The sequence below is a fragment of the Pongo abelii genome, chromosome X (genome assembly GCF_028885655.2).
Source record: "Pongo abelii isolate AG06213 chromosome X, NHGRI_mPonAbe1-v2.0_pri, whole genome shotgun sequence".
Lineage (NCBI taxonomy): Eukaryota > Metazoa > Chordata > Mammalia > Primates > Hominidae > Pongo > Pongo abelii.
Window position 1 is genome coordinate 48,379,736 of NC_072008.2, and position 72,089 is coordinate 48,451,824.

Consider the following 72,089-nt stretch of genomic DNA (forward strand, 5'->3'; position numbering starts at 1 on the left):
GGATTTAAATATGTGTATGTATACCCATATCCATGTATCAGACATAGATCAAGCTTAATAATTGTGCTATTTAAATGAGTCATTATTTTTTGTCTGTTTAAGAGATGTGTGATAATTTCTGTCTCTATAATTGAGGGTTCATCACTGACTTTAAATCTATGTTGTTAGGTACATAAACATGCATTACCACCATGTCTTTTGATGAATGTTACCTTTTATTATTATTAAAATATCCTTCTTTGTCCCACTTAATGTTTTTGCTTTCAAATTTTATGTCCATTTTTCATTTTGTTAGCATTTTCCTAATATATTTTTGAGACAGGGTCTTGCCCTGTCACCCAGGCTGGAGTGCAGTGACACAATATCAGCTCACTGGAGCCTCAACTTCCTGGGCTCAAGCAATTCTCCCACCTCAGCCTTCTGAGTAGCTGGGACCACAGGCATGCAACATCATGCCTGGCTGACTTTCATATTTTTTTGTAGAGATGGGGTTTCACCATGTTGCCCAGGCTGGTCTCGAACATCTGAGCTCAAGCAATCTACCTGCCTCAGCCTCCTAAAGTGCTGAGATTATAGGTGTGACCACCGTGCCTGGCCTAACTTTTTATTTTTAAAGTTATTTTTCAAAATTATGCAATATTTCAAACAAACCAAAAGGTATAGAGAAAAGTACTTGGGTAGTGTGCAGATCACATGTTTGTGTCCCCTTTTTCTGCCCAATTCATATGTCAAAACCCTTAACGTTAACCTTAATGGGATGGTATTAGGAAGAGGGGCCTTTGGGAAGTAGTTAGGATTAGATGAGTTCACAAGAGTGGAATCCCCATGATGAGGTTAGTGTCTGATATGGTTTAGATGTCTATCCCCTTCAAATCTCATGTTGAAATGTGATCCTTGATGTTGGAGGTAGGGCCTAGTGGGAGGTGTTTGCGTCATGGGGGCACATCCCTCATAAGTGGCTTGGTACCATCCTTGTGGTAATGACTGAGTTCTCACTCTATGAGTTCATGTGAGATCTGGCTGTTTAAAAGAGCCTGGCATACAGAGTGATATAATAGACTTCAGAGACTCAGAAGGGGGAGAGGGAAGGGGGGGCCAAGGATAAAAATAAAAACTACACATTAGGTACAATATTTGCTACTTGGGTGATGGGTGCACTAAAATCTCAGAATTCACCACTATAAAATTAATTCATGTAACAAAAAAACACTTGTACCCCAAAAGCTATTCAAATAAAAAAATAAAAGAGCCTGGCACCTCTCCCCTCCCTCTCTCTTGCTCCCTCTCTCACCATGTGACATGCTGGCTCCCCTTTACCTTCCATTATGATTGTAAGCTTCCCCAGGACCTCACCAGAAGCAGATGCTGGCACTATTCTTCATGTACAGCCTGCAGAACCACAAACCAAATAAACCTCTTGTCTTTATCACCAGAAGCAGATGCTGGCACTATTCTTCATGTACAGCCTGCAGAACCACAAACCAAATAAACCTCTTTTCTTTATCACCAGAAGCAGATGCTGGCACTATTCTTCATGTACAGCCTGCAGAACCACAAACCAAATAAACCTCTTTTCTTTATAAATTACTTGAGTCTCAGGTATTCCTTTACAGCCATGCAAAAATAGACTAACAGAAAATTGGTATTGAGAAGTGGGGCATTGCTATAAAGATACTTGAAAATGTGGAAGCAGCTTTGGAACCGGGTAACGGGCAGAGGTTGGAAGAGTTTGGAGGGCTCAGAAGAAGACAGGAAAATGAGGGAAAACCTGGAACTTTAACGTTAGAGACTGGTTAAATGATTGTGACCAAAATGCTGATAGATTGTGTTGAGTCTTGACAATGAAAAAAAAATGCTGATAGAAATGGACAGTGAAGGCCAGGCTGACGAAGTCTCAGATGGAAATTAGGAATTTATTGGGAGCTGGAGCAAAGGTCACCCTTGTTATGCTGTAGCAAAGAATTTGGCTGCATCGTGTCCATGCCCTAGGGATTTATGGAAGGTTGAACTTAAGACTGATGACCTAGAGTATCCAGCAGAAGAAATTTCTTTTTTTTTTTGAATGTGATTTTTTATTGTCAAGAGAGTAAAGAAGACATATTACTGGTTTGTGGACAAGAACAAGTAATATGCTGCCTAGCTGCCCAACTGTCTGGGACGTGAGGGGCGCCTCTGCCCGGCTGCCTACTGTCTGGCAAGTGAGGAGCACCTCTGTCCAGCTGCCCAATTCTCTGGGAAGTGAGGAGCACCTCTGCCCAGCCGCCCAACTAGGAAGTGAGGAGCGCCTCTGCCTGGCCACCCCGTCTGGGAAGTGAGGTGCCCCTCTGGCCGGCTGCCCACCATCTGGAAAGTGAGGAGCGTCTCTGCCCGGCTGCCGCCCTGTCTGGGAAGTGAGGAGCGCCTCTGCCCAGCTGCCCACTGTCTGGGAAGTGAGGAGCGCCTCTGCCTGGCCGCTGTGCAACCTTCCAAGTGTGAAGTGACAGCCTTGTGTGTGATCTTTTCCGTCTTCCCCAAGTTTGCATTTTCAACATTAAAGTTTACTTTTTAGTTAAAAGTAAAAAAAAAAAAAGAACAAATAATATGATTGAAGGAGATGACAAATATTTTGTCAGTCATATGTGATCTTTAGTGTTTTTTTTTTTGTTGTTGTTGTTGTTTTTTTTTTTGAGACGGAGTCTCACTCTGTTGCCCAGGCTGGAGTGCAGTGACACGATCTTGGCTCACTGCAACCGCCACCTCCTCCAGCAGAAGAAATTTCTAAGCATCAAAGCATTCAAAAAGAGGCATATGGATAGATATGAGAGCAAAGAAATGACTTAAAAGTTGGAACTTATATCTAAAAAGGAAGCAGAGCATAAAAACTTGGAAAATTTGGCCGGGCGTGGTGGCTCATGCCTGTAATCCCAGCACTTTGGGAGGCCGAGATGGGCAGATCACCTGAAGTCAGGAGTTCAAGACCAGCCTGGCCAACATGGCAAAACCCCGTCTCTACTAAAAATACAAAAATTAGCCGGGTGTGGTGGTGGGTGCCTGTAATCCCAGCTACTTGGGAGGCTGAGGCAGGAGAATCACTTGAACCTGGGAGGCAGAGGTTGCAGTGAGCCGAGATCACGCCATCGCACTCCAGCCTGGGTGACAGAGCAAGACTCCGTCTCAAAAACAAACAAACAAACAACAACAAAAATAAACTTGGAAAATTTGCAGCCTGGCCATGCGGTAGAGAAGGAAAGAGCATTTTCAAGAGAGGAATACAAGTGGGCTTTGGAACACCCACTTGCTAGAGAGATTAGCATGACTGAAAAGGAGCCAAGTGCCAATAGCCAAGACAATGGGGGAAAAGGCCTCAAAAGCATTTCAAAAACCTTCAGGACAGTCCCTCTCATCACAAGCCCAGAGGGCTAGGAGGAAAGAATTGTTTCATGGGCAAGGGCCGGGGCACCACTGCCCTGCACCTCCTCAGGAGGCTGTTCCTCACATCCCCGCTGCTCCAGCTCTAGCCTTGGCTCAAAGGGCCCCAGACACTGCTCTTGCCACCATTCTAGAAGGCACAAGCCATAGCCTTGGTGACTTCTCCATAGTGTTAAGCCTGTAGGTGCACAAAATCCAAGAATGGAGGCTTGGCAGCTTCCAGCCAGATTTCAGAGGATGTATTGGAAAGCCTGTATGGCCAGGCAGAAGCCTTCCACAAAGGTAGAACTCCCACAGAGAGACTCTACTAGTGCAGTGCCAAGGGGAAATATGGGGCTGGAGCCCCCATGCAGAGTCCCCACTGGGACACTGCCTAGTGGAGCTGTAGGAATGGGGCCACTGCCCCCCAGATCCAAGAGTGGTAGAGCTACCAGTGGCTTGCACCCTGAGCCTGAAGGCACTTAACTCCAACCTGTGAGTGCAGCCAAGCCACAGATGCAGAGTTGCCCAAGGCCTTGGGAGCCCACCTGTTCTACAAATGTGCCCTGGATGCAGGACATGGAGTCAAAGAAGGTTATTTTGGAGCTTTAAGGTTTAATGTCTGTCTTGCTGGGTTTCGGACTTGTGTGGCGCCTGTTGTCCCCTTTTTTTGGCTGCTTTCTCCCTTTTGAAATGGAAATGTTTACCCAATGCCTGTACCACCATTGTATCGTGGAAGTAAATAACTTGTTTTTAATTTTTATAGGCTCATAGGTGGAAGGACTTACCTCGTGTCTCAAATGAAACTTTGGACTTCTGAGTTAATGCTGGAATGAGTTAAGACTTTGGGGGACTATTGGGAAGAACAGTTGTATTTTGCAATGTGAGAAAGACATGAGATTTGGGGGGCCAGGGGCAGAATGATATGGTTAGGATGTTTGTCCCCTCCAAATCTCATATTTAAGTGTAATCCCCAGTGTTGGAAATGAGGTCTGGTGGGAGGTGTTTGGATCATGGAAGTGGATCCCTCATGGATGGCTTGGTGCCATTCTTGCAATAATGAGTTCTTGCTCTATGAGTTCATGCAAGATCTGATTGTTGAAAAGGGCCTGATACCTCCTCCTCTCTCCCTGTGGCACGCTGGCTTCCCTTTACCTTCCACCATGAGGTCCTCACCAGAAACAGGTGTGAGCACCATGCTTCATGTACAGACTACAGAACCATAAGCCAAACCTCTTTTCTTTATAAACTACCCGAGTTGCAGGTATTCCTTTACAACAATGCAAAAACAGACTAATACAGTGGGCTTATAAGAGAAACAGACTAGAGCTGTTTCTCTTAGCCATGTGAGGACACACAAGATGATGCCATCTGCAAACCAGGAAGGTGGCCCTCAACAGACTTCAGATCAGCTGGTGCCTTGATCTTGGAATTCCCAGTCCCCAGAACTATGAGCAATACATGTTTGTTGTTTAAGCCACCCAATCTACAGTATTCTGTTATGGCAGCATAAGCTGACTAAGACAGGTTCTCTCTGCCCATTGCTGATAGATCTTTATATATTTTTTTTGCCATATTTGCTTCAGATATACATACACACACACATATATATATGCACATACATACATATACAGATATACACACACCATTATAGATAAATGCTGTTAAAGCTCCCTGTATACACCTTCCTTCTTTCGCCTCATTCTCTCCATAGAGTTCATGGCTATCCTGAATTTGGAGGTTCACTTCTCCATGTCTGATATTGGTATAAACATACCTACTTTCTTAGGTTAGTCTTTGCATAACATATCTTTCTCCATCTTTGCTCTCTACTTTTTTGTGTATTCATAATAAAGGCACCCCACTGTCCTCAGATGCTGGAGATCAAGGCAGCACTACAGTTATAACGTTAACAGATAAGCCAATACATGAGCCCACACATGTATCTCAAGCCCAAGGATTGGTGGCAGACCCTTTATAATAAGCCCAAAACATATCCTGTGCTCAATGTGAGCCTCACCCCAACTTGGCACATGAGCACCATTCTGGTGGCTTAATTTCACAAAATCCTATGAAAGAAATATGGGTCATGCAGCAAGAGCAATCTTCTTGCAGTACTAGAACCAGGTCCAGTGACCTATCCAGATGGCAACGGCCCAAGCTAGTCTTAGGCATTGGAGAGAGACTTAGAAAACTTAGAGGCAGGCCCTTGCACAGGGACTGGAGCCCCGACTTGTGGGTAGCACTGAAAAAAGCTATGACTCTTAAGGGTAGCACATGCTGTAGTCAGGCTTAGTCTTCATTTGCTCTGACAACCTTGGTCTTTTAATTCTCTGGCTTCTTGGGCTCTCAAATCTCAGGTACCTCAGCAGCTTTCTGATGCCTCCAAATAGTTTTTGTCCTTTATCCAGTTGCTCTCAGTAGGAACATTGGTATGCCAAGAGCTTGTCTGTCATCACCAAAAGTAGTTTCTCCAATAAGATTTTTGTTTCTCCTCCAACATGTAACAAAACCCAGTTTGAGTGCAGGCATCCTTTGTGTGAACAGACAAGAATAAATAAGTTCCCATATATCTTTTTCTTATCACCCAGGGATGGAGCCATCATGTGTTGTTGCAGGATTAGTGGCATTGGAGGATGAGGAATGAAGGCAACTTTCAAAACCTCAGTCTGCAGTGGGCCATCATGTGTTGATGCAGGGACCAGTGACATTGGAGGATGAGACTGAGGACTTCACCTGGCAGCAGTGGCACTTGGACACTGCTCAGAGGACTGTGTGTGCAGACGTGATACTGGAGAATTACAGTCAGCTGGTGTCTGGGGAGGGAAGGTAATTTGGTATTTATGATTATTGTGTCTAGGTTGACCCCTTTGGCATGCCATTGACATACCATGTCTTTCTTACAGGAAGTGGGTCTCTGGTGGTTACAGGACATGGATATGAGCTCCTCAGATGAAAGGACATCTCCAAGTCTCCCCCCATTCTTTGCTTAGCTTTGAGAAAGAACCCTGCTTCTCTTCCTTGTCCTCGGGATCTGATCCCTGCCTCCTTCAGCTGGAGCAAGCCTTTCTAGGTCATCCTCCCTTTCCCTAACCCTTTTCACTTTCCCTCCAGCCACTTGTCATCAGCTCCACTCCTTATGCACTCAGAGATTTATAGATCTGTCCTTTTTCAAATTTGCGACTTGTACTTCTACTTCCTTTTCTCATTCTTGTGAAAGGCTCAGGTGTTTTCTACTTGTGTTATACAACCAGATTCCACCCCACCCCAAAACTCCTCCTTTCAAGGATCTCCATTAGGTGGCCCTATCAGTTGTTTCTCTCTGTTCCCCCAAACTGAAGTTATGGTGTTGTATTAGTCTACTCTCACACTGCTACAAAGTTGTATTAGTCTACTCTCGCACTGCTACAAAGAACTAAGACTGGGTAATTTATAAAGAAAAGAGGTTTAATTGACTCACAGTTCCACAGGCTGTACAAGAAGCATGTCTGGGAAAGCCTCAGGACACTTACAATCATGGCAGAGGGTGAAGAGGAAAGAGGAACATCTTATATGGCTGGAGCAGGAGGAATAGAGAACAGGGGGAGGTGCTATACACTTTTAAACAACCAGATCTCATGAGAATTCACTCACTATCACAAGAACAGCAAGGGGGGAAATCCACTCCCATGATCCAATCACCTTCCACCAGGTCCCTCCTCCAACACTGGGGATCACAATTCGACATGAGATTTGGGTGGGGACATAAATTGAAACCATATCAGTGTCTTTGTTTTCTAGTTGTTTGCTGCTGATGCAAAGAAAAACAATTTCTATAGTTTGAGCTTATATTTAGCAACTTTGCTAAATTCACTTATTAATTCTAATAATTTATCTATAGATACTTTGGATTTTTCTATGTATACATCATCTGCAGAAATTGAAAGTCTTATTTATTCACTTCCAGTCATTACTCGTTTTCTTTTTCTTGTGTTAATGCACTGCCTCAGACCTCCAGTACGATGTTGATTAGAAGTGAGCATACCAGGTGTCCTTGTCTCATTTCCAATCTCAGGAGGAAATTTTTTCCATGTTACCATTAAGTTTTGCCATGCATCTTTTAAACACACCCTTCATCAGGCTAAGGAAGTTCTCTTCTACTTCTAGTTTGCTAAGAATTTATATTGTGTTGAATTTTCTCAAATCCCTCTCTTTAGAGAAATTAATAGATTATATAATTTATTATTATGAATATATGAATTCATATATTCATAAACATTCAACACAATATCATTAAAATAGGTTATATGATCTTTCTTAGAGATAATATAACCTATTATTAATTACATTGACTAAATTTTTAAATTTATTGGCATAGTTTTCATAATTTCCTGTCCTTTTAGTGTTTATAGAATCTGTAGTGATGGACATTTATCATGGACATTTGAAAATTTGTATTTTATTTGTTGCTCAGTCTAGAGTTTCTTGCATATATTAATCTTTTTAGAGAACTAGCTTTGATTTATGCTATTGTTTGTCCTCTAGAGGTCCTGAAAACAAATGTGAGTGCTTAGCACTCACAAGAAGTGCTAAGCATAGATAGTAAGTAAGCTAGACACTTATGAGACATGAAGAAAATGCACAGGATGTGTGAAGTATAGATAAGTAAACAAGTAGCTTTTGAGACAGGCAAAATTCATAAGATGTGTTATAGTTAGCAAGCAAGTACTTGTAAGATGTACTAAAGATAAATAGAATACATAGAATATGATAGAACAAGGATATTACTTATAGATAGAAAGGGACAGGAACACCAACTCATAAGGTATCCTACCACCTTGGTTATATTATACTTAAATTAACCACCAACTGGTGACACTTAGTATTGTTCCACTGAACACAGATAAAACCCATCACTGTTCAGGCTAATTGGTAAGCTATAAGCTGAGGTAAGCAAGGTATGTCATTGACCTTGAGCACCTTCAGTCTGCATGGGGCCCTTTTTCAAACCTCAACTCTGGTCCTTGTAACCAATAAGGCTGATGGAACAGAGACAGACAGAGACAGAGGCAGGGTCTATGAATATTGCATAACACAGGACTCAGGAAACGTAGTCCTTCATCCTGTTTGTACCCTCTCCTAAGTCTGTCAACTTACTCCATCTCTTTGCTTCTTCGTGTATATATATACACATATATATGTGTGTGTATATATATACATCTGTCCTATACGTATATATACACATATGTATACATATATACATATGTGTATATGTATACATATGTATATACACGTGTATATATGTATACATATGTATATACACGTGTATATGTATACATATGTATATACACGTGTATATATGTATACATATGTATATACACGTGTATATATGTATACATATGTATATACACGTGTATATATGTATACATATGTATATACACGTGTATATGTATACATATGTATATACACGTGTATATATGTATACATATGTATATACACGTGTATATATGTATACATATGTATATACACGTGTATATATGTATACATATGTATATACACGTGTATATATGTATACATATGTATATACACGTGTATATATGTATACATATGTATATACACGTGTATATATGTATACATATGTATATACACGTGTATATATGTATACATATGTATATACACGTGTATATATGTATACATATGTATATACACGTGTATATATGTATACATATGTATATACACGTGTATATATGTATACATATGTATATACACGTGTATATATGTATACATATGTATATACACGTGTATATATGTATACATATGTATATACACGTGTATATATGTATACATATATACATATGTATATACACGTGTATATATGTATACATATGTATATACACGTGTATATATGTATACATATGTATATACACGTGTATATATGTATACATATGTATATACACGTGTATATATGTATACATATGTATATACACGTGTATATATGTATACATATGTATATACACGTGTATATATGTATACATATGTATATACACGTGTATATATGTATACATATGTATATACACGTGTATATATGTATACATATGTATATACACGTGTATATATGTATACATATGTATATACACGTGTATATATGTATACATATGTATATACACGTGTATATATGTATACATATATACACGTGTATATGTATACATATATACGTGTATATGTGTATACATATGTGTATATGTGTATACATATGTGTATATGTGTATACATATGTGTATATGTGTATACATATGTATGTACACGTGTATATATGTATACATATGTATGTACATATGTGTATATATGGATATGTGTATATATTTGCATTTTTCAAAAAAATTGATTTAATAAGCCATGTGACTCAACCATTTTATTTTATTTTTTTGAGGCAGAGTCTCACTGTGTCACCCAGGCTGGGGGCAATCTTGGCTCACTGCAACCTCCACCTCCTGGGTTCAAGCAATTTGGCTGCCTCAGCCTCCCGAGTAGCTGGGACTACAGGCATGTGCCACCACACCTAGCTAACTTTTGTATTTTTAGTAGAGACGGGGTTTCACCATGTTGGCTAGGCTGGTCTTGAGCTCCTGACCTCAAGCAATCCATTTGCCAAAGTGCCAAGATTACAGGCATGAGCCACTACACCCGGCCTGACTAAAGCATTTTAATTTGGTCTGTGAGCCTTTCTATTCTGAGACTTCTAGGGTAGCTTGACTGGTCGCATATTGGAGACTATCATTGTATCAAGGGAACTTCTCACATTAACAGACCCCAAAGGATAAAGTGAGAAGGGATCATAATTCAAAGTTTGGAGTTTACCTAAAGAAATAGGACAATAATATGAAATAATTTGCTAAAATATTGGGGGCCCAGTATTGATCTGGGTGGTTATAGGGTCAATCAAGGGACACAGGGCTGATCTTAGGAATCTAGGATAGTTTTGGGAGCCCTAAGAACAAGGTGAAGAAGGACCATAATTAATTTTATTTTAGACATTTTAGCTAAAGCAGTAAGACAAATTAAGTAACTGGCATAAATAATGTGGGGGTGGGACTTAGGGCTGGCCAAGGGGGCACAACAGAGCTGATTTGGGGGAGGTGTCAGGGACACCTCTGGCAGTGGGGCCTCTCCCCCTCTGAGTATATATAAGTAACAATGGCAAGGAGATTGTGTTAGTCTGTTCTCACACTGCTAAAATACCTGAGACTGGGTAATTTATAAAGAAAAAAGGTTAAGTTGGCTTACTGTTCTGCAGGCTGTACAGGAAGCATGGAAGCATCTGCTTCCAGGGAGGCCTGAGGGAGCTTTTACTCATGGCAGAAGGCAAAGAGGGAATAGGCATCTTACATGGCAGGAGCAGGAGGAAGAAAGGAAGAAGGTGCCACACGTTTACACAACCAGATCTCACCAGAAGTCACTAACTATATGGTACCAAGGCGGGATGGTGCTAAACCATACATGAGAACTCCACCCCCAAGATCCAATCACTTCCCATCAGACCCCTCCTCCAACACGGGATTACAATTCAACATGAGATTTGGATGGGGACACAGATCCAAACCACATCAGGGATGGAACACAGAAGTGACATTCATTGAGCACTGTGTCCAGAACACAGGCTGATCCCATCCCATACACCTGTGGTCACTGCAGGGTCTTCAGTGCAGCTCCTCTTTGTGCAGAAACCCCAGGGATCACCTGCCACCTCCACCCAACTCCCCATCGCCACCAACGCAAGGTCATGCATCACTGAGACCCCAAGACCCTATAACCTCTGACACCACAGATCCCCATTACTCACCTCACAGAGTGCCTCCCATTCCAGCAGTCTTCCCACCTTGACTGTCCGGCATTCTTTCCCTCTTCACTCATTAGCGTCATGCCATGCTTTGCCACTTTCCTGCACTGCTCTTCACCCAACCCCATTAACCACTGTCATTCACACTGTGCTTCATATCACTCCCAATTTCCTCCACTCTCCACTCACTCACTGCCACTCTACTCCCTCCTTCTCTCCCCAGTACTACTCATGTTTACTTACACTGAACTGTTTCTTCTCCAGTAACTCACACCACTGGATATTTCCCCCGTTTCGCCCTACTCTTCCCTGTTCACCACCCTTCTGCCTCTCTTTACTCCATTCACTCCCCACTTGGCCCTTCATTACCCTCCTCTCTCTTCCTCCAATCCCAATCCGTTTATTCACATGCTGATGTTCATCTCCATCCATTCCCCTGTCTGTGCTTCACTCACCTCCATTCACCCACATGTGGGCCATCAGCTTGCCATTTGTGTCCCAAGAAGCAGGAGTCCAAGATCTACCTGAAATGGTGAGATCTGACCCTCACTCCCACCCCACTACAGGATGGCCTTCAATGGACCTGAAACCCTAGCAAGATTCTCTATAAGTAGAAAGGTAAAATAGCTTTATTTCCAGTGCCCTTGGGCATCTTTCAAGGAGACTGCACCAGGAGCAAGCCAGTCTGCCCCACGTTTCCTCTCCCTGGAAAGGCACTGAATGTGACATGTTTACCTTAAATAGTTCATAAAGTGAGCCCACGGCTTGTTTCCTTGCAGGATTACTCAGGGAAAAAAGAAGGCCCGGAAGGGCACAGGCAGGGTCTCAGGTCTAACTCACCCACCCATTTTGATAAATCCAAACATTGCCCATCCCTAGTTTTTCATAGCTTAAGTTGTCCAGTTCCAGCAAAGACATGGCCCCAGTGAAAAGCCACAGAAGCGTGAGGGCCACAAATACAGTAATTCACAAGCAGGACCTCTCGTTCTGAAGCAAATGTCCTGTTATGTGGTCTTTGGCTATGTCCATTCAGACCATCACTCTTAATCTGTCTCTCACCTTGGAAAATATGTATCACCAGCACTAGTGCAACCTTAGAGAAGCAAGTTATTCAACCTCTCTATGGATTCGTGTTTTGCAGCACTTGTAAAAAGCGTTTGTATGAATGATGTAATAAAAATCATTTCGTTAAGATATGGAAAGTCCTCAGTGGGCTTTAGTACAGGATCTTTTCACAGATGTCACTGTGCATGTTCCAGTCTCAATTATTTTAGTTACCTAATGTGGTCCCAGCTGACCGGAGAATCACTTTATTTGGCAACCTCAGGAAAATGATGCCTATGTGCCTCTGGAATTGATTGAATAACTGTTGTTCTATCTGCTTGGTTCTTCAATTTATTCACTAAAAATAAACTCTACATTGAGCATATCTATATTAAATGTTATAAAATCCTGTACCTAGACTGTGACTTTACTATAACAGTAGAACAAAATAGCTTTTTAAATGTTTTATTTTTGAAAAGGTAGTACATCCACATAGTACATAGTACACCCACATTTTCAAAAGCTATGAAAGGATACAGTTATCTCCCTCTCAATTCCATCCCCCCAGCCACCACTGCTCCTTCCCCTCCCAAGGTAATCAGGGTTACCAGGTTCTCGTGTCTCTTTCCAGAGATAACTTATGAATTCACAATTATGTACTTACCATTTTTCTCCTATTTATATACAAATGGCAGCATATTATACTCACTGTCCTCAACCTTGTTTTTCCTACCTAATAACATAAACTGAAGGTTATCCCATATCACTACATAAATGGTATCCAAGTTCTCCTTATTTATTCATTGTTGTCTACCCAGGAGTAGGCTGTATGAATATACCACAATGTAGGGAACCAGAACCCTGATATGGTGTCATTTAGACAGCTTCCAATCTTTTGTTCTCACAAACAGCGCATTAATATTTCTGTATGTTCATCATTTTGTATATGTGTGAGAATGTACATTCCTAGAAGTGGAATTGCTGGCCCAAAAACCAAATGCATTTGTGGTTTTGATTACTTTTGAATAATTCCTCTTTGAATGAGAAGAGTTTTTCCTGGACTTGCTATTTGCTGGAGGTTCATGTGGGAAAAGAAACCAGGGCCACATTCTAAGCAGATCAGTTTTTTTTTGACAACTGAGAATTTTTTTCCCCCACATCTGTTAGTTTTTTCTGACTTTACTTCTCCCAAGTCAGTAAATAGGGTCAGCTGTAGGGCTCTTCACAAGGAAAAGTCCCTTCTCTTCCCCCAGCACCCCATAACTGTTGCTCCCATCAGTAGACTACTTTCTAAAAATATGGCTTGCCTGAGTGACTCCTTCTCGAGGCCCCAGCCTGTTTCTCCTCAGACCCCAAATGGTCTAGGAAACATTCTACCTCCTACCTGCCCACGCACTGTTACCACTGTTATATCTATGGTTCCGCGCCTCGGGGTATATCCAGAACCTCAGCTAAGAGTCCTTACCAGTGCTGTCTCGCATCTGCAGCCTTGAGCACGCTCAATCTGAAATCTCCTGCACCAGTGCTTCATTTCCTCTGCCTGTGGCAGCCCTCTCATCAGGGTTGCAGCTGTCTCCTAATTTTGTCAGATACAGAGATTACACTTCTGCTTTTTCTCCCATAGCTTTTGGGTTATGACTGAGATGAAAAGAAGAAAGGCTGAATTTACTCCCATATTTAAACCACGAGTCAGAATATACTTTTAAAATGTGAGTAAAACTGACACAACTTTCTTTCAGTGTCCATAATAGATACTGCTGATTAGCTCTCTAATGTGCCATGAACTTTGACTTCCGAGTGTGGCCTCTTCCATGGGCTTTCTTTCCTGTATGGGTTCGCTGATGTACAATAAGGTTTGATTTTTGTGTAAAGGCTTTCCCACATTCTGTACATTTATAGGGTTTCTCTCCAGTATGAGTTCTTTGATGTACAGTGAATGTCGATTTTTCTCGGAAGGCTTTGCCACACTCAGTACATGCATAGGGTTTCTCTCCCGTGTGCGTTCTCTGATGTATTATGAGCTGTGACTTCTGGCTAAAAGCTTTCCAACACACGGGACATTCATAGGGTTTCTCTCCTGTATGAATTCTCTGATGTATAATGAGCTTTGACTTTTCTCTGAAGGCTTTGCCACATTCATTACATTTATAGGGTTTTTCTTCTGTATGAGTTCTTTGATGTATAATGAGATATGATTTCTGTGAAAATGCTTTTTCACATTCATTGCACTCATAAGGTTTCTCTCCTGTATGACCTCTCTGATGTAGCATGAGGTAGGACTTCTGAGAGAAGGCTTTCTCACATTCATTACATTCAAAGGGTTTCTCTCCTGAATGAGTTCTCTGATGTACACCAAGGTTTGACTTTTGCGTGAAGGTTTTCCCACACACATCACATTCATAGGGTTTCTCTCCTGTATGAGTTCTTTGATGCACAATGAGGGTTGACTTCTCATTGAAAGACTTCCCACATTCAGTACATTTATGAGGTTTCTCTCCCGTATGAGTTCTCTGGTGTATAATGAGAGTTGACTTATCACTGAAAGCTTTCTTACACTCATTACATTCATGGGGTTTCTTTCCTGTATGGGTACTATGATGTATAATTAGATCAAGCTTCTGTATGAAAGATTCTCCACATTTAGTGCATTCATAGGTTTTCTCTCCAGTGTGGGTTTTCTGATGGACAATGAGGTTGGACTTCTGAGTGAAGGCTTTTCCACATTCATTACATTCATAAGGTTTTTCTCCTGTGTGAGTCCTGTAATGTATGATGACAGTTGACTTTTCTCTGAAGGCTTTTCCACATTCAGGACACTCAAAGGGTCTCTCTCCTGTATGAGTTCGCAAGTGTATAATGAGCTGAGATTTTTGGCTAAAGGCTTTTCCACATTCGGTACATCCAAAAGGTTTCTCTCCTGTATGAGTTCTCCAATGTACAATGAGGTGTGACTTCTTGCTGAAGGTTTTCCTACATGCAGTACATTCAAAGGGTTTCTCTCCATTTTTAATTCTCTGATGTAGACTAAGGCCTTTCTTTCGCCTAAGACCTTTCCCACACTCTTTATAGCCATAGGGCTTCACTCCAAGATTTGTTTTCTCATACTCAGTATGGAAGAACAATTTTGCACATCCATTATCATATTTATTTTCTGCAGAACTTCTACTAAATAAGTCTAAATTATCTACCATATTATTTCCAAATGATTCGTGTTTATCAGGTCTTTGTATTGAAGCAACAAGGTTTGTACTCAGATGAAGTATGTTTCCAAACTCATGACAGTCACGAGCACTCTTGGTGGTAACTGTTTTCTTGTCAGAAAATCCAACTTGCATCAGCAGACATTTATCTTGGTCATCCTGATGTTGCCTCTCAATCTGTTCATCAACTTGACAGACTTCTAGAAAGAAGTACAATAAACCACCTTTATGCTTTGACATTATGGAGCAGACCTTCTTTAGAATTATTCTGCCATATGAAAGCTGATACTATAATCTCATTTTATCAGAGTTCCTGGAGAGAGAGTTTTTTACTAAACTCCCACCTGTTGGTCTTTTTGTTACCAAGAACAATCTTACCCTGACACCTCAGTCTTTCTTACCTCTATTTATACATCATACCTGACTTCCATCAACTCTGGGAAACTTACACCCTTGATCTTCAGTTATCATATAAACTTTTTTTTTTTAAGAGACAGGATCTCAGCTCTGCTGCCAGGCTGGAGTTTAGGGGCAAAATCACAGCTTACTGCAGCCTTGACCTCCTAAGCTCAAGCAATCCTCCCACCTCAGCCTCCTGAGTAGCTGGGACTGCAAGCGCGAGCCACCACATCTGGCTAATTTTTGTATTTTTTTTTTTTGTAGAGACAAGGTCTCACTATGTTGCCCAGGCTGGTCTCAAACTCCTGGTCTCAAGCAATCCTCCAGCCTCAGCCTCCCAAAGTGCTGGGATTACAGGTGTGAGCCATCACACCTGGCCAGTATCATATGAAGTCTTAACTGTACCTGACTTACAGAATTTCTGTTTAGGTGGAAATGCAACAGCATGATTCCCAGACTCATGTCTTAGAATAGTAACACTGAATCCACATTCTCAATGAATGAAAGAAAAATATAGAATGATTAGCTTGACAAAAACAAAAAACTAAAAATATTTGCCCAATCTGGGTTCACCCATGTATCCATCAAAGCTTGCATTCACAGTTCTTCAACACCACCTTCTCTACTCCTGTCTATACTATTTCCACTAAAACCTCTGCCTATTCTGTACTCCAAACACTTCTTCATGTTCCATCACCCACATAGCCCTGTGTTCCATATTTTGCTATATTCAGAATCTAGATAACTTTCAAGAGGCAGGTCAGTCTTTTCTAAAAAGCTTACTCTGATCTTCCTATATAACTTAAATTTTTATTAACTTCTAAAGTAGTCAGTCATCTGTATCACTCATTTAAACAGTTAAAATTGCAAAGCTTTGCCTTTAATTTCATCAATTGCAAGCAGCACATTATTTCACATTTTAACATCTCTGAATCCAGGTGCACCTTACAATCAATGTCATAGGTTAATTGGTGGCAATTTTTCTTTCTTAGTGGTATGTCTTTAAATCTATGGCATCTTGAAGTTAATAAGATACAGCAAGTACTTTTTGTACATATGGTGAATTTTACATCTTTTTTATAGTTTACTTTTCTTCTTACTTTTCCCCAAATTTTTACATGAAAATTTTCAAGCATAGAAAAAGTTGAAAGGCAAGTACAGTAACTACTCATATTACCACTTAGATTCAATAGTGTTAACATTTTGCTATAGTGATACTGGATTTTAACACGGATTGTGCAGCTGTGGTTTTTCTTCCTGTGACTTCCTTTCTTTGGCTAGCTAAGCATTAGTTCTTAACCAGAGATAAACACAAAATCACATGAGGAACTTTTTACAAAATGCTCTCCATGGGACCCAAGCTCCACTAAAGATCTGCTGAATCTGAACCTTCTTAGGTGGTAAGAAGCAGTATGGCCCATGTGGTTAGGGTCCTGGGCTGTCTAGCCCAGGAGAAAATCCTGGCTCAACCTTTCACTTGATCTGTGACCTCAGGCAAGTGATCTAAACTATTTGTACCTTACTTCTCCACCCATATAGGAATTATAACAGTGCCCACCCAAATGGATGTTGAGAGAATTAAATTACTTACAACAGGGCTTGCAGAGTATACAGGAAGTGCTTTAAATTGTTTACCACCACTACTACTATTACAACTACTACTATTATGATTTTTAAGAATTACTACATTACTGTAAAAAGAAAGAGTATATTTATATATTTAACATGTTCTAGAATATTAAGTGAAAAATGGTGAATAAAACCGTGCATACACTGTTACCTGAGGCAGGAAACAAAGGGAAAAACTGGGTGATGCTGGAGGTTATTTTGAGCCATAGGAGAGGGAAGCTGAAGGGTTTTTAAAGTGTGTGTGGGCTGTGTGTGTGTGTGGGGGGGGGGGGGGGGTATGGTATAAGTTTCATCACTTTGCTTCTTTTATAGCAAGGAATGAGATGAGATCATTTGCTAAAAGAGAGGGAAAAACAACTTGGAGTGGAGGTTTGAAGGAAGCAAGAAAGGTGTTATAAGACATGGAATCAAACCTAAGTGTCCATCAAGGAATATCAACGGATAAAGAAAATGTCATCTATTTACACAACGGAATACTGTTCAGCCATAAAAAGGAATTAAATACTGTCATTTGCAGCTACATGGATAAGCCTGGAGGACATTATGTTAAGTGAAATAAGCCAGGCACAGAAAGACAAATACTGCATGATCTCACTCATATATGGGAGCTAAAGGAGTTACTCTCATACAAGTAGACAGTAGAATAGTGACCAGACACTGGGAGGTGAAGAGGGGAGGAGAGGATAGGGAAAGGTTGGTAAATGGGTGCAAAGATATAGTTAGATAGGAGGAATAAGTTTCCATGTTACATTGCACAGCAGGGTGTCTATAGTTAACAATATAGTGTATCTTTCAAAATAGCTGAAAGAAAAGATTTTGAATGTTCTCACCACAAAGAAACAAATGTTTGCGCATATTCTCACTCATAGGTGGGAACTGAACAATGAGAACAAATGGACACAGGAAGGGGAACATCACACTCGAGACTGTTGTGGGGTGGGGGGAGGGGGGAGGGATAGCATTAGGAGATATACCTAATGCTAAATGACGAGTTAATGGGTGCAGCACACCAGCATGGCACATGTATACATATGTAACTAACCTGCACATTGTGCACATGTACCCTAAAAGTATAATAATAATAAAATAAAAAAAAGAAACAAATGTTTGATGTGATGAATATACTAATTACCCTAATTTGATCATGACACACTGTATATATGTATCAAAACATCACACCATACTCCATAAGTATGTACAATTATGTGTCAACTGAAAGTAAAACTTTTTAAAATGTTTAAAAACCTGCATAGTAGGAAATGAATAAATACATGTTCTTATAGGCTCATGTTGTAAAAAGTGATGGAAGAATAAACCTTTAAATTTTAATAAAGGTTACCTATGAGGAAGGAAGGAAGGAAGGGAATGGAATGGAAAGGGAAAGAAGCTGGACTTTTCTGAATATATCTTGTTTTCTGTATTGGACTTTGGAACCAATAAATCTTTTATAACTATTTTATATAATCATAAAGCAAAACTGAACATAAAAGGATTCCTTAATAATAGTAAATATTCTTTCTGCTGCATTTCCTAATGACCATGCTGAAGGTCTTGATTCTCAATGGCACCAAAATGATTACCTCAATTCATTCAACTCGCTATACACAAGCAACAGTCTCAAGAAGAATACTAACAATACTACTGTCAGATGTAAGATTAATAAATTAAAAACCTTTAAGCTCAAAATTTGATTTGGAAATATTAATTTGAACAGGAGATATTTTTTCTGTAAAAAATGTATACATAATAGTTCCTAGCTTTGTCAATGAAAAGGCCTCAAAACAATTCTCTAACCTCTAAATCGTGGGCTTAAAACATTATTTTCCACTAAAAAGAACCAGAGCCCCTTGAAGAAATCGCCAATTCTAGGTCAGAGGCAGGAAATATACAAAAGGAGCCTGGGACATGTTGTAATACCAGAAAGCAAGGAAGCTACCAAAGACTCAGGAGCCAACTTGAAGGAGATTCCACTGGCCAAAGAAGGGACAGTGTCATGTGTAACATGGAAAATAAGACAATGGATTAAAACATAGAAATGTATACACCCATAAGTCCATAAATGATTCACAAAAAAGATATAACTTATTGGTCACCTTTGGATGATGCAACAAAATCAATTAATTATTTTGAAAACTAGTAGAAAAGCTCAATCACTGAGCCTGTCTTTTCTGTACAATATGTAACTCATGATAGCCAAATGATAGATGAGAAGCAATTTCTCTTTATAGAATTATTCCAGTGGGGCCGGGCGCGGTGGCTCATGCCTGTAATCCCAGCACTTTGGGAGGCCAAGGCAGGTGGATCACGAGGTCAGGAGATCGAGATCATCGTGGCTAACACAGTGAAACCCCATCTCTACTAAAAATACAAAAATTTAGCGGGGTGTGGTGACACGCACCTGTAGTCCCAGCTACTCGGGAGGTCGAGGCAGGAAAATTGCTTGAACCCAGGAGGCAGAGGTTGCGGTGAGCCAAGATCACACCACCGCACTCCAGCCTGGGCAACAGAGCAAGACTGTGTCTCAAAAAAAAAAAAAAAAAGTTAAACATACAGTTCTTTTTATACCACCACATGGTATAATTCCAATCCTATGTATCTACCCAAAAGAAACAAAAACATATATCACCACAAAAATGTGTACATCAATGTTCACAGCACCATTATCCATAATAACCAAAAAGTTGAAACAAGCAAAATTGATGAATGGACAAACAAAATGTGTTCTATCCTAACAATGGAATTTTATTCCTCCATAAAAAGGAATGAAGTACTGATACATGGTACAATGTGGATGAACCTTGAAAACATGCCAAGTGAAAGAAACCAGACATAAAAGGCCACATTTTGTCTGACTCCATTTAAATAAAATGTCCAAAATAGGCAAAACCATAGAGACAAAACAGATCAGTGGTTGCTAGGGAGTGAGGGGAAGAGGGACGAGAGTGACTGCTAGGGAGTAGGGGCTTCTTTTCAGTGTGATGAACACGTTCTAGAATTAGGTAGCGGTGATGGTTGTACAACTCTGTGAATATACTAAAAACTACTGAATTGTGTACTTTAAAAGGGTGAATTTTATGATATGTGAATTATATCTCAATAAAGCTACTTTTAAAAAATAGATAACCAAGATGTTTTAGGAGAGCAAATCTGACAAGTATCTAAACTGAACGAGAAGACTGGACTCAGGTTGTTCAATCTGAAATTAGAGCATTAGAGTCCAGGCCTGTGACTAACGTGGGCCTGGCTTTAGATAAGTCAGTGACAGGTGAGAGTCGTGAAAGTGGCAAGGCCAGGGGGTTGTGGCATTTAAGAGACACTTTCATATGGGACAAAAGGAACTGTGCAGAAACTTGCAGGTAAGCACCAACTTAAGGAGAGTGGCCTGGTGTATGGGGGACAGCAGGAGTGTCAGTTTTGTGTCTGAGGTGTTCATGTCCCTGTCCTCCAACAGTGCCAAGGGCCAGAACCTTTTCCTAAGATATTCCTGAAAGCCCTGCCAGAGGGCCTCACCTCTGACTAATAGGGTGGAACTTCATGTCCCCAGAGCCTGGGTCAAAATTCCACTTACCTGGAAAGTTCCAAAATGGGATTTTTCCTTCTGCCGGGCATTCTTCTACCTCCAACTTGAGGATGAGGTTTGGTTTGGTAACCTGCTGCCCTGTTGATGAGAAATGACAGTGATACCTCCTTGGCTTTCAGAGCCTCTGAGACAGAAGAAGTTACATATTGGGGGCAGCACAAGGAATCTATTGCTTGACAATGGTAAAGTCAAACCATTTAACCTGCATTTTGAGCTCACAAACACTTTTTCAGGAGAGAAAAGGAGGAACTGAGAAAGGAAATGCCTTCTATTGGATGCAATAATCATAAACAGCAAAATTACCTAAGGAAGCCATTCTTACCCACAAAGACCAAATTGCTATAGGTCTCCAGCATCACGTCTCTGTACAGGGTCCTCTGTGGCGGGTTCAGGTACTGCCACTCCTCCTGGGTGAAATCCACAGCTACATCTTCAAATGTCACTAGCCCCTGTAATGGTACATTCTTTTTATTTTAAAATGCTGACCACTAGATGATGAGGATAAAATGCACGGGAACTTCTGATTGGGTTCCTGGTTCATCTGATGACTCAATACTGGATGTCTATTTCATATCAAGTTAGTGATCTACTTTGTGGGAGAATCACAAATCGTGGTTAAAAAAAAACTAAGTAAGAGAATACTTGAGACAATGTCATATCAGCACAAGGATAGACAAACAGTCCAGTGGAACTAAAAAGGGAATCCAAACATGTATAGACACCTGATTTATGACAAAGTTGGCACAGTAAAGCAGTAGGGAGAAGATGACCTTTTCAATAGATGTGGATGGGTTATTAGATATCTATATGGAGAAAATGAAATTTAACCCCTCTAGCCACACATAAAAATCAGCTACAGGTAAACTGTAAATCTAATGTGAGAGGTAACCAATTAAGTGTCTATAAAATAATATAGGAAAATGTTTTCATAAGCTTTGGAGTAGGGAAAGAATTCTATAACAAAACATGAAAAGCACTCCTCATAAAGGAAAAGACAAGTGTTACGAGATCAAAAGTACTACAATGAAAAGGCAAGCCACAGATGGGGAAATTACCGGCAATATTCATGAGGGATAAAGGTATCGTATATAGAATATATAAAATAACCCCTTCAAATCAATAAGAAACACACACAAAAGAATGGATAAGAGAAGTGAACAGGTACTTCACTGAAAAACAAAACCAAATGACCTATGAACATAAGATAATGTACTCAAACCCATTAGCAATCAGGTAAGTGAAAAATTAAGCCACATTGAGATACCACTATACACCCACAAAAAAGGTTATAATTAAACAGACTAAAATAACATAATATCGTGTTGAAATGAGAATTCTTACACACTATTAGCAGGAATATAAACTGGTATAATCGCTTTGTTAACAGTTTGGCATTATTTACAAAGGTTAATGGTTTGCATATACCATGACCCAGCAATTCTACTCCTAGGTACACATCTTAGAGAAAATCAGGCACATGTGCTCTAGAAAACAAATATAAGGATGTTCACAGCAGCACTATTTCTAATACTAGATCACAGATAAAATCCAAATGTCCATCAACAGTAGAATGAGTAAATTGTGGCACAATCATTCAATGGAATGCTGTATAGTAATGAAAATGAATGAACTGCATGTTGTGAAGCAGGTTTACCGTGCACTCGAAAAAGATTGAAGAAACTCTTTTTAACCGTTAGACAAATATTTCTTAGATGTGACACCAAAATTCAAAAATCACTTGTTAAGAGATTAAAAAGACACAGAATGGAAGAAAATATCTGCAAATCAAATACCTGGCAAATAACTTTTATTGAGAATATATAAAAAAAAACTTTCAAAATTAAAACAAAGTGGGCAAAAGAGATACTTCACCATGGGAGATAAACAGATGGCAAATAAGCACATAAAAAGATGCTCAACATCATTAGGCATGAGGGAACTGTAAATTAAAACCACAATGAGATACTACTACACACCTATTAGAATGGGGAAAAAACTGACGATACTAAGTGTTGGTGAGAATGTAGAGCAACTGCACCTCTCCTGTCATAAGCAGGAATGCAAAATGGCACGCAGCTACTTTGGAAAATGATTTTCCTGTTGTTTATGGAGTTAAGCATATACTACCATACAACCCTGCAATCCCACTCCCACGTTTATTTACCTCAGTGAAATGCAAACTTAGGTAAACCCAAAAGCCTGTACATGAACATTTATATAGCAGCTACATTTTTAATGATCAAAACCTAGAAACATATCAAAGGTTTTCCAACCAGTGAATGGATAAACAACCTGGAATCCTCCATACAATGTAATACCACTTGGCAATAAAAATGAGAGAACTAATGATTTATGCAACGACATGGATGAACCTTAAATGCATTACGCTAAGTGAAAGAAGCCAGACTCAAAAGGCTGCATACTGCATGATTACATTTATATATTACATTTATGGGAAATAAAAACTACAAAGACTGAAAATATATCTATATTTTCCTTGTCAACAATACTACTTCCCTGGTCAGCAATACTGTGCATATTGTCACATCTCAATGTGCTGGGAGGGTGACATGAAAGTGAACAACAGAAGCTTCATGGCTGGGACCCTCTGAGACCTCACCCTATGCATCTCTCCCTTTGGTTGGTTCTACTTGTATCCTTTTGCTATAATAAAACTGTAATCATAAGTATGTACTTTTCTGAGTTATATGAGTCATTCTACCAAATTATTAAACCTGAGTGTATACTGAGAACCCTTAAGTTGAATCAAGGTGTGGAAGTGGAAGTGGCACCATTCACCATCACCCCTAGTGACCCACTAGCAAAATTTTTGCTTCCTGTTCCTGCAACATTATGTTCTGCCAGCCTAGAGATCTTAGTTCCAGAGAGAGGAATGCTGCCACCAGGAGACACAACAATGATTCCATTAAACTGGAAGTTAAGACTGCCACCTGGCTACTTTGGACTCCTCCTACCTGTAAGTCAACAGGCTACAAAGAGAGTTATAGTGTTGGCTGGGGTGACTGACCCACACTATCAAGATGAAATCAGTCTAATACTCCACAATGGAGGTAAAGAAGAGTATGTGTGGAATACAGGAGATCCCTTACGGCGTCTCTTAGTATTACCATGCCCTGTGATTAAGGTCAATAGGAAACTACACCAACCCAATCCAGGCAGGATTACAAATGGCCCAGATTCTTCAGGAATGAAGGTTTGGGTCACTCTACTGGGTAAAACACCACAATCCACTGAGGTGTTTGCTGAAGGCAAGGGGAATACAGAATGGATAGTAGAAGAAGGCAGTTATCAATATCAGCTATGACCACATGAACAGTTGCAGAAACGAGGACTGTAATTGTCATGAGGATTTCCTCCTTATTTTGTTAAAAATATGTCTGTGCATGTTTACACCTGTATTAAGAAAATATCTTCATGTTATTTCCTTTTTCCTTTATCATGTGACATAAGATTTATTGACTTCATATCAGCACTTAAGTGTTGTTAACTTTATGTAACAGCATTTAGGCTAAGAATTAGTGTGCTTCCAGTTGTATGAGGGATAGCTGTATTATGTTAGGCATAATTATGACCTTATTATTGTCTTTACTTGAAGATTTATGTGTGATTTCAGGAGATGTGTACAGTTTTAAGTTGACAAGGGGTAGACTTATAATGGTTAATACTGAGTGTCAACTTGATTGGCTTGAAGGATGCAAAGTATTGTTCCTGGGTGTGTCTGTGAGGGTGTTGCCAGAGGAGATTAACATTTGAGTCAATGGAATGGGAAAGGCAGACCCACCCTCAGTCTGGGTGGGTACCATCTAATCAGCTGCCAGGGCAGCTAGAATAAAGCAGGCAGAAGAAGGTGGGAGGAGCTGGCTTTCTGAGTCTTCCGGCCTTCATCTTTCTCCCATACTGGATGCTTCCTGCCCTCAAACATTAGACTCCAAGTTCTTCAGCTTTTGGACTTTTAGACGTATACCAGTGGTTTGCCAGGGCCTTTGGCCACAGAATGAAGACTGTACTGTCAGCTTCCCTATTTTTGAGGTTTTGGGACTCAGACTGGGTTCCTTGCTCCTCAGCTTGCAGAAAACCTACTGTGGGACTTCATCTTGTGATCGTGTGAGTAAATACTCCTTAATAAAATCCCCCTCATGTATTCATCTATCCTATCAGTTCTGTCCCTCTAGAGAACCTTGACTAATACAGAAGTCATTGCAACTTAATATACATAATGATTATAAAATAAAACAACATGTCAGAGTTTATACCAAACATACCAGCCAAATCAATTAATGTTATTAGGCCTTAAGAAGGCTTATTAAAAGAAGATCTACAGATTGACTCACAAGCAAGATCCAGCTGTATGTTGTATACAAGAAATACAACTAAAACAAAGTGATTCAAGAAGGCTAAAAGTAAAGGGATAGGCAATGGTCGACGAGACAAATAAATGGAAACAATAAGAAAGCAGAGGTTGAGATCCTGACATTATCCTTAGTCTAAAGATAAAAGGCATACCAACAAATTGTGTATTATATTCAGTAGGCTGGTTTTCCACAGTGATGTGGGTGCAGCAATTCTGACTCTACTTTTTGTATATTGTAGACCAAACAAATGAGTGAATTATTGATGCTAGGAACCAATGCTCTCACTGTTAAAGAAGGGAGATGCAAATATGCAACGAGGGATGACTACGATTCCCAGGATGCTGTATGAACTCAAACTATGTACGTATGTGTGTGTGGTGTACGTGTGCACACATATAGATGTAGACATACAGATGTAGATATATATGTACACACACACATCTCTGTTCACTGAAAGAGCCTAGAAGTAATGATGCCCCAGCAGCAATGAGCACAGTTAGCACCCAGATTTTGGTTTCTAAATATAATTATCCATTAACAGGAACCAGAGCTCCTTGGAGAAATGGCCAATTCCAGGGCAAGTAAAGTTAAAGATGAAGGCCGGAACATCTTGTGCCAGAAAATAAGAAAACGCTCAGAGCTCAGAAATGGACCAAACCTACCAAAGCTTTAAAATTCCACTTTCAGGACTGATATAGTTTGGCTATCTCTCCCTCCAAATCTTATGTTAAAATGTGATCCTGGCTGGGTGTGGTGACTCATGCCTGTAATCCCAGCACTTTGGGAGGCTGAGGTGGGTGGATGATTTGAGGTCAGGAGTTCGAGACCAGCCTGGCCAACATGGTGAAACCCCATCTCTACTAAAAATACAAAAAAAATTAGCTGGCAGTGGTGGCGCATGCCTGTAATCCCAGCTACTCGGGAGGCTGAGGCATGAGAATCGCTTCAACTCATGAAGCGGAGGTTGCAGTGAGCTGAGATCACGCCACTGCACTCCAGCCTGGGCAACAGAGTGAGAGACTGTCTCAAAAAAAAAAAAAATGTGATCCCCAGTGTTAAAGGGAGGGAATGGTGGGAGGTGCTTGGGTAATGGGGATGGATCCCTCATGAATGGCTTGTGCCATTCCTTTGGTGATGAGTGACTTTTCACTCTATTTGTTCAGACAAGATCCGGTTGTTAAAGAGTCTGGTGCCTCCCTCCCCCACTCTTGCTCCCACTCTTGCCATGTGACATACCTGTTCCCTCTTTGCCTTCTGCCATGAGTAGAAGCTTCCTGAGGCCTCACCAGATGCAGATGCTGGTGTCATGCTTCTTGTACAGCTTGCAGGACTGTGAGCCAAATAAACCACTTTTCTTTATAACTTTTTTTTTCTAAAGAAAATGTTCAGAAAATTATAGGGATGTCTCAAAACGACACAAAAGCCAGCTTAAAGGGACTCTCACTGGCCAACTCAGGGACAACTGAGCATCAAAATAAATAATGACAGTAATATTCACTGACTAAAATAAAAACCCATAAAAATAAAAATTTTCTATTCCAGATTATAAATAAAGGAGATAAAGAAGGTCTGCCTCATAGTAAAATGACAATAAATACAGAAGAAATAATAAGAGTTAGAAAATTGTCATTTGGCACCCATCACAATAACTGATTCAGGCAAGATTAATCAATGGATAATAATACTAATCAGTGAAAAGTTTGATGAAGAATGGGACAATTATGTAGCCTCAAAGTATCATCCACAAATTAGTTATTAATTACAAAGGAAAAATAGTAATGTTACAGCAGAGAAACATGGCTAGTGAGAGAAACAGGTGATCAAAATTAATATCATAAAAAATGAGACAAATTGGACTGGGTGTGGTGGCTCACACCTGTAATCCCAGCACTTTGGGAGACCAAGATGGGCAGATCACTTGAGGCCAGGAGTTCAAGACCAGCCTGGCCAACATAGTGAAACTCTATCTCTACTAAAAATACAAAAATTAGCCAGGCGTAGTGGCTCACACCTGTAATCCCAGTTACTTGGGAGGCTAAGGCACAAGAATCTCCCGAATCTGGGAGGTGGAGGTTGCAGTGAGCTGAGATGGCGCCACCGCACTCCAGCCTAGGCAACAGAGTGAGACTTCGTCTCAAAAAAAAAAAAAAAAAAAAGACAAATTGACATCATATGCCCCTGATGTGATACAACAAGGACACATCACTTACATTTTTTTCCTGCCAGAAATGCATGACCTCAATCAAACCATGAGGAAACATCAGACAAATCTAAAGTGAGGGACGTTCCACAATACGGATGGCCTATGTGCTTTAAAAATGTCACAGACATGAAAAACAAAGAAATGCTGAGGAAGTCTTCCAGATTAAAATATAAAGAATATATACTGCATAATAGTATTATATCAATGTTAACTTTCTGAGTGTGTTTAGTGTAATTTAATGATATAGGAGAATGTCCTGGCTCTTAAGAAATTGAGGAGTCCAGCTCCTGGCTAAAACTCTATGTGTGATTTTTAATTATTAAGGCTTGACCAATGACAATTACAAAGACTTCAGCTGTCAGGCTTTGTAGGAGAAATCTGCCCCCACATCAGACTTGGAATATATAGCCAAGATGTTATAGTCTCTAAAGAGACTGGCCAGCCCCACTCTTACAAATATCTGTATTCTTAGGCCAGGCACCTTCATTGGAGAATGATGATCATTAATTCAAATTTCTAGGTTTGTTCATGCCACTCCTGCTGATTATTGAGCCAGAGTAGCCTTCATCAGGAGGTCAGGTCAACTAGTCCACAACAAAATCTAAATCATAGCTGACAAATTCTCAGGCATTAAAAAAAAATCTACTGACAAAATAATAAAAATTAATCACCAACGTCTACAAATATATTTTTCTTGATATCTACAATATCAATAAAAATACAAATCAGGCACCCTCCCCTAAATAATCTGGGCAAGAGCCTTCCTCCAAAAATCTGGGCCTGGTTACTCAATAACGGGGTCTCTAAGAGGCTGATAGGCTTCTCACTAAAAAATTAATGGACAGGTACTGGGCTACACAGGGCTCAACATACAGCCCCATTAGGGTCTTCACAGTGATGACTAACATAAAGACTATCTGAAGTGGCTAGCAGGAGTAAGCTGTCATTATGCTATTGTGTCTGCCATTAACTATCAAACTGTCACCCCCAAAATAAATGCATACATATGTGTGTATGCAGACACACACATACACATATACATACAGAAATAAAGTAAAAATAAATGTGGGAAAAGGTCAAAAATTGGTGAATCTAGATGAAAGCTATATAATTATTCATTGAACTATTCTCACAACTTCTCTACAGGAAATGGCTAGCACACATGTAAATTTGGTCAACCTCATTAATAAATACATGAAAATGAGCAATCATCCATCAATTATATGATTGGCAAGGTATAAAAACACTGATAATATATGCTTGTGGGGACAATATTCAGAAACAAGCATTCTGTTGCACTCTTGGTGACAACATGACCTTGTTAAGCCTCTTTAGAAGAGAATTTGGCAAGTCCTCTTAAAAATTAAAACAATTTCTTCATTTCAGAAATTCCAGTTATAGGAATCTGTCCTACAGAAACGTCTCCACAAGAATACAGACATGCACATTCATTCCCTTCCTAACTCTCTGTGATAAAACAAAAGTGGAAGCAACCCAAAATTCTATCAATAAGGGAACAAATAAAAGAAAAATGATGGTTTATGCTTGAATTATAATTGTTATGGGTTGAATTATGTCCCCCCAAAATTCATACGTTGAAATCCTAACCCCCAATGTGACTACATGTAGAGAGAGAGCCTTTAAGGAGGTAATTAAGGTTAAATAAGGCCATAAGGGTAGGTTCCTCATCCAAGAGGACTGGTGTCCTTATAAGAAGAGAAAAAGACACCAGAGCTCCCTCTCTCTCTCCCTGCACCCAAAGAAGAAAGGCCATGTGAGGCCACAGCGAGAAGACAGCCCTCAGCAAGCCAGGAAGAGCAGCCTCGCCAGAAGCCAACCCTACTGGTGCCTTGATCCTGGACTTCCAGCCTCCACAACTGTGAGAACACAGATTTCTGTTGTTCAAACCACCCAATCTCTGGTATTTTGTAATGGCAGCCTGAAATGACTAATACAATAATCTTCTGCAACTGTTAAGAAGGAAAAGGTGACCACATTTGGTTACTCATTTGATGAGTATTTGTTAAATCACCACACTGAGTGAAAACCACGAGGTGGCAAACTGTATACTTACAAGCCTTCCTTGTTTCATATAAATGGATATTAGATAGAAATGATAGACTTCTAGTCCTGACATGATGGCAGAGACTCCTCTTTCCTGCTCTTCCCCACTAAGTACAACTATAAACCCTGAAAGTGATGCAAGAGACAACCAAAAGAGGACTCTGAGAGGAGGAAAGTGGAAAGCACACAGGTTAGGGACCCAAGGACTTAAACAGTGGCAGGACATCTTATGATCCCCTCACCCCAACAACGGAAGGCAACCCAGGCCTGTGTCTCTAAACCCCCAATCTAGCAACAGAACACAGCCTAGGTAGTCTCTGTCTTCCCCCAAATCAGCAGGAGTCCTTCCAACAACACCAGACAAGCCTGTGACACCAGCGAAGGAGATTAATCTGGAGCCTTACTGACAATAAGCAGCCACCGGAAGTGCTTCTTCTTCTCCACTGAGCCTGAGACTTCCTTCCCCTACCTAGACACTCCCTCTCCACTTCAAGACACATGGCAGTCAGGTAGGACGGCAGGGGGATCCCCACACAACAAGCACCCAGCCAGGAAATGCTCTTCATCCCTGCTGGCCAAAGAATTGGCTCTCTCACCCAGAGAACAGACACCATGCAGATGCAGCAGGGGGAAATCTGACACAACAGGCACCCAGCCAAGGAAGCACCGTTTGTCCCCTGTGTAGTGAATTCCTGGAATTTTATGTTGCTTTAGCATCCACTTTGAATGTAAGTTGGACTTTCTCGTACAAGAAGCAGGACTCAGTCACCCTTGACACAGTCTCCAGTCCTCCACCTCCTCCCTGTTCCTAAATGTGGTCGACTCAGATATCAGCCTTATACAACCACCTACTGGTGACCACCTCCCTAGGGGACAGCCAGACACAACCCACTTGACTCGCCCCTCTGATCCCCACACCCCACATAGACTGCACAGATATGCTGCAGTGACCACCTTCCAGTCACTTCCATGGAGCGTGACTCCATGGAACTTGCGCCTGCTTGCTCTAAACCCATCAGTTAAAACTCTCCATGAAAAGGCTTCACCCCACGGGTCTGTCCCCCCGTGCCCCTCTCTGTCCCCACACGCTGGCTGAGCACATGTGTCATGGTCAGCTCTCTGTGTCCCGTTGGCCCTGTGAGGTGTGCTGCCCTCTTCCGTCTGGACCTGTAAGGAATGTGCTACCTCCGTGACTTTCCGTGTTCTGTTGCGTTGCCTCCTCTGTGTCTCACCTGCCCCACACACCCAAACCTAACTTCTCTCCCAGTCAGGGCTCTCCTAGAGATTGGCTATCGTGGTAGGAATAAGCTTGACCCAGATCAGACAACAGCCACAAGGGTGTCTGCCAGAATAAACAGGTTTCCTGGGAGAGGAACACCTGGTCATGGGTCAGACACAGGCACTAAGCTGCTCACCAGAATAAAGAATTCTCTGAAAGGCACATTTGTAAACACCCACAACCACATTCCCTGGAGCCCCACCAGGATGGGGTTAGAATTTAAAGCCAAGCACATTATTAGAAGGTTAGAACTTTCAGGCCCACCCCTAGACCTCTAGGGAGGGAACAGGGGCTACAGACTGAGTTAATCACCAATGCCCAATGATTTAATCAATCATGCCCATGTTATGGAACTGCCATAGAAGCCTCTCAATGGCAGGGTTAGGGAGCTTCTGGTTCAGTGAACACACTGTGTTGGGAGGGTGGCACACCCAGAGAGGGCACGGAAGGAAACTCTGTACTCTCCCATGCCTTGCTCTGTAGAACTCTTCCATTTTATTGTTCCTGAGTTGTATCCACCATAATAAACTAATAATCATAAGTGCTTTCCTGAGTTCTGTGAGTTGTTCTAACAAATTACTGAACCTGAAGGGTACATGAGAATCTCTGAATTTGTAGTCAACCAGGCAGAAACGCAGGTAGCCTGGGCACCCCACTCATGGCTGGCATCTGAAGTAGAGGTAGTCTTGTGGGAATGAGCCCTTAACTTGGAGGTTCTGCACTAATTCTGGTACCTATGTAGGAATTTGAGGAGGACACAATTCAGCCCAGTAACAATTTACAAAGATTTAAAGCAGCCAACACAAAAATGTTCCCATGATTACAAGTTCTTCTGAGATAAAAACAAAATCTCAGCAAAGAAACAGAAGTTATAAAACAGAGAACAAAATGGAGATTATAGAACCAAAAAATGCAACAAGCAAATAAAAACTCACTGAATGAGATCAATAGTTTAGTGGCGATGACGAAGGACAGAATTAGTGAACCTGAGAAAAGATCAATAGAATTTACTCTATCTGAAAAACAAGAAAAAGAAAACTGAAAAAAAAATGAACAGAATCTCAGGGATACATGGGACTATAACAGAAGATCCAAATTCATATCATTGCCATTCCAGAAGGAGATGAGGAGAAACAGAAGGCGGTAACAAGAGTATTTGAAGAAATAATACCTGAAAACTTCCCAAATTTGGCAAAAGACATAAACCTACAGATTCAAGAAGCTGACCAAATCCATATTTCATGCCAAGACATGGCAAAATTAAGCTTCTGAAAACTACAGAAACAGAAAAAATTTTGAAAGCAACCAGAGAAAAACAATGCATTACCTATAGGTAAAAAATCAAAACAAAAAATAAACAACAACAACAAAAAAAACAATTTGAATGACAGCAGATTTCTCAACAAAAACCATGGAGGCTAGAAAAAAGTGGCATAATATTTTTCAAGTGCTAACAAAAACAGACTGTCTACCACCAATTCTATATCTGGCAAAGTTATCCTTCAGGAATGAAGGGGAAATTAAGACATTCTCAGGTGAAGGAAAACTGAAAGAATTTGTCTCTGGCAGACCTACTCTTAAGAAAATGCCTAAAGGAAGTTCTTCTAACACAAGGGAAGTGATTAAAGAATGAATCTCAAAGCACCTGCAAACAGGGACAATCTGACTTCCTCTTTTCCTAGTTGAATACCCTTTATTTCCTTCTCCTGCCTAATTGCCCTGGCCAGAACTTCCAACACTATGTTGAATAGGAGTGGTGAGAGAGGGCATCCCTGTCTTGTGCCAGTTTTCAAAGGGAATGCTTCCAGTTTTTGCCCATTCAGTATGATATTGGCTGTGGGTTTGTCATAGATAGCTCTTATTATTTTGAGATATGTCCCATCAATACCTAATTTATTGAGAGTTTTTAGCATGAAGCGTTGTTGAATTTTGTCAAAGGCCTTTTCTGCATCTATTGAGATAATCATGTGGTTTTTGTCTTTGGTTCTGTTTATATGCTGGATTACATTTATTGATGTGCGTATATTGAACCAGCAAAGCACCAAGAAAGAACCAGGAACAACAGAGCAGAAAAATGACCAATTCGATATAAATACATAGGGAGGAGAAAGGGAATCAGAGGAAGGGGTGGAAAGAAAAAGAATGAGAGACAAACTTCCCTAGGGACATTTAGCAAACTGTGAAGATGAGTCCCCTTCTCTCCAGAGGGTGATTTAACCAATCATACTTTTTTGTGTGTGTAAGATGGAGTCTCGCTCTGTCGCCCAGGCTGGAATGCGGTGGTGCGATCTCTGCGCACTGCAACCTCCGCCTCCCAGGTTCAAGCGATTCTCCTGCCTCAGCCTCCTGAGTAGCCAAGATTACAGGCACCTGCCACCACACCTAGCTAATTTTTGTATTCTTAGTAGAGACAGGGTTTCGCCATGTTGGCCAGGCTGGTCTTGAACTCCTGACCTCAGGTGATCCACCTGCCTCGGCCTCCCAAAATGCTGGGATTACAGGCGTGAGCCACTGCGCCTGGCCAATCGGGCCTTTTTATATTCACATCTTTTTTAGATTCCTGAGTAGTTTGTGTGCAACTGTTCCATCTGCAATGAGAAAGTTCCATTTCTTTTATAAGACCAGCAGAAGAGGCCGGGCGTGGTGGCTCACGCCTGTGATCCCAGCACTTTGGGAGGCTGAGGCGGGCAGATCCCAAGGTCAAGAGATCGAGACCATCCTGGCCAACATGGTGAAACCCCATCTCTACTAAAAGTACAAAAAAATTAGCTGGGTGTGGTGATGTACGCCTGTAGTCCCAGCTACTCGGGAGGCTGAGGCAGTAGAATAACTTGAACCCGGGAGGCGGAGGTTGCAGTGAGCCAAGATCGTGCCACTGCACTCCAGCCTGGCAACAGAGCAAGACTCCATCCCCCCCAACAAAAAAAAGACCAGCAGAAGGGAAAAAAATCCCACAATGAAACTACAATAAAAAGATATGTGAGCTCATAGCCAACCTTCCAACTGCTTGCAGAATCTGCCTGGCAGTTCAGCAGTATGGCAACTATGGTTTGTCAAAGGCCCACGATGGTGGTAAAAAGCAGAAATGGCAGACAGGTTTGGTACAGTGCCTTCTGGCTGGTGCTAGGCAGCTGGAGCACACAAGTACATACCCGAGATCTTGGTCCCGTGGGCAGTGCAGGATGGCACAAGCAAGGTGGAGGAAGCACATTCTACCCTGTCTTTCCCACTGAATACAAGTATAGAACTTGGACAAAGGCCAGGCGTGGTGGCTCACACCTGTATTCCCAGCACTTTGGGTGGCTGAGGCGGGCAGATCACCTGAGGTCAGGAGTTGGAGACCAGCCTGCCCAACATGGTGAAACCTCGTCTCTACTAAAAATACAAAAATTAGCCAGGTGTGGTGGCGGGCACCTGTAATCCTAGCTACTTGGGAGGCTGAGGTAGGAGAATCGCTTGAACCTGGGAGGCGGAGGTTGCAGTGAGCCAAGACTACGCCACTGCACTCCAGCCTAGGCAACAAAGTGAGACTCCATCTCAAACAAAACAAAACAAAACAAAACTTGGACAGAATGCATGAACTAGCAGTTTGATGACTCTGAAAAGTTAAAAAAAAAAAAAAAAAAGGAGCAGGTAGATTATGGGAAAACATCAGAATTTAAAGTACCACTAAATGGACTGTGAGTTTGCCACTTACTATCTGGTATCTCCTGGCCCAGGATCAAGACATTATCAAACCAAGAAGAGAGCACTGAGACGCAGAGAGAGAGAGCTCAAGAAGCAGCCCTCTGGATCTGGCTTGAAGAGTGGTAAAAAGAACCGGGCACAGTTGGGGGAAGTGTGCAGCATAGCACAGTAAGTGGAATCTCAGTTTTCTGTCAGGATGACGGACAAGGAGGGCCACAGAGAACCAAAAAGTACACAGGAAATCATGGAGAGGAGGAGTTCACCCCATAAAATCATTTATCCACTCCCGGGCTCATCCTCAAGCTGTGCATGGATGGATCCAATCCTAAACAGAAAAGCGAACACTTTGAGAACTGAACTAAGGGACAAACCACTACCTGCCTAGGTCCCAGAATGGCCACAGGGCCGCACACAGACAGAACAGGTCTGAATGGCACTGCATAGGTTTGAAAACTGAACTGACATTGAAACCACAAACCACAGAAGGTTGATTAGAACTTGCAGCCTGAACTCAACCAGGCTGACTGCCTATAACAAACAAACACATCAACTTTCTCCTCAGGATTTAAACATAACCCCAACTTATAACATCATCTTCAAAATGTCCAGGACATGATCCAAAATTACATGGTACACAAAGAACCAATCAAATCTCAACCTGCATGACAGAAAATAATCAACAGACACCATCACTGAGATTATTTGAATTATTTGACGTTGGAATTATTTGAGAAAGTATTTAAAGTAGCTATTATAAAAACACCCCAAGAAGTAAGGGCAAACACTCTGGGAACCAACAAAAAAATAGAAAGTTTCACCAAAGAAACAGAAGATACAAAGAAGAACCAGCCGGGTGCAGTGGCTCATGCCTGCAATCCCAGCACTTTGGGAGGCTGAGGTGGGAGGATCATGAGGTCAGGAGTTCAAGACCAGCCTGGCCAATATGGTGAAACCTCGTTTCTACTAAAAATACAAAAATTAGCCAGGCGTGGTGGCACATGCCTGTAGTCCCAGCTACTTGGGAGACTGAGGCAGAAGAATCGCTTGAACCCAGGAGGCAGAGGTTGCGGTGAGCTGAGATCATGCCACTGGACTCCAGCCTGGGTGACAGAGCGAGAAGCTGTCTCAAAAATAAAAAAAAGCCAAATGAAAATTTTAAAACTGAAAAAGATAATAACTGAAATAAATCCCCAATTGATAGACCCAACACAACAGAGATATCAGAGAAAAGAGCAAGTAAACTTCAAGGTAAACCAATAAAAATTACCTAATCCCAAAAATAGAAAAAACACTGCAGAAACATGAACAGATTCTGGGACCTGTGGGACAATACCAAAAGGTCCAGAATTCATGCCATCAGAGTTCCAGAAGGAGAGGAGAAAGAGGATAGTACAGAAAAATATCTGGAAGAAATAATTCCTGAACACTTCCCCAAATTTGGCAAAAGACAAAAATCTATATGTTCAAGAGGCTCAGCAAGTCCAAAACAGGATAACCCCAAAGAAATCCACACTCAGACACATCGTCACCAAACTGCTGAAAACTAAGGACAAGTGAAAAACAACATATTATTTACAGGAGAACAACTATTTAAATGACTGTGGATTTCTCATGAGAAACCAGGGCGTGCAGAAGAAGTGGAACAGCATTGTGAAAGTTCCAAAAGAAAACAACAGTCCACTGAAAAATCTATATGCAGTAAAAATCTCCTTCAGAAATGAAGGTGAAAGAAGACATTCTCAAGGAAGGAAAACCAAGACCATGTTGCCAGCAGACTTGCTCTGAAACAACTGCCAAAGGCAGTTCTTCATAACAGGCAATTGATATCAGAAGGAAACTTAAGATTGTGAACAATGAAGGAAGAACATCAAAGTGATAAAAATCTGGGTAAATAGAATAGATTATCCTTGAGTTCTTTAAAATACATTTGACAGTTGGAAGAGAAATAACATTTTCTGGTAGAATTTTCAATGTATGTGAAAGTAATATTAATACATAAGACAACAAAAACATAAAGGGGAGAGGGAAAAGGGACTTATAAGATGGTAAGGTTCACACACTCCATTTAAAGCGGTAAAATATTGATGCTAAGCATGTTGTGTAAACTTAAATATGTACGGTAATTTGCAGGGCAACCACCAAAAAAAAACTATTTAACTCTGTAAATAGATATAGTAAAAAACACAATAGACAAATAAAAATGTAATCTAAGAAAATGTTCAAATAACCCAAAAGAAACAGAGGAATAAAAGGGGAGAAAAACCAGAAAACAAATAATAAAGTGGTAAATACCTAAATCCAAGAGAATCAATAATTACATTAAATGTCAATGGACTGAATGTACCAATTAAAAGGAAGAAGTTTTCAAAATGGATTAAAAAAAATTACCCAACTGTTATGGACTGAATGTACTCCCACACCACAAATTCATACATTGAAGCCCCAAACTGCAATGTGACTGTATTTAGAGACTGGGTCTTTCTAAAGGCAATTAAGGTTAAATGAGGTCATAAGGGTGGGGCCCTAACCCAGCAGAACTGGTGTACATATAAGAGAAATGGACATCAGAGCTTGCTCTCTGTGTGTGTGAGCAGAGGAAAGGCCATGTGAGGACACAGCAACAAGGTGGCCATCTGCAAGCCAGAAAGAGTGCCCGAGGCTAAAACTAAATCAGTCAGTACCTTAATCTGGGACTTCCCAGGTTCTGGAACTGTGAGAAAATTAATTTCTGTTGTTTAAGCCACCCAATCTGTGGTACTTTTTATGGCAGCCCGAGCAGACTAATATACCCAGCTACATGCTGTCTAAAAGAATATACTGGCTGGGCACGGTGGCTCACGCCTGTAATCCCAGCACTTTGGGAGGTCGAGGTAGGCGAGTCACCTGAGCTCAGGAGTTCGAGACCAGCCTGGGAGACATGGCAAAATCCCATCTCTACAAAAAATTAGCCAGTCGTGATGGTGTGTGCCTGTGGTCCCAGCTACTTGGGAGGTTGAGGTGGGAGGATCACTTAAACTCGGGAGATCAAAGCTGCAGTGAGCCGAGATCATGCCACTGCACTCCAGCCTGGATGAGAGAGGGAGATCCTGCTAAAAAAAAAAAAAAAAGCAAACAACAACAACAAAAAACACAACATGCTTCAAATATAATAATACAGGTAGGATAAAAGTAAGAATGGAAAAAAGTAAACCATTGAAATACTAACCAAAGAAGACTGGAGTGACCATATTTAATAACAGCCAAAGTAGACTTCAGAGCCAAAACTCATCCAGGATAATGAATGACATAAGGATAAAAAAATTCACCGGCCAGGCACAGTGGCTCACACTTGTAATCCCAGCACTTTGGGAGGCTGAGGCGGGCAGATCACTTGAGGCCAGGAGTTCAAGACCAGCCTGGCCAACATGGCAAAACCCCGTCTCTACTAAAATACAAAAATTAGCTGGGCGTGGTGGTGGGCGCATGTAATCCCAGCTACTTAGGAGGCTGAGGCAGGAGAATCGCTTGAAACCGGGAGGGGGAGGTTGCCGTGAGCCAAGATTGCACCACTACACTCCAGCCTGGGTGACAGAGCAAGACTCCATCTTAAAAAAAAAAAAAATTAATTAATTCACCAAAAAGATATAACACTCCTAAAAGTGTATGCATCTAACAACAGAGCTTCAAAATATATGAAGGGAAACTGATACAACTGACAGGAGAAACAGGCAAATCTGCAATAATAACTGTATACTCAATACTCTTTTCTCAGTAACTGACAGAACCAGTAGACAGAAAATCAGCAAGAATATAGAACTAAACACCATCAACCAACTGTGTGCAATTGAGATATACAAAACACGCCACTATAAAACAACAGAATATACATTCTTTTCTTCTTTTTTTTTTTTTTTTTTTTGAGACAGAGTCTCGCTCTGTCACCCAGGCTAGAGTGCAATCATGGCGTGATCTTGGCTCACTGCAACCTCCACCTCCTGTGTTCAAGCAATTCTCCTGCCTCAGCCTCCCAAGTAGCTGGGACTACAGGCACGTGCCATGACAGCCGGCTAATTTTTATATATATATTATTTTCAAATGCACATGGAACATTCACCAAGAAAGGCCATATCATGAGTCAGAAAACCAAATTTAACAAGTGTAAAAGAACTGAAATCATGCAAAGTATAATATGTTCTTAGACCATAATGATTTTTTTATAGTAATAGATAACAGGAAAATCCCTAGGTACTTGAAAATTAAATATCATTCTTCTAAATAATACATTGGTCAAAGAGGAAGTCTCAAAGAAAATTAGAAAATACTTCAAACTGAACAAAAATGAAAATACAACATATGAAAATTTGTGGGATGCAGCTAAAGATGTGCTTAGAGGAGGCCGGGTGTGGTGGCTCACACCTGTGATCCCAGCACTTTGGGAGGCCGAGGCAGGTGGATCACCTGAGGTCAGGAGTTCAGGACCAGCCTGCCCAACATGGCAAAACTTGTCTCTACTAAAAGTACAAAAATATTAGCTGGGCGTGGTGGCAGGCGCCTGTAATCCCAACTACTCGGGAGGCTGAGGCAGGAGAATTGCTTGAACCCGGGAGGCAGAGGTTGCAGTGAGCCAAGATCGCACCACTATACTCCTAAGTGACAGAGCGAGACTCCGTCTCAAAAAAAAAAAAAAAAAAAAAAGAATCACCATATGGTCCCGTAATATCACTCCTGGGTATACATCCAAAGGATCTGAAATTAGCATGTCAAGGAGATATCTACAATCCCATGTTTATTGCAGCATTATTTGCAACAGTCAAGTTATGGAATCAACCTCAGTTTCCATCACTGGATGAACAGATAAAGAAAATGTGGCATATATACACAATGGAATATCATTCAGCCTTTAAAAAGAAGGAAATTCAGGCCGGGAGCGGTGGCTCACGCCTATAGTCCCAGCACTTAGGGAGGCCAAGGCAGGCAGATCACCTGAGGTCAGGAGTTCAAGACCAGTCTGGCCAACATGGTGAAACCCCGCCTCTACTAAAAATACAAAAATTAGCTGGGCATGGTGGCAGGTGCCTGTAATCCCAACTACTCAGCAGGCTGGGGCAGGAGAATCACTTGAACCTGGGAGGCAGAAGTTGCAGTGAGCCAAGCAGCCTGGGCGACAAAGCAAGACTCCATCTCAAAAAAAAAAAAAAAAAAAAGAAGGAAATTCTGCCATTTGCAACAGTGGATGAACCTGGGGGACATTATCCTAAGTAAAATAAGCCAGGTACAGAAAGATAAATACTGCATGTGCTCACTCATATGCAGAAGCTTAAAAAATTCTTCTCATACAAGTAGAGTTGTTCTCATAGAAGACCAGTGGTTACTAGAGGCAGGAAAGGGTTGCGGGGTGGGTAGCCAAAGGTTGGTTAACAGATACAGTACAGCTGGATAGAAGGAATAAGTTCTAGCATTCTACAGCACTGTAGGGTGACCATAATTAACAACAATTTAGTGTATATTTTCAAATAGCCAGAAATTTCTGAATGTTCTCAATACTAAGAAATAAATGTTTGAGATGGATATGCTAATTATCTTGATTTGATCATTACACATTGTAGACATTTACCAAAACATCCCAGTATACCCCATAAATATGTATAATTATTATGTGTCAATTTAAAATAATAAGGCTGGGCACAGTGGCTCACGCCTGTAATCCCAGCACTTTGGGAGGCTGAGGCAGGCAGATCACCTGAGGTCAGCAGTTTGAGACCAGCCTGCCCAACATGGTGAAACCCTGTCTCTACTAAAAATACAAAAATTAGCCAGGCGTGGTGGCACATGCCTGTAGTCCCAGCTACTCAGGAGGCTAAGGCAGGGGAATTGCTTGAACCTGGGAGCTGGAGGTTGCAGTGAGCCGAGATCGCACCACTGCACTCCAGCCTGGGCGATAGAGCAAGACTCCATCTCAAAAAAAAAATTAAAACATTAAATAATAAAATAATAAAGCAAAAAAAAATTCTCAACAATTGGGGTTAGAACAATTGGAAATCCATATGCAAAATGATGAAACCTGACCTAATCCTCATACCTTATACAAAAATTAATGCAAAAGAGCCGGGCGCTGTGGCTCACGCCTGTAATTCCACCACTTTGGGAGGCTGAGGTGGGCGGATCACCTGAGGTCAGGAGTTCAAGACCAGCCTGGCAAACATGGTGAAACCCTGTCTCTACTAAGAATATATAAATTAGCCAGGTGTGGTGGCACATGCCTGTAGTCCCAGCTACTCAGGAGGCTGAGGCACGAGAATCACTTGAACCCAGGAGGTGGAGGTTGCAGTGAGCCAAGATGGCGCCACTGCACTCTAGCCTAGGCAACAGAGTGAGACTCCATCTCAAAAAAAAAAAAAAAAAAATTAATGCAAAAGGAATCATCTATCTAAATGTAAAATCTAAAACTATAAAATTATACAATAGGAGAAAATCTTCATGACCTAGTGTTAGGCAAAGTTCTTAGACATGACACCAAGGGCATGATCCATAAATAAATGATTCATAAATTGGAAATTTTCCAAATTAAAAATTCTTGCTCTGCAAACAACGTTATGAGAAGAAAAGAACAAGCAATACACTTGGAGAAAACATTTACAAACCATGTATCTGACAAAGGACCTGTAAAAAGGATATATAAAGAACTCTTAAAACTCAACAGCAAGAAAATCCAACTGAAAAATGGGCAGAAACTTTTGAACAGACATTCATCAAGAGGATAGACCAAAAATAAATAAGCATATATAAAGATGCTTAACATCTTTAACCATTAAGGAAATGCAAATTAAAATCATTATGAGATAAATGACTACACAAAAAATACTGACAATACCAAGTACTGACAAAAATATGGAACAATTGGAATTCATACATTGCTGGGAGAAATGAAAATGGTTCAACCACTCTAGAAAATAATTTGGCAGATTCCTAAAAAGTTAAACATACACTTACCATATGACCCAGTAATTCAATATTTACTTCGCAGAAATGAAAACCTATGTTCACACAAAACCCTGTGCATGATTGTTTAAAGTAGCTCTACTCATAATTGCCAAAAACTGGAAATAACCCAAATGTCTTTCAACAGGTGAATGGATAAATACACTGTGGTACATCTATACCATGGACTACTATTCAGCAATAACAAAGAAACAACTACTGACACACACAACTTTGATGAATCTCCAGGGAATTGTGCTGAGTGGAAACAAACAAAAAAATCCCAAAAGGTCACATACCATACGATCCATTTCTATTACATTCCTGAAATGACAAAATTCCCAAAACGGAAAACAGATTTGTAGCTGCCAAGAGTTTAGGAATGGGTATGGGGGAGGAAGGGCAGTGGCTGTGGCTATAAGGGACAATTTGAGGGATCCTTGCGATGATGGGGCTCGACCATATCAATGTCAACATCCTGACTTTGATATTGTACTATGGCTTTTGCAGGATGTTATCATTGGGGGAACCTAGGAAAAGAGTACACAGGATTTCTCTGTATTATTCTTTCAATTGCATGTAAATCAATCATCTCAGAAAGAAAAGGTGACATAATACATGACACCTCACTTATATGACATTCTTGAAAAGACAAAACTATAGTGACACAGAACAGACCTGCCGCTGCCTGAGGTTACAGGTTGGGGAAGATATGTCTATTAACAGAGTAGCATGAAGGAGTTTTTTTGGGGTGATGAAACTATTATCTATCCTATAGATTAGTTCCACCAATCTAACAGAAAAATCAATTTCACTGTATGTTAATTTAAAAAATAAAAACGTTTAAAGTGAAAGAAAAAATATGGTGGGCTGCAGGTATCTGAAAAATTTTTGTCTCTTGGACAAAAGATAATTCAAAGTCCAACTAAGAAAACTGCTTCAGGAAAATCATGGGAAAGACAAGCAGGTTCCCTGAGAGATTTCATTCCCAAGTTATATTTTGACATGATGTCTCCAGCTCACTGAGGAAAGCTGTAGCACATATCTGCAGGAAAGCATTTGTCACCAGGCTGTGGTTGAGGGCAACTGCACTATCCACATGAAGACCCAGCAAAGAAATACCTTTAAACACAATTCCAGGCAACCTTGACTTCCCATGAAGGCTATGTGCTCTCTCCTGATGAGTAAGGTGAGCCAAGGTACTGGTTATGTTTCCCTTTGGCTACCAGAAGGCTCAAAGAGAAACTGACAGCCCAACATCAATATCTGTTACACCCTGAGTCCTGCACACCTCTACATTCTAACTTGGCCTTGATCTGTTGTCTCTTATTTTGCCTGATCCTAATCCTTATTTACAAATATTTTCCTATTTTATGGCAGAGATTTCCACATATTTCGTCACATCCACAGTAAAACAGAGGAATGAAGAAACAGACAACATACTTACCTGGGGTTTGGCCATTTCCTGCTCTTCTTGGGAAAAAGCAGAGATGTGTGATGGCTGAGCTGGAACAAGTGGAGAAGAGTACAGCAGATGAGGAGACCCCATCAGACTTTCAGTGCCCAGAATTAGCTGCCTAGCAATCCCCTCACATCAGCTGGCCATCAGACTGCTCTCTGGAAGAGTCTGGGCAACCATGTGATTTTAACAATCTGTGTATTACTCACTCTTCATGTGAACATTGAACACAAAAGGTTTTATATACACGTATATTAAATTGTGTACTGACCCATAAAGTGTATTTCTAGGTATTTTCCTTAAGGAAATAATTTATCATAATGTTTCATAATTTCTCTGTACGTACCCACGTCTCAGCATTGATTTCAATAATGCCAAACTTAAACGATCCTCTATGACCCATAAGGGATTAATAATAACAAAATATAAAAGATAAAATGCTACAAAGCTGTTAAAAGCGTTATATGGAACTGTACAGTATCTATGCACTTTGTGGTATATGTATCTCAACTAAACGTTTTTAAAAGGTGTACAAAAAAATCTTAAGCTGAATTACATTAAACTTTTATATGAAAACAAAGTAGGTTTTAAAACTGCGGGAATCCATTTTAAAGCTATATGTTAAATGTTTAAAAGGCATACCCCTATACACACCAAAAATGTCTAAAAATGGACATTTAAATGTGTGGGGGAAGAATTAGTTCCTTTTGATTTTCTTTTCCTCTATTTCTGAATTAATCTATAATTCAAATGTTATTTATTAAATGCCAAAAAAACTACACTCTAAAACTATTATCCCAATTACATTTTACCCCCATCTGCCTCAGACCCCGCACGTACCCCTCCTCCTAGGCCCCCAACTCTGGGCGAGGCCCGGGGTCAGGTGAGACCTCGCAGGTGCCTCTCCTTCCTTCTGCTCACCTCACCGGGGCCGCCTTGCCCAGGAGCCGGAAAGAGGCCTTCGGGTGCGGGGGTGCAGGTTCACTTCGGCGGGAGCATTCACACCAGGCCCCCACCTCGGGGCTTGGGCAAGGGGAGAGGGCAGAGGGAGAAGCGGGGCGCGTCTAAAGAGGGGTCTGAGGGATGCGCATGAACCCTTAGGGGCAGGTCACTGTGCTGGAAAATGTGTAAAAGTCAAAGTTTAATAAGCCCCATTTAATCTTGCTTAGCCCCCATAACTTTGTTCACCAGTGAGCCCCTAGAACCTCGTCCACTGACCTCTCGGTCCCCCATCACTCAACCCCCAACTCCCACTTCACTCATCCCACAGAACTCCCCATCACTCAGCCCACGACCCCTAGCACTTGCCCCCTCAACCTCACTCTCTCTCGATAACAGATTTTCTTTCTGCTCGCTGCTCAGGAGACCGTTACAAAGCCTGGCCCCAACAAGCACTTCCGCTTCGGGACCGACTCTTTGGCACCGCAGCCTAAAGGGCTGCAGCGGTCGGTTCTGCGCAAGCTCAGTGGCGCCTTTGAGACCCCGTCCGCCAATAGTCAACATGGGGCCACAGCGCAGGCGCAGAGAGAAGGTAGCCTTGCCGGTGACGTCACTGCTCCAGGCGAGATGGCCGCACCCACCGTGTCTTTTCGCTTCTGGGGCTGCGTCGCAAAGCGGGTGTTTACTAAGTTCTGCAGAGGCTGGCACTCCTAAGACTTCAGACACCAATTTTCTTACGGCAGGGCGGGGAGGGGAAGTGCCCAACTAAGGAAAAGATTCTAGCAGGTGGCAATTTCGCACTTTGAACTTGGAGGGCAGCAACAGGGTTGCAGGTGTAAAACAACGGGAAGGCAGGGTGCGTGGCTAAATTGCTCTGCGTGCACAAAGAGTAGGAGGTAGGGAAAAGTCCGCCAGTGGCCAGGACTGAGAGTTTACGTTGTAGCGTTTGAAGGACGGTAGGTCGGTATGCTGACAAACAAGCTGAAAAATAAACGGCGGTGTGGGACACACACACCGGGGGTGAAGGGGTGTATTAAGTGGTGGCTAACAGATTGCTTTTTCTGGATGGGTAGACAGTGTCAGTGTGTTGGGAGTGTAGGGGGTGTAGGCTGGGGCCAGGTGCTGTAGGGCCTCCTTGGCCAGGGAGCTCATATTTCATTCTGGACATATGGGAAACCATAAGAAGGATCCGATTTGTAAAGACCAGTCTGAAGCAATCTAGCATTATATAGTAACGTTAAAAATACACATATATTGGGCTGGGTGCGGTGGCGTGCGCCTGTAATCTCAGCACTTTGGGAGGCCAAGGTAGGCGGATCACCTGAGGTCAGGAGTTCAAGACCAGCCTGGCCAACATGGTGAAACCCCGTCTCTACTAAAAACACCAAAAATTAGCCGGGCTTGGTAGCACGCCTGTGATTCCAGCTACTCTGGAGGCTGAGGCAGGAGAATCGCTTGAACCCGGGAGGCAGACGTTGCAGTGAGCCAAGATCGCACCACTGCACTCCAGCCTGGGCAACACAGTGAGACTCCATCTCAAAAACAAAAAACAAACAAACAACAACAAAAGGAATGGAGCTTCCCAGTAGACAAGGCAAAGAAAGAAAGTAAAAAAGGAACTCACGTCTGTTGCTCCCTGACACATCAGCACCTCCTGGGTATACAATTTATCCACTCTCTCAATGCATTAGGAGGTAGAAAATAGAAAGGGCTGGTCCTTTAGGGCCCATCACAGTGTCGCCCCTTCTAGCACCTAAACGTCATCTCCAACCACTTTGTACACACACAGCTACACAAAGGAGGAAATCCTTTAGGGTTGGTGAGAGTTGGGGGGCAGAGGAGCCAGTGATACAGCCCCTCAGCAACTATCAGAGGGCCCACAATGTGCATGCACAAGCTATGTGAGGCTAACTTTGCTGCTGCAGAGAAAGGACCCCCACTCTCTGTCCTGGGTATCCTCTACCATCAGTCCCTACAGGTGTGACCTCCTCATACAGTAACCTAAGCAGCAGGTGGCTAGGTGAAGGAGAGTGAGAAGCTGACAGGTGGCTGGTCCCACCACAGAGTCTGCACCATATGACATTCCCACCCAAAGACAATGAGAGAAGCCCCCACGTGGCTGGCGAGTTATCATTACAATTGCTCTTATGATACATTTTATCAAGACCACAAAAGCCTTGCCAATTGTGAGCAGTCATTTTGGACCAGAAGCAGCAGGTGAGGTTGACAGAGCAACAGCACAGAAGGAGCCAGGTCTCTGGTGACCTTGGAGCCACCACACTAGCCCTGGATTACCTGCCTCCAAAAGAGGAATCTGCTTCCCTCCTCTTGAAGCCACTGGTGTTTGTGGTGGGGTTGGTGCGTGCAGCCAAATCAAATCCTGAGCAATCCATCAGACTTTTCTGTGTTGGCCAATGTGAGTGTCAGCGAACAGGAGACACATGGGACTGGTGGGTGAGGGGCATGAATAATGGTGACTGAAGGGCAAATTGGGAGTAAATGAGAGCAAGGAGAGGCAAAAGACAATGGAATGGAGGTGAATGAACACCAGAGTGGAGTGGATATGGGCCAAAGTGAGGGAATGACTATGCCTGCATTCAATTATGAATGAATTTGAGATTATGATGAGATTAAGTAAATGATGGGAAATGAGGCACAGTCTCAGTGGAAAAAAGGTGAAAGTGGGAGCAGACTCTGAATGAATGGGGCAACTGAAGGGGGTGAATGTGAGTGGAGTTTATATGAGTACTAAGGATTAAAGTGTGAATGAATGGTGGTTTTATGAGGCACAAGATGAATGAAGAGAGGGGAATTTAGGGAGACAGTAGGAGTGAATGGGGGTAATGTGGGATGGAAAGGGAAGAATGGGGTGCGGGAGGGACAGAATAAAAGAGTGGAGATGGATACATGGTAGAATGTGAAGCAGGCCGAGTTTGAGTGTGGGTGCTATGAGGGAGAAGGATGACTAGAGATGACTGGGATTAGATGGGCGTAATACAGGGTAGTAGCCCAGGAACGTGGGTGCACAGGGATCCCAGTGGGAATCGGCAAATGTGAATGAGCTGAAGAGTGCGCATGAATGGAGGTGATGTTGGGCAGAGTGAGAGGGAATGAAAGTGAAGAGCAGAGGATGGGTGAAGGTGGGTGTTGTGAGGCAGAGAGTGGATGAAGGCTCCATGGCCTCGGGTGAGTAAAGCGAGGAAACATGGGGAGCCCAATGTGAGCAAAAGTAACAAATTTGAGGCACAGTGTGACAGAATGCGGGTACTGGGAGGCAGAATGGCAGCCATGAATCAGGAGCAGAATATGAGCAAGAAGAGGGTGATAGGGGTTACAATGGGAATAGATTTAAATGAATGAGGCAGTGAGAGGCAGAGTAAGAGTAAATGGAGACAATGAAGAGAAAACTGAGAAAGAACAGTGACTGGAGTGCAGTGGTGCGATCTTGGCTCACTTAGCGTAGGCTAAGTATGTGTGGGTAACTTCAGCTAGTGTTTGGGAGTAATAGGGACAGAGCTCCAGGAAATGGGGGTGTTCCTGGAACAGCATCTGAGAGAATAGAGGTGAAGGAGGGGCAGAAGGGGAGTGAATGGGGGAAATAATGAGGCCCCGGGTCAATGAAAGAAGCTGAAGGCTGGGCCACGTGCAAGTAAGCCAGAGTCATTTGATGCAGGGGCGGGAAATAGAGGTAAAGATAGGAAATGAGTCTGAGTGAGAGTGAGTGGAGTGAAGAAGGAATATGACATGAAAGAATTTGGGTAATGCTAAGTAGACTGTGGGGAATTGCGATAATATGAGGCCCAGTATGGGTGAATATAAGTGGCTGAAAGGCAGTGTAAGTGAATGGAGGAACAAAAGGCAGAATGAGAATGAAGTTGAAAAAGCAGTCAAGCATAAGAATGTATATGTAATATGCCATTTGTAATATGAAATGTGGGGCACATTCCAGTAAATTAGGATGGAACAGCACTTTAAGTGCAGAGAGGTGAACAAGGTACCAAGGATGAGTGCTATGGTTTGAATGTGTCCCTTCCAAAATTCAGATGTCAGAAACTTAATCCCCAATGCAACAGTGTTGGGAGGTGGGGCCTTTAATCCCCAATGCAACAGTGTTGGGCGATGTTTAGGCTTCTGTGTTGCGTGTTCCAGAATCTACCACTTAGACCTTTGCTCATAGAGCCCAGAGTTCCAGAATGCCCCTAATTCCGAACACTACAGGGTGAGTCTGGAGCAAGTCACCTGGGAGGGCTTACAGGTGCCATAATGAAGGCCTGGGGCACTGTGGTAGTGACCTTGGCCACGCTGATGGTTGTCACTGTGGATGCCAAGATCTATGAACGCTGCGAGCTGGCAGCAAGACTGGAGAGAGCAGGGCTGAACGGCTACAAGGGCTACGGCGTTGGAGACTGTGAGAATCCAGTTGCCCCAAATCCCATCCAAACCCTGAGCCACCCACCACATTCAGACCCAGGCCCCCTCTTGTCCTTTATCACCTCTCCAGGCCTGGGCATGATCCTTTGAGTCACTCCCTGACTGACTATGCTGAGTAGTTTAACTAACTCTAACTCCACCACCATTATTGCCTTCACAACCATCACCTCCATCTCTGCCATCAACACCATCACTACAATCAATATCATCACCACTGTTACCATCATGAATACCATCGCTACCGCCATCACTGATGTCTCACCAGAATCACCAATATCACCACCACTAAACCAAGATCACCACCCTCACAACTGAGATGACAACCATCCCTGTCCTCCCCCCATCCTATCCTTCCCTATTCCCAGGCTCTATAACTACTCCCTGCCTCCCTTCTCCCTGCCCCAGGGCTGTGCATGGCTCATTATGAGAGTGGCTTTGACACCGCCTTCGTGGACCACAATCCTGATGGCAGCAGTGAATATGGCATTTTCCAACTGAATTCTGCCTGGTGGTGTGACAATGGCATTACACCCACCAAGAACCTCTGCCACATGGATTGTCATGGTAAGTCAGCACTGGGGACACACTGAAGCCCTGCTGGGCCCTACTCTCCCACACATGGAGGGCAAGGTTGTTTAAGCCATAATCTCCTGCAACAAGAGAAAAATGATGGGAAAAGGAGAAAAGTTGCCTGAGCTATTAGAGACACCATCCTGTATCCCTACCCAGACTATCCTGAGAGGTTGTTTAGGACAGAAGAGCTCAGAGCTCCCAATCCTCACCCAGAATGGACACTGCAGTTTTCTTAGACTCAGAAAACAGGAAACTTACCTCCATGTGGAACAGAGATAGAAACTGTCCTGATTTGGGGTCAAGATTACCCAGGCCCTGAGGAAAGAAACAGAGTGTCTGGTTCTAGAAACAGAAACAGATAACCTCCATGCAGAAATGACAGAACTTTCCAGATAAGACTGGTGTTGTTGAGGACAAAATAGAATAGCAGTTAAAGTTGTTCAGTGTTGGCCAAAATGGTGGTTGAGGTTGTCCAAGACAGGAAAAAACGGAGACTGAGGTTATTTGGGGCCAGCCCAAATGGAGGTTGAGGTTGTCCAGGACCAGACAGTATGGAGGTTGGGGTTATTCATAACTAGCCAACATGACAATCTAGATCATCCAGGATCAGTCAACATGAGTTAAGGTTGTACAGAACCAGCTAACATGGTGATTAAGATCATTCATAACCAACCGACAAGAGAATCAAGGTCATCAAGAACCAGTCAACATAGTGGTTGAGGTTCTTCAGGCCCCAAGGAACCCAAAACCCTTGAGCCCTCCATTCACTGTTACCCTATCCCCAATGCACCAGATCACCATGTCCCTCTCTTCCCCCTCAGACCTGCTCAATCGCCATATTCTGGATGACATCATGTGTGCCAAGCAGATTGTGTCCTCACAGAATGGGCTGTCTGCCTGGTAAGTTCATGGGGATGGCCCAGACCATGGGCAGCCAGGGATAGTGTCACTGCCACCCCATCAACCTGTCCACTTCATCCTCTCTCCTTTCCTTCATTTTCCAGGACTTCTTGGAGGCTACACTGTTCTGGCCATGATTTATCTGAATGGCTCAAGGGGTGTGATATGCACGTGAAAATTGATCCAAAAATTCATCCATGACTCAGATTCGAAGAGACAGATTTTACCTTCCTTTCATTTCTTTCTGTTGTGCATTTAATAAAGGATGGTATCTATAAACAATGCAAAAGATGCTCTGATGTCTGACTCTCTTCATTTATTCAATGCTTGGAGGTATGCTCATTCCGTCACTTCCTCCATATATTCAAAGCTCTAATTAAGAAATACCAGATCACTCAGGGTGGGGAAGGAAGGGAGGATAGTGTTGTGAATCAAGAGCATGTTGTTCTCCTGGGTTCAGAAACCATCTCTACCACCTACTAGCTGTGTTGCCTTGGAAGAGATACTTAAATTCTCTGTGCCTCAGTTTCATCATCTGCTAAATAAGGATGATAATAATAGTAACTACTTGATGGGGTTATTGGGAGGATTAAATGAATTAATATTTGTAAAACGCATAAAGTGCTTGGTACATAAGACAGTTATAGGTTTGGAGATAGAGGAGTGGGATGGGAGAGATGAAAATTGGCTTCCCTTAAAAACAATCACTCTCAGTGGGGTGCAGTGGCTCACGCCTGTAATCCCAGCACTTTGGGAGGCCAAGCCAGGTGGATCATGAGATCAGGAGTTCGAGACCAGCCTGGCCAATATGGTGAAACCCCATCTCTACTAAAAATACAAAAAAAATTTTAGCCGGGTGTGGTGACATGCACCTGTAGTCCCAGCCACTCGGGAGGCTGAGGCAGAAGAATCACTTGAACCCAGGAGGTGGAGGTTGCAGTGAGCCGAGATCGTGCCACTGCACTCCAGCCAGGGTAACAGAGCGAGACTCCGTCTCAAAAAAAACAACAACAACAACAACAACAAAAACACACGCACAAAATCACTCTCAGTTCAGGTCACTATAGGGTCTTTATTTAAGGCAGATACAGTCTCTTCAGGGGAGAATGAATCCAATAGGATTGTGCTTACACAGGAAGCTCAGTGGGAATTAGGACTTAAAGGTACATTTCCCCACATCCTCCCACATAACACCATTCTTCCAGCCCCCCAGCCTCTCTTTCATGATCAAAGTCTGAAGTTTAAAATGACAGAGCAGGAATGTAGGCAAAACATTCAATGGACACACATGGTAATAATTTCTTCTTACAGAGTGCCTGAGTGTCACTTTGTGTCTTGAGCAGAGAATTTAGGAATTTCAATTTGCCATTCTTTGCAATGGCCAGCACCTTTGGAAGCAGCCACTCCCATAACAAAGCAGTCCCTCATGTTCTTTGTACTCTTTGGTTGGGGTGGATACTCAAGCACCTCAGACCCTGAAGTGTTCGCTTCAACCAAGATAATCACAGATGATCATGAAAACAGCTAGCTGCCACTGCATGCCAAGGAATGCTGGAGCCCCCTTCCTTAATGCCAACTGGATTTCCCCCGCCTTGCGCCCCAACCAGCCTAGGTAATCAAATCTCACATCTCCCTGTGGGTCCATAAAGGGTGCCAACACTTTGGGTACTGATTTCTTGTTTTTTCTTTTCTTTCCTTCTTTTCTTTCTTTCTTTCTTTTTTTTTTTTTTTGAAATGGAGTCTCGCTCTGTTACCCAGGCTGGAGTGCAGTGGCTCACTGCAACCTCTGCCTCCCGGGTTTAAGCGATTCTCCTGCCTCAGCTTCCCAAGTAGCTGGGATTACAGGCATCCACTACCACGCCTGGGTAATTTTTGTATTTTTAGTAAAGACGGGGTTTCACCATGTTGGGCAGGCTGGTCTTGAACTCCTGACCTCAGGTGATCCACCTGCCTCAGTCTCCCAAAGTGCTGGGATTACAGGCGTAAGCCACTGCACCTGGCCTAAAGTATACTTTTAATTGTTGTTTTTTAATGGCTATCTTTAAATCTGTAACTTCCTATAATTTGATAAACCCTTTTTTTGTTCTTGTATGGCACTTATTCTCCATTATGACAAAACAGTGATTTTTAATAATAGTAGATTTTATTAATTTTTCTATGAGAGTTTGGTATTAAATCTGGAGACATTTTTCCTGAGTATCATTTCCAAGGACTATGCTTATTTAATTAATTAAATTGGGTTTCCTTTAATACCTGCATCTAGATTTATGGTGAGGTTTGGCTTCCATGACAGCTCTCATATCTTCAAGGCCACAAAAGGTGCCTCTTTAGCTGGTCATCAGCTTGCCAGGCTTCTAGAAAGAATAATAATAATCCACAATCTAGCCTGTGAATACAGCTTTGTCAGAAGCAGGTCTCTGGTGGGACTGACTTTTCTTTCAAGCCTATATACCAGTCAGAAAGAAATTCCAAGTACATTTCTTTCCTACACCCTGAGCTTGAGAAAAAAAAAACAAACAAACCCAAGTTGCTCTAATAGAAATTGGAATGGGAAAGTGACGATAAATATAAGTGAATTTGATTGTTTAAGAAAAATACTTTAAAACTGGGGAGAGGCTGGGCACGGTGGCTCATGTCTCTAATCCAAGCACTTTGGGAGGCCAAGGCAGGTGGATCACTTGAAGTCAGGAGTTCGAGACCAACCTGGCCAACATGACAAAAACCTGTCTCTACTAATAATACACACACACACACACACACAAATAGCCATGCGTAGTGGCATACACCTGTAATCCCAGCTACTCAGGAGGCTGAGGCATGAGAATCACTTTAACTCAAGAGGCGGAGGTTGCAGTGATCCGAGATTATGCCACTACACTCCAGCCTGGGCGACAGAGTGAAATTGTGTCTCAAAAATACATAAATAAATAAAAATAAAATAGGGGAGAGAAGGTAAAAATAGGTTTAGGGAGCCATGAGCGGGGAAAGGGAGATTAGAAGGGTAGCAGATCCACGATTTTTGGGGAGAAGGACTCAAATAGAACGCAAAGAGCCTTTTAGGAAAGCTGGAAACAAATGAGGTGACCAAGAGAATAAGCAGAAGGACGAGGCCAGATTGTGGTGAGGCTAGCTCTTCACCATCTCACTCCAACATTACTGTGAGAGAATAGCTCACAAAACTAACAATTTACAGTTAGCAACAGAAGTTCATATCCTTTAAGAAGATATTTCTGGCCGGGTGCGGTGGCTCACGCCTGTAATCCCAGCACTTTGGGAGGCCGAGGTGGGCAGATCATGAAGTCAGGAGATGGAGACCATCCTGGCTAACATGTTGAAACCCCGTCACTACTGAAAATACAAAAAATTAGCCGGGCATGGTGGCGGGCGGCTGTAGTCCCAGCTACTCGGGAGGCTGAGGCAGGAGAATGGCGTGAACCCGGGAGGCGGAGCTTACAGTGAGCTGAGATCGCGCCACTACACTCCAGCCTGGGGGCGACAGAGTGAGGCTCCGTCTCAAAAAAACAAAAAGAAGATATTTCTGAGCTTTCAAAGATGTCCAGGCCTCAATGACCCACTGCAGTATCCTTCTCATCACTTCCCATCTGCTTCTTTCCCTTCCTTCCTTTCTCTCTCTCTCTCTCTCTCTCTTTCTCTGTCTCGGCTCACCGCAAACTCCGCCTCCCGGGTTCAAACGATTCTTGTGCTTCACCCTCAAAAGAAGCTGGGACTACAGGCGTGGCCACCACACCCAGCTAATGTTTGCATTTTTAGTAGAGAAGGGGTTTCACCATGTTGGCCTAGCTGGTCTCAAACTCCTGACCTCAAATGAATCACACGCCTTGGCTTTCCGAAGTGCTGGGATTACAGGCGTGAGCCACTGTGCCTGGCCTGCTCATTTCTTTCTTATCTGTACAACTCAAACTTGGGACTTCTCTCTCTGTGATCCAAAGTCCTCCCTCCTCCAAAGAGGCAATCACATCTGATTTGGTCACGGGATACCCTGTAACGGAAAATGATACAAGACTTGGGTACGTCTGTGTGGGCTTTGGGACCTCAAAAAGTTAGGAAGGTACATATTCATGAGGGTAAATTTCACATAGGAGATGAAAATAGAAACACCTTGTTCAGTCTAGGAGGGATTAAGAATTTTTAATCCCTAGAACCTGAGGTCAAAACATTGAAGCACTTCAGAGATGGAAAGTTATTCTACTGGATATACCATGAATTACTCAGGGAAGCCATCCTCACCCACAGAGACCAGATGGCTATAGTTCTGCAGTATCACGTCTCTATATCTCTCTATATTTCTCTAGCATCACAGGGTCCTCTGAGGAGGATCCAGTCAATTCCACCACTCCTGGGTGAAATCCACAGACACATCGTCAAATGACATGATCCCTGTAATTGGATGCTTCTGTTCAATTGGTTGGATAAAAATTAAAATGATAATACTTTTTAAAATAATGAAAATATTCTTCAGAGAGAAGCTACTCTTTAATCATTTCAAAAAGGCCTTTTCTGAGATATTCGCAATACCTGTATACAGCAAAGGACTTTTATACTATAGAAACTATAAAGAACTCCTACAAACAATAAGATAAATATAGATAGATAATCCAGTAGAAAAACCAGAAAAAAAGATTTGAACAGGTAATTCACAAAAGAGGATATCCAAATGGCCAATAAATATATGAAAAGGTACTCACCATCATTAGTCATCAGAGAAAGGCAAACTTAAACCACAATGAGATACCACTATATGCCAACAGAAAACTGAAATTAAGACCAGCAACCTTCAGCTTTCCTGAAAGGCTCTTTGAATTCTTTTTTTTTTTTTTTTTGAGATGGAGTTTTGCTCCCATCACGCAGGCTGGAGTGCAGTGGCACGATCTCGGCTCACGGCAACCTCCGCCTTCCAGTTTCAAGAGATTCTCCTGCCTCAGCCTCCAAAGTAGCTGGGATTACAGGCGCCAGACACCACGCCCGGCTAATTTTTGTATTTTTAGTAGAGTCGGAGTTTCACCATGTTGGTCAGGCTGGTCTCAAACTCCTGACCTCGTGATCCACCTGCCTCGGCCTCCCAAACTACTGGGATTACAGGCGTGAGCCACCCCACCAGGCCCAGCTATTTGCATTCTATTTGAGTCTTTCTCCCCCTAAATCCTGGATCTGCTACCTTTCCAATTTCCTTCCAAGTGTTGGCCGGATGTAGAGCAACTGAAGATCTCATACATTGTTGGTGGAAGTAAAATGGTGTAGGCACTTAACAGATTGGTAGAATCTACTAAAGCTGAACATCTAAATTAACATCTAAGTTAGTTTATTTAACTTATCTCATCTGCAAGAGGTAGATGATACACCTAACCTAGGATCCAGCAACTCCACTCTTAGGTATATATCCAATGGAAATGCACGCATATGTTCACCAACACATGCACAAGAATACTCACAGAAGCATTATTTGTAATAGCTAAAATGGAATATCCACCAGCAGGGGAATGGATTAACAATTGTGATATATTTATACAAAAGGAATAGTGAATAGTATGGAAAAAGAACAAACTACTGACACATAAAGTAACAAGGATGGATCTCAAAAACATTATGGTAAGTAAAAGAAGCCAGACCCAAAAGAATAATAATGTATAATTCCATTTATATGACATTCAAGAACTGGCAAAAATAATCTATGGTGATAGAAATCAGAAAGTCGTTAGCTGTGAATCAAGAGATAGTGATTGGAAGTGGCATGATGAAGGCTTCTGGGTGGCTTGTCATTTCCTGCTTTTTGATACAGGTATGGGTTACAAAGGTGTTTTCACTTGGCAGAAGTTCATTAAACCATATACTTTATACACTTTTCTCTGTATGTTCTGCTTCAATAAAAGGTCTGACCCAAAACATTTTTAACTAAGTTAGTTTTCCATACAAGGTTTTAGAAAACAGTAAGAGGGCCGGGCACAGTGGCTCACGCCTGTAATCCCAGCACTTTGGGAGGCTGAGGCAGGTGGATCACATGAGGCCAGGAGTTTGAAACCAGCCTGGCCAACATGGTGAAACCCCGTCTCTACTAAAAATACAAAAATTAGCAGGGCATGATGGCACGTACCTATAATCCCAGCTATTCAGGAGTCTGAGGCAGGAGAATGGCTTGAACCTGGAGGCAAAGGCTGCAGTGAGCCAAGATTGCACCACTGCACTCCAGCCTGGGTAACAGAGTGAGACTCTGTCACCAAAAAAAAAGAAAAAAGGAAAAAGGCCGGGCGTGGGGCTCACGCTTATAATCTCAGCACTTTGGGAGGCCAAGGCAGGTGGATCACCTGAGGTCAGAAGTTCGAGACCAGCCTGGCCAATGTGGTGAAACCCCATCTCTATTAAAAATCCAAAAAATATTAGCTGGGTGTGGTGGCGCATGCCTGTAACCCCAGCTACTTCGTAGGCTGAGGCAGGAGAATCACTTGAACCTGGGAGGGGGAGGTTGTAGTGAGCTGAGATCGTGCCATTGCAAGCCAGCCTGGGCAACAAGAGCTAAACTCCGTCTCAAAAAAAAAAAAAAAAAAAAAAGTAAGAGAAAGATTTAAAAATCCCATAGGAAAAAGAGTAGCGTTTGTGAAAGAATGATTCACAAAAGAAATATAAAAAGAAAAACATATGAAAAGATACTCAATTTTATTGACAAACACACACAAAAGAAATGAGATATTTTCAACTATCAAATGGCAAGGACTAAAACCATGACAAGAAGATTAGAAAGGGTATTTTCATTCATTATTAGTGGGGGGTGTCAACTTGTACTAACTTTTCAAAAGGCAATTTGGCAATGTCTATGAAAGTTCAAAACGTGGCCACCTTTTGAACCAGACATTCTAGAAATGCTCACCACTGTGTACGAAGATAGATGACAAGATAAAAAAAAATAACAGATACTGCTGAGGTTGTAGAGAAAAGGGAATGCTTATACACTGTTGGTGGGAATGTAAATTAACTCAACCATTGTGAAAAGCAGCGTGGCAATTCCTCAAAGAGCTAAAGAGAGAATTACGATTCAACCCAGCAATCTCATTACTGGGTATACAGCCAAAAGAATATAAATTGTTCTACCACAAAGACGCATGCATGCATATGTTCATTGCAGCACTATACACAATAGCAAAGACATGGAATCAGCCTAAATGTCCGTCAATGGTAGACTGGACAAAGAAAATGTGGTACATATACACCATGGAATACTATGCAGCCATCAAAAAGAATGAGATCAGGCCAGGTGCAGTGGCTCATGCCTGTAATCCCAGCACTTTGAGAGGCCAAGGTGGGAGGATCATGTGAGCCCAGGAGTTCAAGACCAGCCTGGACAACATAGCAAGACCTCATCTCTAGACCTCGTCTCTACAAAAAATAATAATAACAATTTTAAAAAGAACAAGATCATGTCTTTTGCAGCAACATGAATAGAGCTGGAGGCCAGCAACATGAATAGAGCTGGAGGCCAGCAACATGAATAGAGCTGGAGGCCATTATCCTTAACACAATAACACAGGAACAGAAAACTAAATACTGCATGTTCTCACTTATAAGTGGGAGCTAAATGATGAGAACTAATGGACACAAAGAGAGGAACAACAGACACTGGGGCCTACTTGAAGGTGGAGGGTGGGAGGAGGGAGAGGATACAAAAAAAAAAAAAACCATTGGGTTTAGTACCTTGGTGACGAAATAATCTTTACAACAAACCCCCGTGACATTAGTTTACCTATATAACCAACTTGTACATGTACCCCTGAACCTAAAATAAAAGTTAAAGAAAAAGACGACAAGAGAGATCACTGCCACACTGTAGCAGAAATTACACAGAAGTCCTTCAATATGGGGCTGATTAATAAATCGTAGTACATGCATACAAGGAAAAAAAGCATCTCTTAAAAATATCTCTATGTCCTGATACTGAAATACCTTCCATCAACAAGTGTTCATTAAGTAGGGGCTATTCCAGCTATGCCAGTGAGCAGCTGTGCAAGCCCATGCCATCTGCTTATCCACTCTGGTACTCAGCTTCCTTATCTGTAAGAGGTAGATAAAAATGGTACCTACTTCCTAAGGTCATTGTGAGAATTAAAAGTGATCATGCATATATAATGCTTAGTATGGTGTCAGGTGCAATGTGAGCTCACTACATGTCGGCTCTTGTTGTGTCACTTTTGCTATCATTATCATTTGTATTATCATTATCATTACTACTATGACCATTATTCATATTATTCTGGAAAGGGCAAATGGAATGGCAAAACAGTTTTACATAATGAGCAGATTTTAGCAAAAGGAAGACATTTACATACGTATATATTTATATGTGTATGTAAATATAAAGAGAAAGAACAAGGGGGAGAGAGAGGTGTATAGGTGGAAATTAACCAAATTCATCAGAAATTGGTTATTTGGAATGAGTGGTGATATGAGATTATAAGTGAATTTCCCCTTTCAGATTGTGTATTCCTCAAGAGTTTGGATTTTTGGTGTGCCACTTCTAAATCACTTCTGTAGGAAGAGAAAAAAAATGACAAAATAATATAGACTTTCTTAAAAAGGGCAGAAGGGAAAGTACTGAACATGCTTAGGGACATGATGAATTCTGAGCCTAAAAAGGAAAAGGGCAGACCTTTGGGTTGCTCAGGCTGTACTGAAACCCCAGATGTGGAAAAACTACATATAGATCAGAAAAGAATTTGAAGGGCATGAGGTTTACTGATTCTTCCTGATGATCAAGGTCCATATATTGAGCCAGAACATAAGAGCTATTTGTGCAGACATGGCTTTGATTTCCTGAAGAGTCACATATTTTTAGTTCTGCTTTAGCAGGACACCTTTGGTTGACATGCAGACATATTTTAAGTCACAGCAGAGCAATCCTATCTCTGTATTTATCACAAGATTGCTGATAAGGGACTTGGCTGACACATCAGAGAACTGTCTTATTAAGGAAATCTTTGCTTCTGAGGAAGTGGCTTACTTTCTCTGTATGGGTGAGATAAATAAAGCAAATGAGTTTTTTCCCCCCTCTATGTTGTGGCTTCTAGGAAGCTCAGAAAAATAACTGTAGCTCAACATAATTATGTAGAATCCTATGATCTACATATAGACATTTCATCCTGGCCTTGGTTTTGCTCTACTTCCCTATCCTTTTTATGTGTTTATATGTATCCATTTTATGGTATTAATAATAATATAATAATAATATTAAACTCATATATAAGACATATGTGCTAGGCACTGTTGTAAACACTTATATTGACTCAATTGATCTACACAACAACCATACAAGGCAGGTATTATTATTATTATCATTAACATCATCATCCCTATTTTACAGTTAGAGAAACGAAGGCACAAAGAGGTTAAATGACGACTCTGCCCGCAGACCACCAGCCCTCTCACTTCCGTTCGATGTAAACTCTCTGCTCCGCCTCATACCCTGCTCTGATGTTAAGATCCGAATGCTTATTCGGGCAAGGTCCCCTTGTGTTTGCAAAATCAGTCACAACTTCCTCTGACAGCCACCTTTTTCCGACCTTTACCCTGCATTAGGTACTGCCAGTCACTATACTTGCTCATGCGCAGTACCGTTCCCAAAGCCGTCGGCGCTAGCAGCCAAAGTTGTTTTGTGGTTTTCTTTAATTTAATGATTAATTTTTTTAATTGTACATATTTGTAGGGTGCAGAGTGGTGTTTCAATACATGCATACAATGTGTAATGATCAAATTAGGGTAATTAGCATGTGCATCACCTCAAATATTTATCATTTCTTTGCGTTTGGAATATTCAAAATCCTCTCTTCCAGGTATTTGAAAATGTACAATAAATTATTGGTAACTATAGTTATTAAGCAGTGCTATATAACACCAAAATTTTTTTGTTCCTTAACTGCAATGATTGTACGTCTTTGGCTGGCATGAAAAATGGCCGTGCCAGTAAACCAGCTTGTCAATGGAGCAGCCATCTTTACATCACTTACCATTCCGTACAGGAGAGTAATAAGCCTTTTAAAGTTTGAAAAAGATAAAACTCCGAGAGGACTTTGAAAACTTGGCGATAAAAATGGGGCCCTTTGTGCAAAGCTAGTGACGGGCAAATTATGGGCGTGTTTAGGGGGTTTCAAGAGAACGGGTATGTAAAAATGTTGGGTTCAGGACCACAGACCCCCCCCCCCGCCGGGAGATACCACTGCGGAGACGGGGGAGGCCTAAAATGGTACGGACCTCCCTGGTACATATTACCGGGAAGAAAGGATGCAGAGTCGGTGATAATACATTCCTCCACCGGTCAGTATCAGTGGGAAGATGGGGAGAACGTGTGGAGCTGGTAGTCCTCTCAAGAACATAACAGTAGGGAGATAGATACTATTAAGCTAGCGGTGGCGAAGGCTCAGGTTGGTACAGTCCATTGTGGGAGATACCACTGGTGCAAATAGGGAGGTGTGGTACAATCGGCCCTCGGAGAAAGAAACGTGAAGAAAGTGACATTGGTAAACATAGGCGCAGGGAGAGTTGGAGACAGAAGCCCAGGGATAAAGAGGCCCAGGTGAGGTGGACTCTTAGTCGGAGACTAGGTGAGAAGACAGATCTGATCGTGACCCCGCCAGGCCTACATTCCATCCTCCTCCTGGGAACCTGCTGCAGAGAGATTTGTGAGGGCGGAGATGCCAGGGTCCCAGTCCTATGAGGCCTCCCTGAGGCCTAGGGGAATAAACAGGAGACAGACAGTGATCAGGTTCCGGACCTCAAACACTCTGCCCTATTAATCACATTCTACCAATTGATCACCTGAAAGAAAATGCACAGGTGAGCCCTTTCAGGCTATTGGAATAGGGAAAACTTTTCTTAATGAGGAACATCCCAAAGACAAGGAAGGAGACCTCGGGTTGTATAGAGGCAGGTAAGCAAAAGAGTCATCCTTGAGTCATCAGGGCAGATAGAGATAGGTCTTATCTCAGAATATGTAAATACATTAGGGACTACTATAGACTGAATTGCGCCCCTCCCCCTCCCATTCATACACTGAAGCCCAAACTGTCAATGTGATGGTATTTGAGGATGGGGCCTTTGGGAGGTAATTAAGGCTATATGAGGTCATGAGGGTGGGGCCTTGGTCTAATGGGATTAGTGCCCTTATAAAAACAGACATCCAAGAGTTTGCTCACTCTCTCTCCATTTGCACAAAAAAGCAGTGATGTGAGAACACAGTAAGAGGGCAGTCGTCTGCAAGCCTTATGCCTTTCTTTATAGAGAACCCTCACCAGGAAACAAATCAGCTAGCCCCTTCATCTTGGACTTCTCCCAGCCTCCAGAACTATGCCAAATAAACTTCCGGTTTAACCCATCCAGTCTGTGGCATTTTATTATGGCAGCCCAAGCAGGTAATCCAGGGACTTTTGCAGTTAGCCCTTTGCTGGAACCCCAAAGGAAACCAGGGGCTGTGAGAATTTTGTAACCATGACTGCTTTCCAGGAGCACAGGACCCACTCAGATATAAAGTAACACCATCACTCCCCTTCCAGCTCGCTCTGCCCCTCATGGCTCCTACTCTTTCCCACTCTACCAATCATTCACATGTATTCTCTCCCACGGTGCCCCCAATTTCCCGCCATTCAGTCACACTGCCATTTGCTTTCATTCATTCTGCTTCATGGCCACCATTCACGCATCTTGTACCCCATATAAACACCTTTCTTTTTATTGTGGTAAAATACACATAACATGAAACTTACTATTTTAACTATTTTACATTGCACAATTCAGTGCCATTTAGGCCAGTCACAGTATTGTGCAACCATTACCACTATTTAATTCCAGACCGTCTTCACCACCCCAAAAGGAAACCTCATCCCCATTGAACAATCATTCCCTATTCCCCTTTCCCCCCAGCCCCTGGCTACCACTTAATCTGCTTTCTGGTGCTATAGATTTGCCTATTGTGGATATTTCATATAAGTAGAATCATACACTATGTGGTCTTTTGTGTCCGGCTTCTTTCACATAGCATAATGTCTTCAAGGTTAATCAGTAACAGTACTTCATTCCTTTCTGTGGCTGAATAATATTCCATTGTATGGATATACTATACCATATTTGGTTTATCCACTCATCAGTTGATAGATATTTGAGCTGTTTCTACCTTTTGGCTATTATGAATAGTGCTGCTATGAACATTGGTGTATAAGTTTTTGTTTGAATACCTACCTGTTTCCCATTTTATTAGGTATATAACTAGGAGTGGAATTGCTGGATCATATGGTATTTCTATGTTTAACTTTTTGAGGAACCACCAAACTGTTTCCTACAGTGGCTGCACCATTTTACTTTCCAACCAGCAGTGTATTAGGGTTCCAATTTCTCCACATCCTCTCTAACACTTGTTGTTTTGTTGGTTTTTATTGTAGCCATCCTAGCAGATGTAAAGTGGTATCTAATTGTGGTTTTGATTTGAATTTCCCTGATGACTAATGACAAATCTTTTCATGAGCTTATTGGCCATGTGTATATCATGTATATCTTATTTGGAAAAATATCTATTCAAGTCTTTGCCCAGTGTTAACTGGGGATTTTTTGGTTATTAGATTGTAAGAGTTCTTTATGTATTCTGGATACCCTTATCAGATTATAATTTTCCCATTCTCTGGGTTGTCTTTTCATTCTCCTGATAGTGTCATTTGATACACAAAAGTTTTCATTTTTATTAAGTCCAATTATTCATTTTTCTTCTGTTACTTATGCTTTTGGTATCATATCTAAGAAACAATTGCCAAGTACAAAGTCATGAAGATTTATTCCTTCATTTTCTTCTAGTTATTTTACAGTTTTAGTTCTTGTATTTAGGTCTTTGATCCATTCTGAGTTAACTTTTATATATGGTATGGGGTCATGGTAGAACTTCATTCTTTTACATGTGGATATCTATTTTTCCAGTGCATCTGTTGAAGGGACTATTCTTTCCCCATTAAATGATCTTGGCACCCTAATCAAAAATCATCTGAGCTGCATGGGTTTTTTTTCTGGACTTTCAATTCTATTCCATTGATCTATGTGTTTATCCTGGTGCCAGCACCACACTGTTTTGATTACTGTACCTTTGCAGTAAGTTTTGAAATAGGGAAGTGTGAGTCTTCCAAATTTGTTCTTCTTTTTCAAGATTGTTTTGGCTATCCAGGGACCCTTGCAACTCCATATAAATTTTAGGATTAGCTTTCCCCTTTATGCACAAAAGGGATTTGGGATTTTGTTAGAGATTACATTGAATTTGTAGGTTGCTTTGGGGAGTATTGCCATCTTAACAATGTTAAGTTTTCCTTAACTATCCACGAACACTTTCCTTTTATTTAGTTTTATTTTTTATTTAGTTTTTCTTTTTATCTAGTTTTCCTTACTTTTTTTTTTTTTAATGGAGTATCACTCTGTCACCCAGGCTGGAGTGCAGTGGTGTGATCTTGGCTTACTGTAACCTCCGCCTCCCAGGTTCAAGCAATTCTCCTGCCTTAACTTCCTGAGTAGTTGGGATTACAGGTGCCCACCACTATGCCTGGCTAATTTTTTTGTATTTTTAGTAGAGACGGGGTTTCACCATGTTGGCCAGGATGGTCTCGAACTCCTGACCTCAGGTTATCCACCCGCCTCGGCCTCACAAAGTGCTGGGATTACAGGCGTGAGCCACCGCACCTGGCCTTCTTTACTTTCTTTCAGCAATGTTTTGTACAGGTCTTGCATCTGCTTGGCTAACTTTATTTCTCAGTATTTTATTCTTTTTATCCTATCATAAACAAAATTGTTTTCTTAATTTCCATTTTGGCTTTCTCATTGATAGTGTATAGAAAAGCAATTGATAGTTGTGTGTTGATCTTGCATCCTGCCATTTAGCAGGATTTGTTTATGAGTTCTAACAGTTGTTTTTTTTTTTTTTGCACATTATTTAGGATTTTCTATATATATATAAATCATACCATCTGGGAATAGAAATAGTTTTACTTTCTTTCTAATTTGGGCATCTCTTATTTCTTTCTTTTGCCTGAAAATTTATCTGGCTAGAACTTTGACTACAATCTTTAATAGAAGTGACAAAAGCAGGCATCCTTATCTTGTTACTATAACTCTCTACCCTTAAACTTTTATGCCAGAATTTCTAAGGACAAGATAGGATGAATTACGCCTTTACTGTTATATAAATGAGCCAAAGATGGCCTCTATGTATTGACCCCCAGGTTGTTTATTTCTTCACTGCAGGCTGAGACCCCTTAACTCAAAAGTTTGCTGGCACCAAACAAATTTTTACACACCCAAATATTTCATAAATAGCCCAAACACATAGATTTTTAGCCATTGAGAGCCTTCCTGCTTCACATACCCCAGAAAACCTGGTACTACATCTTTCATCTTTGGTTAATAGATAAGTTAGGCCCCAGGCCATAAAATACCCAAAGCTGCTGCTGCTGCCCTTCGGAGTTCTCTGACCCAGAGACTTTTCTCTTTGCTGCTGAATGACATCATCTAGACAAATAAGCCCCCGTCTTGATGCCCCAGCACTTCGCTTGTCGTTCTGCCCTTCCGAATAGTTGACCAGTGGCCATAACCTCTCTACAGGCTCCTGCTGTGAGGGACTTCATACAAACCTGTCACAGAATCACCCCATAACCCTTATTGTGCTACGCCACCTTGTGTTCATTTATTTCCTTCATCAGCACCCTAAATCGCTCAAACTCCCTGTAAGTGACAAAGAGGAAAAGGGAAGGATTTCTGGTAATCATGAAATAGATAGGAGACAGTAGGACAATTAATTGGTAAAACAATCCTGGATGGTCTCAAGCGGTGGAACTCTAAACTTGGAATGCCATTGCATCAGTTTGGCATGGGACTGCTCTGTGCTGTGTCACATACTCTACATTTCTGGGTTTTCTCTGTGCCTCACTAGCCTGGCCAAGCAGTAACACCAGTATTTGAATGAATCCACTTCATTAGAACTGACTTTTGGGATCAGGTGTGGAACTGCCTGGGGAAGGAGGTCACCCTGCCCTCCTGGAGCCCCACTAGGCAGGGAACCGCTGGGGCACCCACAGGGCACTATAAGGCCTGTGGGTCTGAACACAAAAGGTTGGGGAAGTACACATCTCTGGACTGAGGGTGGGCTATCCTGACCCCATGACTGGCTAGAGTGGAAGGAGCCCCGTGAGTTGGCCCTGTGATTTGGGGTACTCTGAGACGCATATGACACGTGAACATGGCTACAAAGCAGCGATGTCGGGCTGACGTGGATCCCCTAAGCACAGCCGGGGGGAGAGGGGCGCTTTTGTAAACAGCTAGCATGCCTCTGTTCTTGTCGCATTTGAATTTGCTATTACAGATGACATCATTTCTGTTCCTTTCCGGAGCAATATCAAGACCCCAAATTTGTTGAGGTGGGGCAAAACTGTTACTTCACGTTACTAAAGACAAGATGTTTATATTGCTGTCCCAACCAGGACTCCAAAGGAGGTGGCTGTCCTCTTGAATCCAAACCAGGGGACCCATGTTGGGCTTGCGCGCTTCTCGCCAGGACACGGCCCAGAGGGTAGGTCTCTCATTCATACTAGCCTCATCAAGCCTGGCTGTCTACTCTAGGCTATGATCGGGGCATAGAATAATAATAACCCTTATTGTGCTACGCCACCTTGTGGTCATATAATCTTCTTTCATCAGAGGAGACCAGAAGGTGTAGAAGACCCCGGAGAAGAGGACCGGCGCCCTCTAGAGGATGACGTGGCACAATACCACCATGAGAGAGTGAGGAACTTGACCCTCTCCTTTGCCAGTCACCAACAGCAAAGTCAAAAAGACAGAAGAGACAACAGGGGAGGGTCAAGAAGAAGAGGCCATTTCTCATTTGGAGGAGGAGACACCCTCTGTCTCACCGGAGCCCTTGCCTGTCCTTAAGGACCTAGCCAGGGAACCAAATGAAAAAGCTACAGACGGCCGGGCGTGCTGGCTCATGCCTGTAATCCCAGCACTTTGGGAGGCCAAGGCGGGCGAATCACGAGGTCAGGAGATCGAGACCATCCTGGCTAACACGATGAAACCCCGTCTCTACTAAAAATACAAAAAGAAATTAGCCGGGCGTGGTGGCCGGCGCCTGTAGTCCCAGCTACTGGGGAGGCTGAGGCAGGAGAATGGCGTGAACCCGGGAGGCGGAGCTTGCAGTGAGCCGAGATCACGCCACTGCACTCCAGCCTGGGTGACAGAGCAAGACTCCGTCAAAAGAAAAGAAAAGAAAAGAAAAGAAAAAGCTATAGACAATGTATCGAACAGAGCACAGCAAGCTCCACCTGACAGGGGCTGAAGTGAAGCTCTTGGCTGCCCCAGGACGGTATGGAAAAGTGGCTTCCCTACTAAAGGATTCTGCAGTTAGTGCAGAAGCTGCGAGTGACCCCCAGGAGGCTTTGCACTGCAGTCCATGTACACCTGGTCAGTATGGATTTTGCATTTTTGTGAATTTTGGTGGCTTGGAAAGCTGCCCACCCTACATGAGGCCTCACAATCCCCTGGGCAGACTGGCGATGGAAAACGTTAGCTGAGGCCAAAGATGTCCTCCATCAGCTCTGCACATTCCAGTGGGATTATCTGGTGACAGATGGCGCGGCATGAGGACTCTGTAGTCTGAGGAGGCTGAATGGAGTGCTGAGCCCACACAGTAGTTTCTCAGGGGGTGCCTGACAAGTACAAGTCCTGATTCCTGTCAGCGATGGCTAAGGCTAAACAATCCACCAAGCCGTGGCTGCCCTGGATGGAATAGAATTTCATGGAGGACAAACTCACAGCCTAGTGTTGCCTGCAGTTATGAAAACAATGCCCCACCTGGCCTAAATCACAAGGAACATCACCGGTAAGGCCGCCCCCTCGTAGTGCAAATAAACCACCACCAGCCAGGCCCCCAGTTGAGCGGGAACCCTGAGATGCATGGAAGAGGTCATCTATTAGTCAGGGTTCTGCAGAGCAACAGAACCAATAGGAGGCGATATGTCTACGTCTATGTGGAGATATGCGGGATTTATTATAAGGAATTGGCCCACATGGGCCCAGAGGCCCACAAGTCCCAAGACCTGTAGTTGGCAAGCTGGGAACCCAGGAGAGCGGGTGGTGCAGGTCCAGTGTGACGGCCAGCAGGCTTGAGGCCAAGGAAGAGCTGACGTTTTAGTTCATGCTCCAAGGCGAGAATAAACTGATATCCCAGCCCCAGCACTCAGGCAGGAGGAGTCCTCTCTGACTCACAGAGGGTCAGCAGTCTTGTTTGCCTCAGGCTTTCAACTGGCTGGGTGGGGCCCCCCACATCCGGGAGGGAGTTCAGCTTCACTTAGTCTTCCAGAGAAAGGTTAAGCTCACCCAGAAACACACTCACAGCCACACCCAGAACAGTCTGATCCAATGTTTGGGCGCCCTGTAACCCAGGCAAGTTGACATGTAAAATTCACCATCACGGGTTGTATAGAGCCCCAAGGGACAAGAGGATCCCAAATTGGATGTGCTCTGATAAATCAGTGCAACAACACAATACGAGCCAGGGTGAGGGGACAGCCATGGCAGACCTCTGCTTCCAAGGCAGCCTCACCTTCAGCACCTGCCTTGATCTCTGCCAGTGACAGGGACCCACCCCACACAGATCCCGTGGTCATGGAAGCAGGTCCCTCTGGCAGAAAATCAGCCTTTTCCACATTAACTGTGGTTTGCCCTCCAGCAAATCAACACCACGGGCCAACACAGGTGCTGGACTCTCCCTCATCCCGGGCAACGTTCAAGCTTTAAAGGGCCCTCCCCAGGAGGTGGCCCGCTTGGGAGGAGGAACCAGGAAAGCATCATCACCCTCTTCCCTATTCAGCTTGGCCCAGGGTTGCTAAAAGCCGTTTCTGTCCTGGTTGTTGTCCCCAATCCGCCCCTTTTCCCATCGCTGGAACGGGCCCTCTCAGTCAGCGGGTGACCTCAGAGAACGACCTAAGGGTCCTGTGCTATTGCTGCCACTGACAGGTGGGAGCCGGTTAACCAAGCCCCTTCCCCTGCCGGTGTGGGGGTCCACACACCCCGTAGCAGTGGAGACAAGTCCTGCTGAGCTCACTTGGTTAGGGAAAGGGAACCAACTCCTACCATCTCACCTTCCAGCTCCCCAGTACGAGCTGTGCTGAAAGCCACTACTAATGTGTGAGGCTAACTCCAGACTACGGAGCCTTAAATAAGACTGTCCCCTTGCTTAGAGCACTTCTACCAGACATCTTTGCCTTAAGACGACATTCAAAACAACCTGGCTAAATAGTTTGGAGTTGAAGAGTCTGCTGACATGTTCTGTTCCATGAAAATGTCCCAGGAGACTCACCACAATCGCCTTCCCCTTCAGGGCCAACAAGACACCTTGTACTGGTCGACTCGGGTCGTTCAGTAGCTGCCCCCCACCACGATTGCACACGGGCTTTGCACACAGGACCTGAGTGCTGCCTGCTCCCCCGGCAGAGCTCGGCTTTGCTATCACATTGGCAACATCCTCCTCACTGAAAGGGACCAAGACGCTGTCCTACAGGCGGTCGCAGTCTTGAGTAAGCACCTCACTGCGAGGGGATGGACAACTGCCCCTCGAAAAGGTCCACGGCCCCTCCTGGTCTGTTGAATTCGGGGGCAATGTGTAGAACTCAGAAGGGCAAACTGTACTTGATCCTGTAAAAGACAAGCTCTGGCTGGGCGCGGTGGCTCATGCCTGTAATCCCAGCTACTCAGGAGGCTGAGGTGGGCGGATCACGAGGTCAGGAGTTTGAGACCAGCCTGGCCAACGTGGTGAAACCCCATCGCTACTAAAAATACAAAAAATTAGCCAGGCGTGGTGGCAGGTGCCTGTAATCCCAGCTACTTGGGAGGCTGAGGCAGGAGAATCGCTTGAACCCGGGAGGTGGAGTTTGCAGTGAGCCGAGACCACGCCACTGCACTCCAGCCTGGGCAACAGAGAGAAACTCCGTCTCAAAAAAAAAAAAAAAAAAAAAAAAAAAAGACAAGCTCCCAGAGCTGTAGCCTCCCACACGCCCAGCTGCAGCAGGTGTATTTGGATTCTGGCGCCACCACATCCCCCACTTCCAATATTTGCTGGGCGCTATCTGTGGAGTCTCCCTTACCTCTTCCACTCTCCAGTGGGACCTGAGCAACAGAGGCCACATAAACGCATGCAGGCTGTTACCTCAGCTCCCTGACCTGCCCCGAGGGCAGGACTCACAGTGAGAAGGTCCAGCCACCTCCAAATTTGCTTCCTGGAGCAAATTTGCACAAGTGAGCACCTACCCATGGGCTTCAGCTGTAGGCGGCTGCAGCCTCAGCCCAAAGGTATTCGCCATGAGACAGGCACCACCTGGCAGTGCCCCGGGCACTTTTGGAAACGGAGGCCCTTCCTGGGACACAGCCCATCACCCTACACGCCGAGATTCCTAGTATGCCCCGTGCAGTGGGAGAAGCTTCCCCTAAAACCCTGATCAAAATAGAAATGAGCTCCACTGGCTCCAGCTAAACTCGGCCCTCCTGGAGTGCCACAACCTCCATGAGCAAACTGCCACGTGCCCTTTCTGTGACGCGAACTTGAGAAACCCTAGAAATGCCTCCACCCCTTGCTCGAGGGGAGCCAAAGGGAAGAAGGCCACAGCACTCTCAAGACAGGAAAAGCAATGCTCTTTCTTTACAGATGGAGCGAACATGGGGAATACGAGAGCCAGACACCCGCAGCCCCGCACCCCAGGCCGCCAGTCCACTTTCCTTGTGGGGGAGGGGCCCCAGTGCCAGCAGGCTGAGCTGCGTGCAATACTCCTAGCAACAGACCATGCTCTTGGCAAATATTTTCCCAAGGTGTTTCACTCACTCCAGGTCAGAGGCTAATGGGCTGACTACATAGTTGGGGCGTTAGCAGAATCAAAGCTGAAAATACAAGGCCCAGACATTTGGGATAAATAAATGAGGTGGCGGGGGTGGGGGGTAGAAATTGCCAAATTCACCCTGCTCTGCCCATGGTTGTGTACCATACCTCCGCTCACATTAAACAAGATGCGTAGGAGGTGCGATACCATGCCGAAGATGAGCTAATCCAACCAGCCAAGCAGGCAGGGCTGCGAAGGAGGGCGAGTCCTCAGACCCTGGAGACAAGCCACCTGACCCCTTCTACCAATGGACACATGAGGTCAAGGCACTTGGGCACCATGAGGTTGTGAAAATATGTTGTTAAGAGAGGAGTTGACCCAGTGGAGGGACATTTAAACAAAGTCACCAGGGACTGTACCAGGTGCCAGCAATCCAGACATTGGGACCACCTCGTGGGAGGAAACATTTAGAGAGGAGAAGGGCTACATCAAAACTGGCAGATCGACTCAATTGGGCATCTCCCTGCAGCGGCTGGAACCGTGAAATATGCCTGAACAGCGGTGGATGCCTACACAGGCATCTATTGGCTTACCCATGCAAGGTAGCAGCATCTATTTATGTTATTGCAGGGTTAGCACATCAGCTTTTACAGCATTTGGATTTGCCACAAGGTGTATGATCAGATCAAGGCTCCTATTTCACCGCAAACAAATGCAGCAGTGGATGTTACAAAATCACATTGCTTGGGTTTTCCACCTACCCCATCACCCTAAAGAGGCAGGTATCAGAGAGAGACATGATGGGATTTTTTTTTTTTTTTTTTTTTTTTTTTTTTTTTTTTTTTTTTTTAGAATTGGAGGCCGGGAATGGTGGCTCACAACTGTAATCCTAGCAGTTTGGGAGGCCAATGCAGGTGGATCACCTGAGGTCAGGAGTTTGCAACCAGCCTGGCCAACATGGTGAAACCCCATCTCTACTAAAAATACAAAAATTAGCCGGGTGTGGTGGTGCACACCCGTAGTCCCAGCTACGTGGGAGGCTAAGGCAGGAGAATTGCTTGAACCCGGGAGACAGACGTTGCAGTGAGCCGAGATCACACCACTGTACTCTAGCCTGGGGGACACAGCAAGACTCTGTCTCAAAAACAAAACAAAAAAAAGAGTTGTAGATGAGGTCTTGCTGTGTTGCCGAGGCTGGTCTTGACCTCCTAGGCTCAAGTGATCCTCCCACTTCAGCCTCCGAAAGTTCTGGGATTACAAGCATGAGCCAACGTGCCCCGCCCACAGTGGGCTTTTAAAACAAGGACTATTGAGAGAACCTGTAGGAAAATGGCCCACCAAGTGGTAAAAAATAAAATACTGCCCATAGGCCTGATCATTATTTCACATGCCTATGCCATAACTACACCATATTGAAATTCACAATAAATGAGGAGACTGCCAACAGGACACTGCCACCCCTGCTGGTGTACACGCCCACACCAGAGATAGTTACCGGCTTTCACAAGACTCAGGAGCCTTGACGTAGTTCCCACAGCAAAGGAACTTTCATCTGGTACTTTCATCTTTACCTTCTGCCTCCCGGAGAGTGCAGGGCCGAGCCAATTCCCTTCAATCCCAATGAGGATCTAACAAGGACCACCCACTAGGACCATCCTCAGCCTGTGTCTCCTCACCCCGTGGAGCAGCAAACCACCTGCCACCATCTGCAGAGAGAGACGCCCTCATCCGCCGCCCACATCCTCCACTGAAGGTACCATGGGACACACCTGGACCTGTTCCCCACACCCGGGACATGCACTCATCACCTCTGAACCACTAATACCACTTGAGCGACACCCAAAGGACAATCTGATCCCTACTCCTGGCCACAGGTGACCTCTGACTTTAACCCCTACTTTGTTGCTGTGCCCTTTTCTTACCTGAGAAGTTCGTACCCTCGCTAGTGTCAAGTACACATCCACTGATGGGACACCCTACCCTGATCATCTACACCCTACTGCTGACCAAGGTATGTCTGGAAATACTATTTCACATGCATCCCATGGGGTAACACATGACACAGGGCATCTGGGGATGATGGGAACCACACTGTTGGCTATTTGAGCTGGTCATTCCTACTAACACAACCAGACATCAACCCTGAGGCTAGCATGCCTTCTCCTCTCTCTGCTACTGCAACCAACAGCCATTCCAACTAAGCCAGACTCAGATATCACTTGTGAATCATGGGTGCCTTGTAAGTCCTATAGCGCAACTTTTGCTTCAAATTCAATAAAACCAATA

The 72,089-nt window shown here is 42.9% G+C and overlaps 2 protein-coding genes across 7 annotated transcripts; one reads left to right on the forward strand and one right to left on the reverse strand.

Annotated features, from left to right (window-relative positions):
- Positions 1-12,696: 12,696 nt before the first annotated feature.
- Positions 12,697-44,543, reverse strand: ZNF182 (zinc finger protein 182). Of its 6 annotated transcripts, none has more exons than XM_054544035.2 (7): positions 44,400-44,543; positions 43,999-44,193; positions 43,066-43,124; positions 26,665-26,758; positions 21,378-21,504; positions 21,044-21,133; positions 12,697-15,647 (listed from the first exon to the last, which is right to left on the reverse strand). In XM_054544035.2, exons 4-7 carry the CDS (start codon positions 26,734-26,736, stop codon positions 14,017-14,019), a joined length of 1,920 nt encoding a protein of 639 aa, XP_054400010.1. In that variant the 5' UTR covers positions 26,737-26,758; positions 43,066-43,124; positions 43,999-44,193; positions 44,400-44,543; the 3' UTR covers positions 12,697-14,016.
- Positions 44,544-47,464: 2,921 nt separating this feature from the next.
- Positions 47,465-50,211, forward strand: SPACA5 (sperm acrosome associated 5). Its single transcript, XM_002831584.5, has 4 exons — positions 47,465-48,424; positions 48,853-49,011; positions 49,842-49,920; positions 50,025-50,211. Exons 1-4 carry the CDS (start codon positions 48,280-48,282, stop codon positions 50,119-50,121), a joined length of 480 nt encoding a protein of 159 aa, XP_002831630.1. The 5' UTR covers positions 47,465-48,279; the 3' UTR covers positions 50,122-50,211.
- The last annotated feature ends 21,878 nt before the right edge of the window (positions 50,212-72,089 follow it).

What these genes read in the sequence shown, in the direction of transcription:
- ZNF182 (XM_054544035.2), bottom strand. Translation starts at nt 26,736, where the DNA reads ATGACACCAGCATCTGCATCTGGTGAGGCCTCAGGAAGCTTCTACTCA. An exon ending in TAGCAATTTGGTCTTTGTGG is followed by an intron (nt 21,134 to 21,377) that starts GTAAGAATGGCT and finishes TCTCATCAACAG; the next exon opens with GGCAGCAGGTTACCAAACCA. An exon ending in CCCATTTTGGAACTTTCCAG is followed by an intron (nt 15,648 to 21,043) that starts GTAAGTGGAATT and finishes ACTTCTTTCTAG; the next exon opens with AAGTCTGTCAAGTTGATGAA.
- SPACA5 (XM_002831584.5), top strand. Translation starts at nt 48,280, where the DNA reads ATGAAGGCCTGGGGCACTGTGGTAGTGACCTTGGCCACGCTGATGGTT. An exon ending in GGGCTACGGCGTTGGAGACT is followed by an intron (nt 48,425 to 48,852) that starts GTGAGAATCCAG and finishes TCCCTGCCCCAG; the next exon opens with GGCTGTGCATGGCTCATTAT. An exon ending in CTGCCACATGGATTGTCATG is followed by an intron (nt 49,012 to 49,841) that starts GTAAGTCAGCAC and finishes CTTCCCCCTCAG; the next exon opens with ACCTGCTCAATCGCCATATT.